This window comes from Notolepis coatsorum (genome assembly GCF_963971535.1).
Source record: "Notolepis coatsorum genome assembly, chromosome: 11".
NCBI lineage: Eukaryota > Metazoa > Chordata > Actinopteri > Aulopiformes > Paralepididae > Notolepis > Notolepis coatsorum.
Genome location: NC_140175.1, coordinates 25,396,269 through 25,468,357, shown reverse-complemented (window position 1 = coordinate 25,468,357; position 72,089 = coordinate 25,396,269). Strand labels below are relative to the sequence as shown.

General features: G+C 42.4%; 2 protein-coding genes across 4 annotated transcripts in view; both read right to left on the bottom strand.

Moving 5' to 3' along the window:
- The window catches only part of tjp2a (tight junction protein 2a (zona occludens 2)), a 67,613-nt gene extending 54,477 nt beyond the window's left edge, over nucleotides 1–13,136 (bottom strand). For both annotated transcript variants that reach the window (XM_084325191.1, XM_084325192.1), the window contains exon 1: nucleotides 13,003–13,136. The gene's annotated coding sequence lies outside the window, so the exon portion shown is untranslated. The remainder of the gene's footprint in view (nucleotides 1–13,002) is intronic.
- A 9,893-nt stretch (nucleotides 13,137–23,029) lies between these two features.
- pip5k1ba (phosphatidylinositol-4-phosphate 5-kinase, type I, beta a) lies at nucleotides 23,030–58,304 on the bottom strand. Of its 2 annotated transcripts, XM_084325442.1 has the most exons (16): nucleotides 58,206–58,270; nucleotides 55,926–55,966; nucleotides 43,102–43,146; nucleotides 42,911–42,985; nucleotides 40,670–40,812; nucleotides 38,506–38,623; nucleotides 37,679–37,831; nucleotides 35,375–35,671; nucleotides 32,983–33,173; nucleotides 30,286–30,366; nucleotides 30,140–30,188; nucleotides 29,615–29,699; nucleotides 28,753–28,884; nucleotides 27,782–27,881; nucleotides 27,523–27,604; nucleotides 23,030–24,594 (listed from the first exon to the last, which is right to left on the bottom strand). In XM_084325442.1, the coding sequence occupies exons 4-16, from the start codon at nucleotides 42,983–42,985 to the stop codon at nucleotides 24,592–24,594; spliced, it is 1,509 nt and encodes a 502-aa protein (XP_084181568.1). In that variant the 5' UTR covers nucleotides 43,102–43,146; nucleotides 55,926–55,966; nucleotides 58,206–58,270; the 3' UTR covers nucleotides 23,030–24,591. The 2 variants fall into 2 exon arrangements, with proteins under 2 accessions (XP_084181568.1, XP_084181569.1); XM_084325443.1 differs by lacking the exon at nucleotides 55,926–55,966 and having other exon boundaries at nucleotides 58,206–58,304.
- Between the last annotated feature and the right edge of the window lie 13,785 nt (nucleotides 58,305–72,089).

The window sequence follows — 72,089 nt, the reverse complement described above, 5'->3', positions numbered from 1 at the left end:
GGGTTGGTCTCTCCGTGTTCAGGAGACTCATATTAAAAAAAAGTATATTGGATCATGTCTCCAGCACCCCCACAGCTGAAGCTACAACCACTTATGTCAAGGCTCTAATCAACATTCATTCATTTCACCCCCCCCCCCCCCCCCCCCCCCGCACTTTCCCCATGAGCTCCATGTAACGCGGAAGTGCAGTGGAGTCAACAGGAGCAAGAGAACCAGATGCAGCCCTGAGGTGCTGAGCTGTGGGGACTGTGACGACGCTGTGAGCTGTGGGGACTGTGAGGGGACTGTGAGCTGTGGGGACTGTGACGACGCTGTGAGCTGTGGGGACTGTGAGGACACTGTGAGCTGTGGGGACTGTGAGGACACTGTGAGCTGTGGGGACTGTGACGACGCTGTGAGCTGTGGGGACTGTGACGACACTGTGAGCTGTGGGGACTGTGACGACACTGTGAGCTGTGGGGACTGTGACAACACTGTGAGCTGTGGGGACTGTGACGACACTGTGAGCTGTGGGGACTGTGACGACACTGTGAGCTGTGGGGACTGTGACGACGCTGTGAGCTGTGGGGACTGTGACAACACTGTGAGCTGTGGGGACTGTGACGACACTGTGAGCTGTGACGACACTGTGAGCTGTGGGGACTGACGACACTATGAGCTGTGGGGACTGTGACGACACTGTGAGCTGTGGGGACTGTGACGACACTGTGAGCTGTGGGGACTGTGACGACACTGTGAGCTGTGGGGACTGACGACACTGTGAGCTGTTACGACACTGAGCTGTGGGGACTGTGACGACGACACTGTGAGCTGTGCGGACTGTGACGACGCTGATAGTCTCACACTTAAGAGTGCCTAGAGTTTGTACTCAACTTGGTATATCTGATTCTCTGTCCCAAACAAACATTACAAATGTAAACAAACCTTTTAAAGACCCAAAAGTCTCTGTCTGCCTGGGGAGGGTGTAGAAGACTGACACATGTCTCCAGTACCTGTGAGGAGTTTCACTGGGAGAGCATAACGTTCATGCAAACTCTCCCAGATCCCCTCCCCATTTAAAAGGTGCTGTATTGTAAGTGGTATTCTTTTATTCAAATAAATAGCTCTATATTCCAACAGCCATCACTGATAGTGTTTTGTCAGTAACATGGGTCTCCCAGTCCCTCCGCTCTGCAGTAAACAGGAAATACATTTTTGTGTATCCTCCTCCCACTTTATCCAATCAGGAGAGAGAACTCTAGATAGTTTTACTTATTTCAAGAAATCTTGCCAAGCCACATTTGCTTACTGCACTGGTAGATTATTTTACTTGTTTCAAAAAAGTATTTTTGCAGTGTGGAGTACCAGTTGTCAGAAAGATATTTTTAGTGAACTGTTTAGATGGAAAAAGAGAACATTTTCGAGCAAGCTGCCATCTTGAAAAACGGAGACACACGAGTCAAGGACCGCTCTCTCCGTCCGACGTAGGAGGGAGATGCAAATCTGAACGGCTCGTCTAAAGGCGCAGTTTCTGAATACGGGCTGTGTTATGTATTTATGTGTTAGTAGGACCATCAGAGACCCAAATGTATGTGCACAAGCACTGAAAAAGTTAAATGTTGTCACCAGTGTGTAGACATGCCGGGTTAGAGAAGAAAATTCATATCACCTACTATAATTAGTAGATGAAGTAAGCCAAATGTAATAATTATTAAAAAAAAAAAAACATAGCTTCTGTCTAACTCTGAATAATTCTAGGTCACCTAGGAAATCAGGCTCATTCGAACACCACCCAAAATAATACAACAATCTGAGGTATTGCAGCAGCTTACGTGATTCTCTAACAAGTTAGGACTTGCAGTTCTTCTCAGAGTGAAGCGTCTTTTTGCTCAATGCCATGGCAGTGACTCGGAAACAAAGTTTGACTAATCATTCACTTGGATCCACACACTGGGACATTGTACAGCAGACAAAAGGAAATAGATATCCTGTACACGATCGGACGTGTTGGTTGTCATAATGAATCACACAGTACTGTGTGTACTAGTGCATGCATGTACATGCACGCATATTCACACACGCTGTTTTAAAAGCTTTATTTTAATCCACTAATCAAATGAGTACACATAGGATGCAATTAGCATAAAGGTGTGCCTTTGACACGCATGCTCTCATGCACACCGGCTAACATTGGGGACATTGCATTCACTTATTAACCCCTAACCATCAAAGCACCTTAACCGGGGTGCAATTTGTGAAAAAATACTATTTAAAAACAAAACGATGCAACAGAAACACATTTTTTGTTTAGTTTGATTGTTGTTTGTTTAGTTTGATTGTTGTTGATCTGCCCTCAAGCACATGCAAAGAGATCAAATTAACGTATTCTCAACAGGCAGTTTCACTTTCAAACTTTCTTTTTCACTTTAAACAAAATGGAAAGGACACTTTAAAGGAACGAGGAAAATAAAGGTCACTTTAAGGAAAGAACTGATGTGGTTCTTGTATAGTATAGTTTAGAAATAGCAAGTATAGCATAAGGATATAGAGTAAAAACTGTATATTGTATAGTAGTGTACATAGGACCCAGTGCCTTAATCCGTAGCTAACATTGTATTGCACCATCTCAGGACTTTAGCATGTCTATTTTATCATGCCTATTTTATGCCTATTTTATTACCTGTTTATTATGTCTATTTTATTATTTAGTATTATTGCACAATCAAAGCGGGCATGGCCACCCGCATTTCACTGTATGCCCTGGTATGTATGTGACAAATAAACCTCTTGAATCTTGAAACTTTTTGCATTTTTGTGTGACAGTAAAGTAATAATGAATACAATATGCAAGAACAGGGTTTACATAAAGTATAAAGCATTTGATCTAAATATAATCATTTTGAGGTTAATTAACACATTTTTCAAAAGCACAGTAGGCCAAGTAGGTCAAAGAGGCCAACTGGCTAAGCATCAACACTGCAGAACAGAGCAAAAGATAGCAGGCTGAAATAAATTATGTCTTCATAGTTGGGCGCGTTGTTACCACTCCCAAAACACAACTTTGGTAAATGTGAGACAAAGGTTTCAGCACCATGGAGAGTGCATTGCGTGCATAATGGCCCTTTGAGGAATTCATATTTCTTGCTGGACCATGCTGCAAATTGCTGCATGCTTATAGAGCCTTCCGCCTTGGCATATCTGAGAGGAATTTATGTTGACTTGAATCTCGCTCTTCACAAGATCCACGCTGCATACATTTCTCTGGTCCGTTCACGCGCAGGTCATGACAGAGAGCAGTCTCTCCACAAAGGCATCTGTGATGGGGATGCTTAGGAAGAAGAGGAGATTGATATGCTTCAGTAGAATCCCCCGACGTCACTCTGTCCGTCACTCTCATCTCCACCGCCGCCCTTTTGATGCCATATAGTGCATCTTGAGCTGTACTTTAGAGGCCAATGAAACAAAGTGCCAGGATGTACTAAAGACTGTGCGCAACGACACAACTTGCTGTAGTCGGCAGTGCGTCACTCTGTCCCAGCGAGAGGTCACACTGGTAAGGCTGCTATTTAATTCAATGCTAGAATGAACGATAATCTATACCAGAAGAACAAATCATATCCACGTGGTGATAAAACGTAATGACTAGAGGTAGGGACGTGAAAATCTGAGGTAGGGGAATCCCCATCATCACCTCGGCAAATCACCTTAACGCTTACCTTGGAAGATTAGTCTACATCTTTTAAAGGGTAAATTCCGAGTTTTTGACCCCTAGCCCTATTTCCTACTTGCAAAATATAATACAATTCAAACAGAGTTATAAAGAAATTATTTTCACGAGGTACAGGGACGAGGAAGGGATTTGACATTCACGGGTGTTTACATTTTAATTTAATTTTCTTCGTGTTTTACATATATTTTTTTATGTATATATATATTTGTTTGTATGGATTTAAATCTGTGAGGAATTACTTAGTGGAAAAGGGGTAGGATTAAATAAGTTTATACTTCTTCCTATTCGAACATGTAAATTGAGTTACGGTATGTTCTTTTTTATAAAAAAAATTATTTCATTGCTAGAGATTAATGATTTGTTTTTCGTTTTATTTACAAGATTTCAAATCAAATCAAAATCAACTCAAAGAAACGCTGAAACCTACACTGGATTCACTGTGGAGTAGCTTTCAGCGTTTCTTCCAGGGCTTGTACAGACTGGAGTGTGGCCCCATTGGCATCGCATTCATTTTGTGGCCTAGCTAACTAGCAGGAGCTGCGGGAATCCAACAGCATGGGCCCTACTGATGATCATCAACATCACGAGTGAGTAGAAATATAGAGATAGGGGTCCAAACTTCTGGACAAGCTTCTGGACATACTCTTTAAGAAACATATCCGATTTGCTGAGAGTTCTTCAGTCAACCCCAAATGCATTGGATGCATTGAAGCTGAAAAGTTTAGCATTTATTAGTTATGAGCACCATGCTACGCATACTAGTGGAAGTCTCAGGGGCATAAAACATACATTTAGCTGCCAAACGATATTCATGCTTCATGTCCCCCATTGACAACATGCTTTCTGCTTCTAACATCCAACATGAATAAATGATCATTGCATTTATATAGCGCTTTTTTCTCAAATCGCTTTACACTACTACGAGTGCTTTTTGGGTGAACTGAAGTGGAAGAATTCCGAGTTTGTGACAAATCAGGTCGGCATCTAAGAAATGTGGGCTATGTCTTTATTAAAAGGTGCTGTAAGTGGTATATTTTTGTTTTGAATAGCTCTACATTCTGACATCACTGATATAGAGTGTCTGCTCAGAAACATGAGTCTCCCAGTCACTCCACTCTGCAGTAAACAACACAAAATAAATCTGGTATCCCTTCCCACTTAAACCAATGAGGAGAGAGAACCCTATATATTTTTATTTCAAGGAATCTTACCAAGCCAAATTAGCTTAATGCACTGGCAGATTATTTTACTTATTTCAAGCACATAAAATTTGCATTTATATTATAACTAGTTTTTATTTTGTATTTTAATTTGATTTCATATTTAATTTAATTTCGATTTTTGCAGTGTGGAGTTCTCTCTCCTGATTGGATAAAGTGGGAATGGTGAAACCAGGAAATGTATTTTCTGTTTACTGCAGAGTGGAGGTACTGGGAGACCCATGTTACTGACCAAACCCTATACCAGTGATGGCAGTCAGAATGTAGATCTATTATCTTTGCATGTATTTATTAAAAAAAAAGAAAAGAAAAGAAAACACTTTTTAACCATTAACTTAGAAAATCAGCTTCTGTGGCCCCTATTGATAAAAGGACGTTCCCAGTCACCTGGCTTGTAGTCCAACATTATCCGCCACCACTTTTGGCCTCAGCCAATAACACACAAACACTTATAGGCCTCACGACACTCACCCTGCAGGTCTCCACAGCTTCCTGCCAGGTGGTAGAAGCTCCCTCTTATTCAGGGGCACGACCCCTATGGCCGCCTGCATGATGGTGATGAACTTCTTAAACTTCATCTTCTTCTGAGGCCCTCGGCGAGTCTTATTCTGAATAGCACCGCGCCGCGCACTCCAGGCTCCTCTCAGCCGCTACACTACCGTCACTCACTTCCCCATGTCGTACGGCGCCACTGAGACGAGACACAGCGCATCAGACCAGCTCCATCTCTATCTCTATCTCTCCACCCCTGTGCTTCTCTGCCACTCTGACCGCTCCACACGACCAGCCACGCTGTTGTGGCCACTAGCTACCAGGGCATCAAGTCACACAAGCCCCGTCCCCGACCGCAGACTCTGACGGATGTCCTTTTGGCGTTCTGAGGGAGAGGAGAGGAGGGGGAAAAGAAAACAACGGCCACGTTCTGGCCTGGGAGTGGGCGGGTCCGGGAGGGATGACGACGCGTCACTCGTTACATAATTCTGGAGATTCTTTTGGACATTACACTAATGAAAACACTGCTTCTGCTGCTAGCGCTGCAGCAGCAGAACGGGATAATTGTGTCACTAAGCCCTGACAGATCGTGTGTGCTCCCTGCCCCTCCTTCTCCTATAATCCCGCATCCAGTCTTCTGGCCATTAACACCCTGACCAAGCCGTCTCCTTCGCCCTCCACCACTACAGTCCCTGTCGTTATTCCCAGACAACGAACGCACCAGTTGAATTACACAGCCAAACAGCAGCACAGATTAAAAGCTCGTCTCTCATCTCATGTCTGTGCCACGTCTCGAGCTGATGAGGACTGGATATAAATAAATATATAAATAACTAATCTCCGAGGTCCCTTGATGATGAGTTGCCAGCCAATGCAAACTCCGGACAGGAATTATATTCCAGCAGCTTTGCATTGCACGTCTGGATTACTACTCTGGATGGCTGTGCCATGAGAGCAGCGGATTTCCCTGCCCAGAAAGCAGGGCAGCAGAAATCCCTCAGCACTCCTGTGCACTCTCATGTGCCCCCCCCGTGCGTGCGTGCGTGCACACACACACACACAGAACTATAGCTTATGTTTGTGAAGTGGGGATGTCAGCAGAACAAGGGCAGTAATCCTGCACACTGTTCTGCTCTCTACTACCACACTGGCTGGGCACGTGTCTCGCAGCAGCGCTCTGCTCTCTCCCCCATTCTGGGCTACTACTCGGAAAATGTCACACATGATGTAATCCCTAAATATTACATTAGACCGGTGTCAGTTAGCCAAAATACTAAATAAGCAGTAGGACACCACTGGGGGGGGGGGGTCTGTGACAAAATAGTACTACTACCTTCACATCAAGTTCCAGAATAGAATGAAGAATAGAATGCTATCCCAGGAAGACTAGTTGTTGTCCCAGGAAGACTAGTTGTTGTCATGCAACAGCTAGTGGAGATCCTAATAAACTCAATAGGAATTAAATGCATAGATGGTTCATAAATGGTACAGTACTTCCATTTATCAATCATATTATATGCATTGCATTCCTATTCTCATCAGAAACAACAAGTGTGAAGAGGTGTGTAGGGCTGCCCCCCCCTGGAAAACTATAAATCACACGGTTCACATTACAAAACTACACAAATACACTTTGTTAATAAGCATTGGATTTGAAGAGGTCCTTCTGCACGACTGCATTGATTGTGTGAGCAGATTCGCCTATTTAGTTGACAACATGCTATGACTACTATAGTCAACTATGACGTTCTTTAGTCGAGGACAGTCCTAACGGTGAGACAACAAATAGGCAAAGAGAAAGAACTGTAACTTACTTTGTTTAGGTCTCATTCCAACCGTTTAGTCGAAAAGCTTTATCTAGTATAATTCTGCCAAACTTTGTCACAATGACAGTTTGAGTCGTCAGCCTGTACAATCTGAATGCACACAAAAAAAGGAAAATGACTCAAGGCAAGAATTGCATTTTTGTACAAATGGTAACTTACACCTGTTTTATCAAATCAAGTGGAAGTAAGGGCAGCTCACGGGTAGGGATGGGCATTGATTTTCAAATATTCTAAATTGATTAGTTTATGCAAATCTAGTTGTCTCAAAGAACATATTTCCCCTTGTTTTTACTGGCACCTCCAATCTGTAGTGTATTGAGAGGGGACTCTATTAACTGTTACACCACTGAACGGCATGCTGGGTACAGCTTGCTAGCCAGGTAGCGTCTATTCTTTTACCAATGGATCTCCAGTTCCGCGTTCGCGTTCTGCGATCTGATTGGCCACTGACGTTTCTGGTGCGATCTGATTGGCCACTGACGTTTCTGGTCATAAATGTGACATGTGCGCCCAATCGCGTGACGCGCCCATTTCCGCCTCGAACAGCAGCAAACTACCTAACGCCTAGTTTATCACTGGTTAAGCTGGTTAAAGGTTAGAGTTTGGAATCAGGGCTGGTGTTCTATCGCCCTGCTCTAAGACAAACTCTAACCTTAACCAACTTCGAAAGAGTGCCTAAGCTTAACCGGTGGCAGAACTTACCGTCACACGATTGGCGCGACCAGAAACGTCGGTGGCCAATCAGAGCGCAGAACGCGAACGCGGAACTGGAAATCCGTTGGTAAAAGTATTCAGGCAGCCAGGTAACATAAGAGAGACTGGAGAAATGTTACATGGTATGTTATATGCGAGTAATGGGGGGGGGGGTAGATTAGTAATCAATAGTTCCCAGTGAGTATCCCATCCCTACTCCCAGGCTCTAGAACTACTTCCTCCCACAAGTCAGACTCCCTCACTGTTCTTCAACCCCACCTCAAGACCCACCTCTTCTCCACAGCCACCCCCCCCCCTCCACCCTTGACGGTTTGTTATGTCTGTGTCTCACTACCACCACCCTTAGTGTAAAGCGACATTGAGTTATACTATATACGAACATCCAGATATTATTATTATTATAATTATTATTATATTATTGATGATTCTTTTTGGTGATTCTTTTTGTCTTTTCATGGTTAAACCTACATTGTACAAATAGCCAGATATCCATGTTCAAACAGCAGATACATATATTTTCTCAATAAATAATTCACAATATATATTTTCACAGCATTGACACGCGCTCTCTCTCTCTCCGTTAATTCCTGTGTGATAGCGGGTTTTCTCCAAACGATACAACGTCAGATGAGATTTACTTGTAGTTAGCGAGTTAGTCTTGCAGTAGTCGTTGGCCCATGTTTAGTTACATCTTAATGCCTTTACATAAGCAATCTGTTCCACTTGCCACGTGCTGCAGAGTTACCACAGTACTGTATCACTACTTGCCCCGCCGCATTATGCAATCTCCATATGCAGCTGATGCATATGCCAGATGGAGGGACACATGTCACTCACAAATCTGCGACGTGCTTGTGCGAGTATAAGAGAGAGAGAGTGTGTGTGTGTGTGTGTGTGTGTGTGTGTGTGTGTGTGTGTGTGTGTGTGTGTGTGATAGAGAGAGAGAGAGAGAGACAGAAAGATTGTGGGTATAGTTCTAGGAATGCACGATCAGTGACCATACCGGTATCGGCCGATGTTAGCGATTTTTTTTCATTTATTGGTATCGGTCCAATGAGCAAAACTGGACAGATATATATATATCAGCTGGTGATAGTGATTTTATTATTTATTGAGTTTGGGTAACATTACTTGCAGTTGCATAGGACTGTGGGCGATCATTGTTTCAGTATGTACAAAAATAGTATGTACAAAATTTGATTATCATAGAAATTTGTTTTATTTATATATATCATATAAACATCTGTAATATCGGTTATTATCGGCCACAACAGAAATGTTAACATTGGTTATTGGTATCTAAAATGTTAATATCGGTGCATCTGCATCCCTAATTTTGTACCATAGAGGGGAAACCAGTATAGGCCATCATCATCACCAACCATGTGCACTGTAGGGCTGGCCAATATAGATTGACGATACTTATTATTTTATTGTCTATGTGTATCGTGTTTTGTTTTTGTTTTTTTAATATTGATAATCAAAATACATATTGTTTTTGTCTAAATGAATGATAAAAAGTTAATATTAAATAAAAGTTCTCACAAAATTATCTCTGAAATATTTGAGAATGTAGGTCTGTACTGACATTTTTTATTTTAGTCAGATACTGTATAACACACCTCGTCTAATATGGTGTTTACATACCTAAGCAGATATTGTGAGTTATAACGTTATCAAGGAAAAAAGGTTATTCTGAATAGCAGCTAGTAACCTCTGATTTGAAAGATTCATACAATATGCGTTGTGGAACTGACAAATGTACAAACATATTATATAAGTAAATGAATAATCCGATGTGACTAAGTACAACTGGATAACAAAGCACCATAAGGACTCAACGCGAAAGAACATTGTGTTCATCATACAGTCAATCCTTCGTGTAGCCTAGCCTAGGGCTGAGCAGTATGAACGGAAATCGCATCTACACCAAACCAGGCTCTTCTTTGCCAGCGATTAAGTTAAGTTTGTTTATTTATTTTTTACCCAGGGACAGTGCACATTAATGAACATCTTCAGTTTCCACATCAATGTAAATGTGCCAGATTTGAGCTAATTAGCTAGTTTCCATCTGTAGTCCCCTAACATGTATGTCTTTGTGGTGTGGGAGGAAGCATGGAGTACCCAGAGGACACCCACGCGAACACAGGGAGAACATGCCAACTCCACACAGAAAGGCCCCCTGCTGGGGTTCAAGCCCAGGACCTTCTTGCTGTGAGCCTGTGTGAGGCAGCAGTGCTAACCACTGTTCCACCGTGCCGTGTAGATATTGGCATATCTATATTTATAAGTTTGTCTATGGAAAGGACAGGGGCTCAAGCCCCCCTTCGGCCCTATCTGTGCACGCCACTGATGTGTTTGGTTGTTAAACGGCCTGTGCACTGGAAGAATGCGTTAATATTATAACTAGCAATAACAACATATCATATTGGGGTTATTTTAACAGTTATTGTGATGCCACACAACTTGTTATGTCATTCTTCAAGGTAGTTTAAGTAGTATATTGTGGGAATACAATCCACCTGCTGGCTGCTTTCAGTAGTTTAAAAGGCTTTCAGTAGTATACTATGGGAAGACAATCAACACATCCACCTGCTATAAGTAGTTTAAAAGGCTTTCGGTAGTATATTGTGGGAATACATCAACCTGCTATGAGTAGTTTAAAAGGCTTTAAGTTTCAGTAGTATATTGTGGGAATACATCAACCTGCTATGAGTAGGCCTAGTTTAAAAGGCTTTCAGTAGTATATTGTGGGAATACATCAACCTGCTATGAGTAGGCCTAGTTTAAAAGGCTTTCAGTGGTATATTGTGGGAATACATCAACCTGCTATGAGTAGTTTAAAAGGCTTTAAGTTTCAGTAGTATATTGTGGGAATACATCAACCTGCTATGAGTAGGCCTAGTTTAAAAGGCTTTCAGTAGTATATTGTGGGAATACATCAACCTGCTATGAGTAGGCCTAGTTTAAAAGGCTTTCAGTAGTATATTGTAGGAATACATCAACCTGCTATGAGTAGGCCTAGTTTAAAAGGCTTTCAGTGGTATATTGTGGGAATACATCAACCTGCTGTATAATGGCAGGTCTCTCGTCGTGCTCTGTTGGTTTTCGCAGCAGGGTTGGGATCCATTAGTCACTTCACTTCACACACCAAGTTTATCAAATCCTCCATCTAAACGTTTCCCCTTCCTCTCTTCTCAAACGACCCTCAAGCCCCTCTTTCAATATGAATTAATTCACGAGTTTGTTGTTTAGTTACGTACAACATTGCTGAAATAATATTTTGTTCCTGCATTAAGTGCAATAAAAGCAATATATTCCAAATAAATGTCTTGCGTAAAAAATGATTTGAGGGGGAAACAAAGAGAATTGAAAGAATTTGGAATGGATTTTAAGCAGATTCAATACTGGATTCATATTTGATTAAATGCTTTTAAACCCCAAACCTATTTCCCAGTGTATGATGACCAATCACTGTATCATAAGATAACATATTCCTTTATTGATCCACTTGGGGACATGCAGGAGACCTAGTCGGCTACTTCTGGGTGTCAGTGGAGCACATCTCCCACACTCATCTCAATCTCACTACCTGTCATGTAAAAATAAATGCCCACATTGCAGTTGAATATGGATATTGTGTTCTTTCATATTGTGATATCAATATGAATTTGATGTATTGTTCAACCATGCTGTTCTACTTTGAAATATGTTGTCATAGTGGCTTAATAGATCATTCATTCCATACAGCGAGACGAATATCCCCAGGGCACTATATGCACTTAACTTCCTTTAAAATAACAGTAATGCATTTTCATTTCCTTTTCCTGGTTGGATTCTGTAAGATGTGGTTATTGTCTCTACCACTGCTGCAAAGCAAATTTCCCCTTGAGGGACAATAAAGTCTGAACTGAAAAAAACCTTGAGCGTCTGCTTTTGAACAGTGACAATAATTTACATATCACAACACATGCTGAAACCTGCATCTTGCCAAGACTTGCCTTCATAAACCGGGCTTACTTGTAGGCAGCATTGCAACGGAGACAACGTATGTTATATTTCTGCATAATAAAATATGTGTGGGCATGCAGGCTATTAGCTTGTTGAATGAATGAAAACTTTATTTAACAGATTGCAGAATGGGTACAATACAGTACGGCTCAATACACACAATTGTTAAGGGGATGCAGACCAGAGAAAGACGTTTGTCTTGTTTACATCAGGGTCGCCCATTTTCAATTCATAGTGAAAACGTAAGATGCTAGTTGTGGCTAAATTCTTCAGAAGGGTATGAATGAATGAATGAAAACTTTATTAACAGATTGCAGAATGGGTACAGTACAGTACAGCTCAATACATACAATTGTTAAGGGGATGCAGACCAGAGAAAGACGTTCGTCTTGTTTACATCAGGGTCCCCCATTTTCAATTCATCGACTCATCGTAACATATATGACATACATGACATACAGATAGACAGTACTGCTACATCTATACATTTATGACATACCAGATTTGCAATTACAGTACTGTTTGTGATACAAAAAGAGTCCAGAAAGAAAGGAGTATATACATTAGGCGTAGAAACTGTAGCAAGCAAGAACAATGATCTGCACAACTAGATGGTTATTATGATGGTGCTCTCTGCTCTGATAGGAACTTTCAGATCACCTTGGCTCGCTGTCTGTCCAATGCTTTGATAACAACAAGTGAATACAGTATAGTCGTGAATGGCCGACATTAACTACCAGACATGCACAAACAGGAGTGAGACATCAATAGCAACAAGGTCTGCACGAAATCTAGGTCAGGTTTTAACTTGTGTGACAAAAACGCCCAGACAGACAAAATCACTACCGTGTGTGAATACATTTTGAGGCAGCCTAGTTTCCCAGTTCACAGGCTGGAGACATTTGTTAACTTGGCTACTGGTTTGCTGAGAATCCACTGAATCCAAGCACCAAACAAACAATACATTCAGTGGACAACAGCGAATGTCCTTATATGGAAACCAAGGAAAGTTTCGACACTTTGTACTTACCAGTTGAAACTTCTGATGATCCTTTGTATAACAATAATAATAAAAAATATATATCTAAATGATGAATCTAGACAGAGGTCGTGTGATTAAATCACCCCTAAAAACGCCGTTTTCGTCAGGTCCTCTGATTTCCTGGTTCTCGCAGGTATGGGCGTGGTTTCGAAACTGCAGGTGTGTCAGAGACGCGTAGTGAATCTGGCCTGTTGTTCCCCGTGTGACCATGTGGGGGAGTGATGGCAGTCTGAGTCATAGTATCTATGGTCTGACTGAGTCACCCTCGTCACGTGTAACGTCTCAAGATGATTCATTTATCTTCCCGAAAAAGACCCCCTGATGTTCAAATTACATCATATGTCTTGTCCAAAATACCACGAAAACACCCCCATTAAGCTGCTTCAACGACCCCGCTCTGCTATTGAATAGAATAGAATAGAATAGAATAGAATAGAATAGATCTTTATTGTCATTGTTACAGTTGTAACAACGGAATTTAAAATGCAGCCCTAGGTGCTAGTAAAAATATAAAAACACAGTCCTAAACACAGTATTAAATATAAAAACAGGAGTAAGGCATAAATAACATTAACATAAACAGGGGGTGTAAAAGATAATTGCACTATCCCTTAATGTCTTGTGTGCGTGTGTGTGGGGGGGGGGGGTGCAAGGGAGACTGTTGTTTTAAATTTTAGCTGAGTTTAGTGCATATATGGCCCTAGGATAAAAGCTAAACTTCAGTCTGTTAGTCCGGGTGGGCATGACGCTGAAACGCCTGCCCGAGCGCAGCCGTACGAGGTGTTTGTTGCCCGGGTCACGGGTGGTGTGGGTCTTTCAGTATTTTTACTGCTTTTTTAAGGCAGCGGGAGTTGTATAGTCCTTCCAGTGAGGGGAGAGGGCAGCCGATAATTTTCTGGGCCGAGTTGACGAGTTGAGTTGCCAACGGTGGTGGAGTATAGTTTCGATACAACGTCAAGCCAGTTAAACCTGTTCCATGTAAGACCCTCCAGGCATCCCTGATGCTACAGTACAACAGATGGTTTATTTATAGTTGGTAGTGTCACTGTTCATTATACCCTGTAGGAAACCAGACATGAGGCTGATAAAAGGACCTGTGTCTGACAGTGAATTAGTTCGCACAATGGCCCACAGCAATCATAATAAGTTACGACTGATGCTGATGATACAGTGAGGGAAGTAATGGTGTGGAAAAATCTAATCAGATGATTCAATAGCTCCTTTGAGTCATGGTGACCCATGGTCACCTCATTCTAACCTAAACATTTACAGAAGCAACCTAAGCAGCCCAATCTTGCCCACAACCTATTTGTGGGTGAGTCTGACCCAATCTAATATATTTGACAACACAGATGCATTCATTATAATCTACTGGCCAAAAAGTATGACCTAATGCAGATACAATTGTCCTAAAAACTCAATGACATAAATGGTTTTATTTTTTATCATGCTTTTTTATATTTGAAGAACAGTTGACAGCGGTCCACATTGTGCCCCCTTGTAACTTAACGTAAGGTTATGTATATAACCAAGTTCTATGAATTATGGCGACGCTCAGCATCATCTGCACTGTACTTCACTTTGTGCACGAGCACTGAATAAAAAATTCCACCATGTACCTTTACATCCCAACATTCGTCTGGCCACACCCCCATCCGCTTACCTTCATAAGCAGGTGTGTGGTCACCTACTCGCCTCCTTCCCAAACTTTCACCACAAGGCGAGATCAAGGGCCGCAGCGGCGTCTGATGCTGAGCGTCGCCATAATTCATAGAACTTGGTTATATACATAACCTTACGTTCTATTTCATTATGGCTTTCGCTCAGCATCATCTGCACAAGAGAGGCTGAGCGGGAGCCATAGCCCGACAAATGTACCCCGCTGAGGCCCCCCACAACCATCAGACCGGGGAGGACCGAGCCCCCCGACCCTCCCTAATGGAGGATACCCCCCCTATTGGAGGCTTACGGGAGGGAGACGGATCCGACCGTGCGAAGAGGAACTCAAGCAACTCAACGCACAGGGTGAGCAGACCGTGGCTTGACCCCACGACTACACACACGCACAACCCGCATGCCACCAGGGAACGAACGGAAGGAACAACCTCGTTACTGCCCCCAAAATCACGGGGTCAAGAGCAAACCCAACCCCGTGGCAAGGCCGTAGCAGCGGAGCGCGAAGGAAGACCCAGACCCACTGAAGGGACTGGATCCCCCGGAAAAAGGGGGCCCGGAGAGGTCAATGACGCCAGGCATCAAGACCCCACCAGGCGGTCACTTAGTGACACCGCCCCGCACATCGCCAGCGTATTCGGATAAGGCCCCTCCAAGAGCGGGCCCTTTCCCCCCAATAGCACACCGCCTGGCACACTGACCCTGCAGAACAGGCAGTCAGCATGGCCGTAAGCACTCAAAAAGGTTAACCAACGGAAGCAGGCAGCGCACCGGGGAAACCAGGCAGCAGGCTGTAACCTGAGCCTGGAGCACTGCGGACGAGACAGGCGCCAAAGGAGTCAGCTGAAAACAGCCCCCCCGGCGGAAGGGGCGTATGCTGGCGTTGTTGATCACCATGACAAAGCCTCCATTAAAAAAAAAACACCCAGAGGGGTCGAGGCAGAGAAGGCTGACATGATTGGCAGACGTCATGAACGTGCAGGGGCACACTCAACCGGGCAACCCGGGAGTCGACTCTGCTCCAACATACCAGGGAATCAACTACCCTCTCGGTACAGACGGTGGTTGTTCCTATAACCCCTCAAGAAAAAACTCCAAAACACACCTGCAGGCATACACCAGCTATACCGCAGTACAAGTGTTTCAGTTTCCAAAAAAGGGTTATCCCAGGCCTACGGTATCAACAAAACTTTACTTCGGACCGGGCCCGGCGGCCCGGGAAGCACACAGGATTACCAGGGTGAGTCCAGAAGACCACCCCAACAGCCCCCTCTTCGCCATGCGTGAGAGAGGAGCGAAATAAGGAGAACCAGCCCCTTACAATAGTGCCAGGTACAAAAGAGTACCCAACAAAGGGTCTCCATAACGCCTAACCCTGTGACACCCGGACCGACCCAGCATTTTTCCCCCTGAAAAAAGCCCAAGTCCCTCAGGGTACCAGAACAGCAGATCTGCATCCCCGGCGGACAACGGGTTAACTGACCTGGACCAGTGTGACCAGAACCAGTCCCGTGCCCTAACCACGCCGACATGCCTACTCCAGGAGAAGGGGCAGATATGCGTGTTGATCTAAAACATGAAAAGAGGGCGCCACCCAGACGGCCCGGTTTGAACCGTGCACGGTGGCCCACCCCCAGGGCGTGAGACCCCTCTACCTATGTTCTGATCTATTCCGTTAACATCCCCCAGATATGAACAAGAATCCGTCGAGACCTAGTAACAGGCTCTCGGAAGAGGAAAAAAAACCCATCCCAGTTGCTTTATAAAAACGCTGTTTTAATAACAAGCAACCAAGGTGTACTAGCCACCCGCATGATTCTTATCAGAAACACCCCGAGCCAGCACTATGCATGCGTCGGGACACAAAACACATCAATGAACAGTCTAACCAGACCCCACATTGATCCCTCAAGGCGCCTGGGAGAACGACAAGAAGGGTGTGGTGCTTCATATACTCCACACTCTTTTATTAAAAAAGAAAGAAACACAGACTGACATGAATCCCACTTGACGCAGCCGAGGATAAAAACTGTTTAAATTTTTATGTCCCGTCATCCCTACCACAGAGGATAGACGGAACTCCCCAGAGAGACTTCCCACGTGAGCCATAGATTGAAAAAACCACGGTAACCTTGAGTCATGTGACCAACCGACTCAAGTTACGCGTATATCGAGCGTAGTGGAACCTTAATTCCTACGCTCTATCCCGACATTTTGACAATAACAGACCTTACATACGGGTCTAACTCACGGAAGCCATCGTCCAATAGCAACGTGCGTAGTGACGTGTGCTACGACGGGGGGAAACCCAAGACTCAACGCCTGTGATAGGTGCAGAGTCTGGGAAACCCTTCTCCCCCCCCCCCCCCCCAAGCCGTGTAACAGCTTGGCCCTGACTGAACTATAAGAGAGGAATAAACATCCTGACCAATCAGAAGAGGGAAGGAGGGGTTTATCCGGTACCCCCTCACAAGCCCAACCCTTGCATACAACAACAACTAGCCATATGATACCTTTAGTAGCAATGCTAATGAATAGCGCAAGCTAATACAATGCACGCTAACCACAGAAAATCAGTGAACAGGGTTTATAACAAGACCAAGTCGCGTGTGTGTGTGAATCCTACACCCGCATCCATGTTGTAACACAGAAAACATTGATAGAGAGAGAGAACGGCAGAGCCGTGGTACGTTTTCATACGAGCATTACTGCAAACCCAACACAACAGTGTTGTAGCTCAATATCAGTGTAAGCAACAGAGCACACAACTATCCTCTGCCGCTCGGGATTTGCCACCTCGTGGAGCACTGGAGGGACGGTAAACGATCGGCGGCTGGTCTCGACGATCCCTACTGTCGCCTCCGGGCGTAGATGGGCCGGCTGTCATAGCGGAGGCGCCCTCTCTCCTCCTGGCCTTCTTCCCCGAAGGTCCAGCAGTGGCAGTGGCGGCCGTCTGACTCCACCGGCGACATCGGGAGGGGGGAAATGAGGCTGGAGCACGGATCGCTCCTCCTGCATCTCTCTGCAAGTCGAGGTCATCAATTGCAGGGCCGTCCCGAATAGTCCAGCATCGGAGAGGGGTGCCGTCAGAAGTGGAACTCTCTTCTTCTCCGGCACACGCGCCTGCTCCAGCCAAAGGTGGCGCTGGACCAGAGGTGCTAGGGCCGCGCACTTTCCCAGCGGCTATAGCCTGCGGCTGAGTCAGATGCAGGATGGCTCCTGCCGACTGGGCGAGCTGGTCATGTTGTACATCAGTCAGCTCCGTGTCGCCCGTCAATATCCCGGACATGAATCTTGCCAGCTGCGCGATGTTAGACGCGGCAGCTAGAGATTGTGTTCCGGTGATAAATGACTGGTCGCTCCAATATGCCAACCGCCTCGCCGATTTCCCTTGGGGAACCGGCTTCCGTAACGGCTCCCACACCACCTCCGAACAAAGGAGCGCCGCCATCGGCCTATCAAGCCGTGGCATGCCCTCCTTCATACCGTCGACCAAACCCGCCACCCACGTGACTTGCACGTAGGCAGGGGTAAGGCCTATGATGTGGGAGACCACCTGGCCCTGACGGACATAGGCCGCCATTGAGGGGAAAAATGGGTAGACAACGTCCACCCCTCTCACCGGGCGACGTTGCCATAGATGACCTATGAGATCATCAGGGACAGGAACAGGCAGTGGCTGCGGCAGAGGCACGCCGTTTGCGACTGCCGCCGCCGCCATGAGCTCGGGAAACAAAGCACGCAGTTCCCCCTGCAGACTTTCCTCCTCCGAGCCTGCATCCCTCACATACAGCAGGCTACTACTGGTCAAGGAGCCACACTCCGATGTGGCTGATAGCAGGGCATCCCGCAGACGAGTCAGAGGTTCTACCCCAACGTCTTCGAACGAGGCGCCCCAAGGAGACATCTCACCCCCCTCCAGTGTTACCTGGACGGGCGGGAGACATGTCTCCACCGGGCCTTCAAATAAGAACCCGTCCGCCTCTATCATGTAGTCCTCTGTCTCCATCGGGCATGTAGAGACCGACGCATCCTCACCTGGCTCCAGCAACTCACCAAAACCGGGCCGTTCGCGTCTGCAAGCCACCATCTTGCGACGGGAGCGAGCCAACGCAAAAAGTTTGCGTCTCAAATCCCCCGCAACCAAGGGAACCGGCCGCCCAACAGCGGACGATTCCCCGGAAGCAGAGGAACCAGAGCCGGAACCAGGCCATCGCACAGGCGACGGCCCCGGTGCACCAGCTCCTTGGAGAGGCAAACTACCCATCGGACGCCTACCGGGCGTGGCTGCCGACCACGAGAGAGGTCTCAGCCCCGCTCCAAGACACACAACGGAGGCGGAAATGGAGAACCGCTGGTGAAGAGTAGCGTTGCGAGCGCGACTCCCCGAAGTAGACATTATGACTTAGTTTTTTTCTATCTAAATATATGAGAGAAGAAAAAAACAAGCAACAATGTAAACACGTCTCAACTTTCTTCAGCTAACAACCTCGTCAAGTGTGGGATCTACCGAAGGCACTTCCTTGTGGTGAAAGTGAAGAAGGAGGCGAGTAGGTGACCACACACCTGCTTATGAAGGTAAGCGGATGAATGAATGAACACTACACAACAACAACCACCAAACGCACATAGCACACACATCCACACGCACACACTCACTTTAAACAAACACACTGTAGCACCCACTCCACACACTTATAGCACACACCCACTTTAAACAAACACACTGTAGCACCCACTCCCCACACTTTATATTTATGGATGAAGGATTGCACTACAACTCGTACACCTTACTGTAAATTGTACCTAAAATTGTACCTCATCCCATTTCTGCTTTGCACTAGATAGTACTGTACATTAGTACACTGCATAGTATTGTGTATTGTATATTATATGGTAACTCAGAACATTGTACATATGTCTATACCGAACACTGTGACCTCATTTTCTTCTTCTAAATTCATGCTATATTATGTTATTATGTTATTTGATACTATCTTGTCTAGCACAGTCTCTGGAGCGTAACAGTAAGAAGCATTTTGTATGAAAGTATTCTGTACTTCTGTATGACAACTATTAAAGAACTTGAACTGGATGGGGGTGTGGCCAGACGAATGTTGGGATGTAAAGGTACATGGTGGAATTTTTTATTCAGTGCTCGTGCACGAAGTGAAGTACAGTGCAGATGATGCTGAGCGAAAGCCATAATGAAATAGAACAGTATGACTATACAAACTATTAGATCTCTAATTTGAGCTATAGTCCCCATAAAAACATGAATTTATTTTACAAATAAGCCTTTAGCTACAGTACAGTGGTATACATGACATTCTGTAGCATTCTCTGTCGACATTCTATTTACAACAAGGAAAGAGTGGACAATAACAAAATAGTCTATGTAACATACAATCTTGACTTTGTAACTTTTATCACACTTTATACTCGTACTTTTAACTCTTTTGAATTACTCAAATGTGATAAAGAACTCGAAAAAAGAAAAGAAACAAAATATTTCAAAGCAACACCTTTTAAATAAGAGTCAATGTCAGCTACATCACAAACTAATCAAGGGGAGACCACCCACCTAAAATACCCTTTTCCTGATTTTGGGTAAATTTTGAGATTTTTGTATGATGTTGCCCCTTTACATGTCTTCTTTCAAACTAGTGACAAGAAAACTTAAAAAAACATTTAGTTGCTTATTTTGCTTCATTTAGCATGATTGCATCCATAAATCTGCACATATCGAATGGGGAAGTGCCTCATTTGCATATATAAACATAAAATTCAGAAAACTTGTAATATATCTTTTCTTAGTTTATATGTACATAACAAACTGAGAACGTTTCATAGTGATATCTATTCAAATATTTTTTTTGCCTATTAGGAGGTACAGTAATGAATGAATGAATGAATGAATGAATGAATGAATGAATGAATGAATGAATGAATGAATGAAAACTTTATTTAACAGATTGCAGAATGGGTACAATACAGTACGGCTCAATACATACAATTGTTAAGGGGATGCAGACCAGAGAAAGACGTTTGTCTTGTTTACATCAGGGTCCCCCATTTTCAATTCATAGTGACATTTATGACATACACAACATACATGACATCATGACATTTATGGCATAGGGACATACATGACATACAGGTATATAGTACTGTTACATTTGTGACATATATGATATGCAAATATACAGTACTGTTACCCATAGATCCTGACAGAGTATGATGGGGAGGAGACTGTACAATAAGAGGGGGTGGGTGGGTGGGAGAGAAATATACATACGGTGGGGAGCGAATATATAGATACGGTGGGGAGGAGACTATACATTAGGAGGGGGTGGGAGGGTGGGAGAGAAATATACATACGGTGGGGAGAGAATATATACATACGGAGGGGAGGAGACGGTCTATTAGGAGGGGGTGGGGGGGTTTGGACATTTACGGTGGCCAGTTTCGAATTGCAGCCTCCCGTGGGTGCTCTTTTAGAGCGGTTTTGAATGTGGGTAGGGATTCACATTCCTTTACAGCTTTGGGTAGGGCGTTCCACATTGATGTGGCATAATTGCAAAACGTGTTTAGTCCCTTGTTTGAGCCGAATCTGGGTTTAACATGATTTGTTGAGCTTCCTCTGGTGTTGTGGTCGTGGTATTCACTGACCTTTGGGAAGTATTTTGACATGTACATGGGTACCTTAGTCGTATAGTGTATCTTGTAAACCAGGCCCATTGCAAGTTTCTGTACTCTGTCGTCTACTCTAAGCCATCCTAGGTAGTCAAAGTGGGCAGGGGTGAGGTGGGTTGTAGGAGTAAGGTCAAGTAGTAGTCTGACCAGTTTGTTTTGTGATGTTTGTAATCTTGTTTTTAGCGCCTTTGAGGTGCTTTGGTACCATGAGGTGCAAGCATAGTCCTAGTACCCTTGAATGAGTGCTCCTGCCAGAGTCTTCAGGGTATTCTTGTTTACCAAAGAGGAGATCCGGTACAAGAATCTAGTTTGTTGGTTGACTTTCTTTATTACCTTGGATGCCATTTTGTCACAGGAAAGATTTGCCTCTAGGATGGACCCTAGGTATGTAATTTCATCTTTCCTTGTGACAATATTGTCACCCACTGTAACTGAGAAGCCGTCGGTCTTGCTGAGTTTGTTATTTGATCCGAAGAGAATGGACTCTGTTTTGCCCATGTGTAATGATAGTTTGTTATCAGCGAGCCAGGTGCAGATTCTGCCGAGTTCTGAGCTGAGGGTTTTTTCAACCTGTAACTTGTTCTTGTCAGAGACCAGCAGGGCTGAGTCGTCCGCGAACAAGTTGCAGTCACAAGCTGACGACATGTCATTTGCATAAATTAGGAACAGTAGCGGTCCTAGTATGCTTCCTTGTGGAACACCACAGCTCACTGTGAGGGGGGGGGGGGGGGGGGGTAGAGTACCGTTTACCTCCACCATCTGTTCTCTCCCCTCAAGGTAGGATTGCATCCAGCTCACTGATGAACTATCAAAACCAATAGCTTTTAGCTTGTCAATCAGAATGGAGTGATTGACAGTGTCGAAGGCCTTTTGTAGGTCCAGCATGACCATGCCGCAGTATTTGCCTGCGTCCACCTCTTGTTTGATGTGGTCGTTCAAATAGAGAAGGCATGTGTCAGTGGAGTGGGATGTTCTGAAGCCAGATTGGAATTCGTAGATTAGATTTTTTTCCGCTAGGTACTTTTCGACCTGTTCGTAGACAATTTTTTCCATGACTTTCGAGATGGAGGTAAGAATAGAAACAGGGCGGTAGTTGCCTGGGTCTAATTTGCTGCCATTTTTGTGCAGAGGGGTCACTCTCGCTATTTTGAAGTCCTTGGGGACGTGTCCCTGTTTTATGGAGAGGTTTATTATGTGTGTGATGACTGGGGTGATGGCGGCTGCTGAGTCTCTGAGGAATTTGGAGGGGATGTTGTCACTGTTACTACTACTACATCATTATTATTATTATGTTATTATGTTATTCAGTTATCAGGCATGTGTTTAGGTTGTCTATTACTAATGGTTTGATTGGGTGTTGTGTTTGTAAATAGCGGTTTCAAATAAAAATGTATGGCATTTTACAATACAGAACTTTGAAGGCGTTTTCCCAAAGGGTAGACATGTACCATTTCCCTAGCATCTACACACACCAAATGTTCCACCTTTATTCAAGTTCAAGTTCAAGTTCAAGTTTCTTTTATTGCCACACGGCCAGGCCGGTGGAATTTGAGCACGGTGCAGGTGGTAGCTGCGACAATACACCACATGGATGATGGAACACAACATAACATCAACAACAACATAACATAACATAACATGCATAACATAACATAACAGCAGGGGGTGAAATTAGGATGAGTTGGAGTTGAGTAATTGTATGGCCTTGGGGAAGAAACTGTTGTTGAACCTAACCGTGCGACTACCTAGTGACCTAAACCTTCTACCAGAGGGGAGGAGTTGGAAGATTCATATCTATATCCTGCTTCTTTGTGCCAAATGGTTTGTTGATATGTCATACATAGCCTGATTTACAGACAATACAAAACTTTAAAGGCGTTTTTCTCAAAATGAGATTTTATTAGTTTGTATTACACATAAAACAAAAAAAATTCAATTTCTCTAGTACCTCCACACACCAAACTGGCCACGTTTCCTCCTATCCATATACCACAACTTTCTCTTGGAGGATTCTTTGATATATCACTAATCCAGATTTTTAGAACATTTTATACAAAAGATTTATGCAAAAATCTGATTTTTTTATGACTAGGGGGTCATAAAAGGTCATAAATCCCTGATCGGGTGGCATATCAAAAAATTCTCTAACAAAAAGTTCGTTTTTTAATGTAGTAACATGAAAAACCATGAGAAAATATCTACATCCATTTTTGCACAATTTTGCTTGGGGTAACATGCAAAAAGGGGCCATTTTGAATAGACCACGCCCCCTGTTGGGTAATAAAATTATGCGACCAAATTTTTTTTTATACATTTGTTTTCTTTTTTTGACTATTCTAAACAATTAAGATGTTTGCAAATGATTTCATCCTTTATTATTTTTTCCCCCTATCTAGGTGGGTGGTCTCCCCTTAATTTCATATTTGACTCAGTTGGTTGTATTAGGGCAGCTAGGATTGATACAAAACAGTATCACACCAAATTACATGATGTCAATAAATGTAAAAAACATATATATATATTTCTCCTCTTTCAGTCGTACAAACCCAGAAGGTTTCCGGAGTCCTGTCTCTATACATATATGATCAGAGGAAAAACAACCAAGCTTAATCTTTGTTTAATCTAGTAAACAGATTTCATCTCTGCAGGGATCCAGCCTCTGAGAGATTTGAACATTAGTGACTTTTTGCACACACAAAAAACAAAAAAACAATGGCATAGATGCACTTTAAAAATAAAGCTCTGCTAAATCGCAGTGGCAAGGAGTGATTGGATGAACGCAAGGACATCGCGTCGCTGCGGCTCATTTTGTCCTGAGCATTTCGTGTCCCCGTTCCTAAATTTGCAGCAGTGCAAAATAGCAGGAGAAAGCCTCTCCATGGTGCAGCAGGATGTCCAGCCTATTAATACGACAGCAACATTGATCTACAGTATATGTAAATAAAGCCTATGACTCATCGACAGGGTTTCCTCATCGGCACGATGTATCATCACCTAATCATACTGTGGGTCAACTATGTGACGTTTGACTCACAACTGGGACAGGCGTTGGTTTCATCTCACCAGCGTGACGCAAATCACAGTATCTGACAGCTACCAGTGGGTGTTTGATTATGCCTTCGTGCTTGTTGAGCTGATGCCGAAGAGGTCAAATATCGTTGTCGTCTTGAGGCACAACTGGTGAAGAAGCATCCGTGTCCATCTTCTTCACTAGAAAAAGATAATGATTTTTTTTTTTTTAGTATTATTTTGGTCATTAAGAGAGCAGAAGAGTTGGTGATTATTTAACCAAGAGATACATATCAGCACTGTCATAAAGTGAATAAAGTCCAACTGTAATTTGGGCGGCTACGTGGCGTAGTGGGCAAGGCGCTCACCACGAAATGCTGGAGACGCTGGGCTCGTCAGTTCGAGCCCAGCGCTCCACATTTGCTTTCAGTTTAGCTGGTCGTCCGTACTAATACACATTGGCCGTATTAGGGGGTGGGAAACTGATGGGTGGGGATCGGGCGTTGTGGACAGCGACTCCTACAGGTCGGTTGGTGCGCCTGCGCAGTAGAATCAGGAAGTGTCGGGGGCAGCGTGAGCCTCCCACGTGTTACTCCTCGCCACTGAGAGATCGAGCTGCGCAGGTGAAAAGATGCGACTGCTGTTACCTCAAGTACCGGAGGGGACTTGTGCTATGTATGACTTAGTCCACATTGCAGCCGGCTTGTGGGAGGCAAGAAACAGCGTCTGTGACAGGGGAGGGTTGAATTGGATGATACGAAATTGGGATGGGAGAAAATATAGAAAAATGGGAGAAATAGTGGATCAAAAAAAAAAAGTCCAACTGTAATTCCCATTCGGAGGCAGCAATGGTAGTGATGCCACACACACCCGTTTATGATAATCACTGACGTCAGAGACAAGAGTCTGCGTTGTCTTAACAAAGTGTCAATCACACGTTCACAGGAACTGGGATGAAAGCCTTTTATTAAAGACTGTGGGGTTTACCTGCACCTACACAACAAAGGCCCAAATCATTTCTGGTCCAAGTTGCATGGCTGCATCACCTGCATTAACCCGTATCAAGGACAATGCTGCTCCGTTCACTTTGATTTGGTAATGTGCACTACTGGTTTTTCACTCCCACTGGTCGGCTGCAGTGAGGACCAAGCCTTGCATCACGTGTCCCCTCCGGTACACGAGGAGGCAGCTGTCGCATCTTTTCACCTGAACAGCGCGATCTCTGAGTGGCGAGGAGTAACGCGTGGGAGGCTCACGCTGCCCCCGATACTTCCTGATTCTGCTGTACAGGCGCACCAACGGACCTGTAGGAGTCGCTGTCCACAACGTCCAATCCCCACCCACCGGCTTTCCCACCCCTAACACTGCCAATTGTGTTAGTATGAACGACCGGCCAAGCCGGTAGCAACGCAGAGAGCTGGGCTCGATACCAGCATCTCCTGCGTTAGTGGCGAGCGCCTTGCCCACTCAGCCGCCTATGCTAATATGTTTTGTAATGTAAATGCAGGCTCTGCTAATCAAATTTAATTGAATTAATCTATATATATATTCTCTTCCTGTGCTCCAGGATAGTTCAGTTAGTATTTGTGAACACACACCAATTTCTCCTTGAAATCAATCAGTGACGTCACTGGGATATAAAATCTGATGCTGCCCCACAATGTATGGGGCTCTGACTTTATGAGGCCCTAAAATGTTTGTGTGAGCTCTTACACCCAAATTAAGTTTATATTTAAGCATTACATCACACGCAGGAGTGGTTTGTGACCAATAAACCATGCCTAGGGGTGGTTGTTAGGCCCGAGGCGCAGCCGAGGGTCGTTAGACCCCCCTAGGCATGGTTTATTGGTCACAAATCACGACTGCACGTGGTGTAAAGCTTTTATACAACTGCCAGATTCATCCAACCTTATTTCTATACAATAAACACACATTAATCGAAGATTTATTGAAAAAACCATCCGCCAGAAAAAGTAGTTCCCACAACTCCATGTGGAAGCAGCTTGAAGTGCATCCAACCAAACTAACACATCCAACTGTGTATTATTGGAATGATTGAGAGAAGTTGCCTCATGTGGAAGCAGCTTGAAGTGCATCCAACCAACTAACACATCCAACTGTGTATTATTGGAATGATTGATTGAAAATTTTATTACCAGATGCAGAATATAAAGTAGGTAAAACAAATTAAACCGTTTTCTTTGCCCTATAGGAAAAAAACGTTTTCTTCGCCCTATTTTTTTATTTATTTCTTTTAGCCTAAACTTAACCAGTTGGAAACCAGGGGTACAGTAATAAAATTAGCAATCAACCAATCAATCAATTCAATAGACCATGCTCACTTAAAACAGCGCTGCTTCTCTCTCAGTCTGACTCCCCCGCTGTTGCAGACAGGAGTGTGTGTGTGTGTGTGTGCGTGTGTGTGTGTGTGTGTGTCACAGTGTGTGTGTGCGTGTGTGTGTGTATGTGTGTGTGTGTGTGTGTGTGTGTGTATGTGTGCGTGTGTTTGTGGGTACGCCAGCGTCGGACAGTGTGTGAGAGAGAACGCTGCAGTCAGTATAAAGTAGGAAGGAAGAAATTTAAATCAATCAATTAATCTATCAATCAATCCGCGATTTTTCTTTTGTTCTAGATTGAGTCAAGACCCATCAATTACATCATCCAACATTGTTTAAAGGACTAACACATTCCCCTTGACAGAATCGCTTCATATTTAGTCGTTATGGTGCTTTCAACATAACCATTTGTTTTCCGCGATCTTGTTTTCTCCCGGAGTGAGCCGGGGAGGGTTATGTGATTTGGTTGTGGGCGGGTCCTGAGCCCAGGACCGTGGATTGTTGCCAATAAAGACGTGTGAATGGCCAATCAGAATCGAGAAATTTGCATGCCGTTGTATAATGTCACATAATTAAAACCTCATTTGGTTGTAAGACCTCATGCCAACATTTTACATCACCAATTGGAGGGTTCTCTCTCTCTGATGACTTCTAGCTTTAGGAGAGAGGTACATGTTCACAAATACTGACTGAACATTCCCGGGGCAAAGGAAGAACATTATGTGAATTCTTAAAATGGGTGTAAGTCCCCTTTAAAGCAAATGCAAGCCAGTCTACAGTATGGTAGTCTCACCAAGTAGACATCCAGGTCTGAGTCTGACTGGGTCATGGTGTCATCCAGCGCCACGGTAGAGCTGGAGGCACGACGGCCATTACTGGGAACAGACAAGAGATTGCCATAATGATATTTAAGATAAGATATGCCTTTATTGATCCCCTTGGGGAATCATTGCAGCATGGGGAGGGAGGGAGGGGAGGTAAAGGTATGGGCATGTAATGATTATATGTGCAACAACAACAACAACAACAACAACAACAACAAGAGCACACACCTGTTTTCAAGATCCTCCATCCCAAGGGAGCCAAAAGAAACAGTACGGCTCAAAGCACTAGATCTGGGAACTAAGTCTGGGTGGTTCGATGCACTAAACACTGTGGAACAAAACAGAAATGAATGAATGAATGAATGAATGAATGAATGCAAATCTCAACAGATGAAACACTAGCCTCAAACTACTGTACATTCTCTTTTGAAAATGAAATTCTTCACACCAAGACATAAACAATTAGAATTCATTCTCTGGGGAACAAGCTTTTAGCAGATAATTCATGATGATGTTAACTCTACGCTGTCCTTCCAGATTGTCCATGCTTTGGGCTTTCTTCTCCTGAATGAGTCATTGAATTTTGTGTCTTTCCCAAGGCTGAAAGGATTGATATTAGCCAATTAAAGAGAGGGACGCTTTGGTGGCCTTGCTGTCAATGACCTGATTGAAACCCCCTACTCTTTACAATATACACCCTGGGTTCTTTAACAACCACAGTCAGGACCTCAGTTTAACGTGTCATCCATAAGGGCGGCGCTTGCAACTGTACTTGTGATCGTAAACATGGCCATTGTTACCGCGGGATCATCCCTATGTTCCCCGGGTCCTATGTTCCCCGGGTTCTATGTTCCCCGCTTTGATTGATTAATAGATTGAACATTTTATGAATTTTTATTATTTTATTAATTATTAATGTCCACCTTGTTTCGAACGGTTAAGCTTAGGCCCTCTTTCGAACTGGTTAAGGTTAGAGTTTGGAATCAGGGCTGGTGGTCTAAAATTTTCAATCAATCAATCAAAGCGGGGAACATAGAACCCGGGGAACATAGGACCCGGGGAACATAGACATGCTCCCGTTACCGCCAGGTCCAACCTTCCAATCGTGAGCATAGAGCTCTATCCACGTAGCCATGCTGCTGGACAAATCCACACTACAGTAGTTATATAAACATAATTGATGATCATGTTAACCATACATGGTGCGTCCAGATGGGCCATGCTTTGGGCCTTCTTCGCTTCTCTCTGCTCCTCCTTGAGTGAGGTTAGGGTCTCCTGAGAGACTGACTTCATGGCAGTCTTCTTCCTCTTCGAAGATGCTCCTCTCAGAGCTGAGAGAGAGAGAGAGAGAGAGAGAGAGAGAGAGAGAGAGAGAGAGAGAGAGAGAGAGAGAGAGAGAGAGAGAGAGAGAGAGAGAGAGAGAGAGAGAGAGAGAGAGAGAGAGAGAGAGAGAGAGAAAGAGAGAGAGAGAGAGAGAGAGCTGTGAGTTTGCAGCAGTTCAATGAAAAAGATTTTCAGGAAGTAGGTTTTATTTCTAATTCAAATACTGAAAAACCTTAGGCAGGACAATTTTTGCATGGATAGCATGTTCTACCATCACCAAGTAAACAGCCATTTGCAATTGAAAGTGAATTGATCCCAACCCTGGTTGGCAGTAGTCTATGTTGCTATTGAGGGACAGTGAGGGACAGTTATTGTTGCTGTCTTTTTGTTGTTTTGTTTGATTTGTTTCCTGCTGATAGGACTATATATATTTTCTATTTCCATATACAGTACCATATTTTCTACCAAGTTCTCTATTTTGTCTTAATGATAGTAATGTTTTCTAATGAACGTTTAGCTATTCATTATCTAATTATGCTTCAGCGACATGTACAGTGTTTCATCATGTCAATAAAGCCATTTGAATTAAATTGAAATTGAGAGACAGACTTATTAATTCAGTAAATATTAATACTACATGCAGAATACAGAGAGTAATGCAATAACTGACATGACTAAGTGATGATGCGGGTGAGAAACATTTTCGGTCGAAATTGTATGTTGTATGAAGCCACTCACGAGTAATCTTCTTAAATACAGTCGAGCCCATGAATTTCAGAAATCTGTCTGCATAGAAGTTAGGCCTGTGGACTGACACCGTGTCCTAAAACACAAACAAAGATGTCACAACATACACTGATAGACATACATATATACGAACAGATTGACTGACACACACGCACGCACGCACGCACGCACACACACACACACACACACACACACACACACACACATGTACAGTTTCTACGTCAAATGTATATACACTCTTTTTCTGGACACTTTTCGTATCACAAACAGTACTGTATTTGCAAATCTGGTATGTCATAAATGTATAGATGTAGCAGTACTGTCTATCTGTATGTCTTGTGTGTCATATATGTTATGATGAATTGAAAATGGGGGACCCTGATGTAAACAAGACGAAAGTCTTTCTCTGGTCTGCATCCCCTTAACAATTGTGTGTATTGAGCTGTACTGTACTGTACCCATTCTGCAATCTGTTAATAAACTTTTCAATCAATCAATCAATGCAGAATAACATACCCCATCATGTACAAGGGCTTTCCAGGAGTGTTCCACCTTCTTGACGAACCTTAAAACAACATACCATAATAATTAATCTAGTACACAATACACATACTGTAGAGTGATGTGTCCAAATACCACTGCAATCCCATGAAGCTCATTACCTGTAGGACTGTAGGATATCGATGATCCCTAAAAAGATGAGCAGCTTCTCGTCTTTGCCTTTGGCAGGAATTCCACCCATTCTGAGGAGGAAGAGAGAAGTAAACACTTCACCAGCAGGAGTGAGGAAGAGGAGACATGTGACAAGTCACCAGCAGTAGTGAAGAAGAGGAGACATGTGACACGTCACCAGCAGTAGTGAAGAAGAGGAGACATGTGACACGTCACCAGCAGTAGTGAGGAAGAGGAGACATGTGACACGTCACCAGCAGTAGTGAAGAAGAGGAGACATGTGACACGTCACCAGCAGGAGTGAGGAAGAGGAGACATGTGACACTTCACCAGCAGTAGTGAGGAAGAGGAGACATGTGACACGTCACCAGCAGGAGTGAGGAAGAGGAGGAGACATGTGACACTTCACCAGCAGTAGTGAGGAAGAGGAGACATGTGACAAGTCACCAGCAGTAGTGAGGAAGAGGAGACATGTGACACGTCACCAGCAGGAGTGAGGAAGAGGAGACATGTGACAAGTCACCAGCAGTAGTGAGGAAGAGGAGGAGACATGTGACACGTCACCAGCAGTAGTGAGGAAGAGGAGGAGACATGTGACACGTCACCAGCAGTAGTGAGGAAGAGGAGGAGACATGTGACACGTCACCAGCAGGAGTGAGGAAGAGGAGACATGTGACAAGTCACCAGCAGTAGTGAGGAAGAGGAGGAGACATGTGACACGTCACCAGCAGTAGTGAGGAAGAGGAGGAGACATGTGACACGTCACCAGCAGTAGTGAGGAAGAGGAGGAGACATGTGACACGTCACCAGCAGTAGTGAGGAAGAGGAGGAGACATGTGACACGTCACCAGCAGTAGTGAGGAAGAGGAGACATGTGACACTTCACCAGCAGTAGTGAAGAAGAGGAGGAGACATGTGACAAGTCACCAGCAGTAGTGAGGAAGAGGAGACATGTGACACATCACCAGCAGTAGTGAGGAAGAGGAGGAGACATGTGACACGTCACCAGCAGTAGTGAGGAAGAGGAGACATGTGACACGTCACCAGCAGGAGTGAGGAAGAGGAGACATGTGACACTTCACCAGCAGTAGTGAGGAAGAGGAGACATGTGACAAGTCACCAGCAGTAGTGAGGAAGAGGAGGAGACATGTGACACGTCACCAGCAGTAGTGAAGAAGAGGAGACATGTGACACGTCACCAGCAGGAGTGAGGAAGAGGAGGAGACATGTGACACGTCACCAGCAGTAGTGAGGAAGAGGAGACATGTGACACGTCACCAGCAGTAGTGAGGAAGAGGAGACATGTGACACGTCACCAGCAGTAGTGAGGAAGAGGAGGAGACATGTGACACGTCACCAGCAGTAGTGAGGAAGAGGAGGAGACATGTGACACGTCACCAGCAGGAGTGAGGAAGAGGAGACATGTGACACTTCACCAGCAGTAGTGAGGAAGAGGAGGAGACATGTGACACGTCACCAGCAGTAGTGAGGAAGAGGAGGAGACATGTGACACGTCACCAGCAGTAGTGAAGAAGAGGAGGAGACATGTGACACTTCACCAGCAGTAGTGAGGAAGAGGAGGAGACATGTGACACTTCACCAGCAGTAGTGAGGAAGAGGAGGAGACATGTGACACGTCACCAGCAGTAGTGAGGAAGAGGAGACATGTGACACGTCACCAGCAGTAGTGAGGAAGAGGAGGAGACATGTGACACGTCACCAGCAGTAGTGAGGAAGAGGAGACATGTGACACGTCACCAGCAGTAGTGAGGAAGAGGAGGAGACATGTGACACGTCACCAGCAGTAGTGAGGAAGAGGAGGAGACATGTGACACGTCACCAGCAGTAGTGAGGAAGAGGAGACATGTGACACGTCACCAGCAGGAGTGAGGAAGAGGAGACATGTGACACGTCACCAGCAGTAGTGAGGAAGAGGAGGAGACATGTGACACGTCACCAGCAGTAGTGAGGAAGAGGAGGAGACATGTGACACGTCACCAGCAGTAGTGAGGAAGAGGAGACATGTGACACGTCACCAGCAGGAGTGAGGAAGAGGAGACATGTGACACGTCACCAGCAGTAGTGAGGAAGAGGAGACATGTGACACGTCACCAGCAGTAGTGAGGAAGAGGAGGAGACATGTGACACGTCACCAGCAGTAGTGAGGAAGAGGAGGAGACATGTGACACGTCACCAGCAGTAGTGAGGAAGAGGAGGAGACATGTGACACGTCACCAGCAGTAGTGAGGAAGAGGAGGAGACATGTGACACGTCACCAGCAGTAGTGAGGAAGAGGAGGAGACATGTGACACGTCACCAGCAGTAGTGAGGAAGAGGAGGAGACATGTGACACGTCACCAGCAGTAGTGAGGAAGAGGAGGAGACATGTGACACGTCACCAGCAGTAGTGAGGAAGAGGAGGAGACATGTGACACGTCACCAGCAGTAGTGAGGAAGAGGAGAGAGAGAGAGATGGATAGATAAGACAGACAGACAGAGAGAAAGATGGATAGATAGACATATGGACAGAGAGAGAGAGATGGACAGATAGACAGATGGACAGAGAGAAAGATGGATAGATAGAGAGAGAGAGAGAGAGAGAGAGAGAGAGAGAGAGAGAGAGAGAGAGAGAGAGAGAGAGAGAGAGAGAGAGAGAGAGAGAGAGAGAGAGAGAGAGATGTCCTCACGTGTCGTCATCAGCCAGAGGCTCTGGATCCTTGACGTTTCCCTGGATGGCCTCCAGGGCCGTGGAGTAGAGGACCTTCTGGCCCCTCTTACTGCCCCCCTGACTGCCCGCCCTGCTCAGCAGCACCCTCTGGTCCAGCACATGGACCCCCAGCAGGAGACTGTAGTCCATGATCTTGAAGCTCTCCAGGACCTGATGGAAACATAACCACAATTACCATTGAGATAAAGAAAACTGCTTCTGTGTGTTCTGTAAAGCACTTTGGATCAAACCTGTTTTGTGTTTAAAGCACTATATTTAAAAGAAAAAAAGCTGACCTAGCAGCAGTCAGCCTCTAGTCGCACTAATAATGCTGCTGTGGCCACCTTGTGGCACAGTCACTAAATTATGACAGTAGAGCATTGGTAAAGAAGGACTGCAATGGGAAACTATTTCAAGTGTTTCAAGTATAAAAATAGCCAGATATAGGATCCAGATATAATTGTTGCCATGGTGGAGAACAGCCTTCAGGTTTTGTTAAAGGAACACGCCAACATTTTGGGAGATTACTAGCTTACCGTCTTCTCCAGACAGAGACAAGTAGATAGATAATAAACCTCTTGATTCTTGATAGTTTCCTAGAAAGCCGTTTAGTAGAAAGCGATCTGGCTGCATGTTAGCCTAGCTTAGCACAATGAATGGAAGCGGACATGGCCAGTTAGCCGCCCTAGGCATTGTCCAACTAACACCTCTCCCAAAGGCTAACCGGTCATGTCCGCTTCCATTCATTGTGCTAAGCTAGGCTAACATGCAGCCAGATAGCTTTCTACTGAACGCACAGAGAGGAAACTGGTATCTATCTTCTTGTCTCTCTCTGGAGAAGACGATAAGCTAATTTCCCCAAATGTTGCCGTGTTCTTTTAAGTGAATGTTGCTCCTCTAAGTGCACTATAAGAAAAAGACCTGGCAACACTTCAGCTGTAGTCCAGCCTGTTCCCAAGCAACGCAATTCCACTGAAACTGTGACGGCTGTGTGAGCTATTTGTTTTTCTTTTGATGCACTCCTGTATTTGTTTTATAAGAGGCCATAGTTGGCTTGAATTAGTGACAATTGAGAAGTACTCCAAGCAATATTAGTACTGGCTCATCTACTAAATAAAGTACCCTGCATCGGTTCTGAAAAATTGGTATCAGCGTACCTGTAGTCAAATATATATATACTTTTTGACCACCCAGTTGCTAAACAGTTCTAACCCTTTAAACCTTTAGCAACCACCCATGAACAATGCTAGTATGCGGTGGGCTAAATGCAGACCCACACATACAGTACAGGAAGTAAACATCAATCCCTCTGACCAAACACTGATGTCATGCTATAACTCCTGTGAACAAAGAGCCCTTAACATTCCCTTGAGTTACCTAACGCAACGTGCCGGACTCAATGTGCCCGGGATCACGGTGTGTTTCTGCTCTTCAGTCCAGGGCCTGTAACCCTAGTAATATGAGTCAGGTGCTCTGCTCTGCTCTGCTGCAGGTAATCCCACATGAGGAGCTCTCTGTTATTGCCCACTAATCAAACAAGAGCCAGGCCCCTAATGAGGTCATTCTTTAAGGGCAGGGAGGGATGGGATGGACGGCGGGTTGATGGAGATCCTGCTTTACATAACACTATCGAGGGGAAGGAGGGTTTTCACCAGTCGAATCCAGTCAGTGAAACATTTCAGCCCAGTGTGATAATGGAGCTCTTGTATTTAAAATAACTTAATAGGTCAATATTTTGTGATTTACATGTTACCACTGCCTCCGCTGTATTATGTTACCACCACTTCATTGAAAACAAGGAGCTCAACGTGAGTGCTAGGATTAAGGATTAAGGCCCCTATATACTAAGGATGACGACTAGAGCAATAAATATAACTATAATTATTAAAAAAAAATATATAGAGATGTAATTGTTGTTTTGTAAAGTACAAAAATGTATTAAAAAAAGTAAGGACAAAAATTACAGTGCACATGCTTGAGAAGTAACGTATCTTAATAAAGAACACGCCAACATTTTGGGAAAATTAGCTATCTGGCTGCACCTTAGCCTAGCTTAGCACAATGAATGGAAGCGGACAGTGCCGGTTAGCCTTCGGGAGAGGTGTTAGTTGGACAACGCCTAGGCTAACTGGAGCGGTCCCCTTCCATTCATTGTGCTAAGCTAGGCTAACGTGCAGTCAGATAGCTTTCTACTGAACACACAGAGAGGAAACTGGTATCCATCTTCTCGTCTCTCTCTGGAGAAGACGGTACGCTAATTTCCCTAAATGTTGGCGTGTTCCTTTAACGGTTATCAATTACAGCTATAGCACTATGTAGCTGTGACGCCGGTAGCGGTAACGTTATACTATCGAACTACGAGGTGAACCTACGAGACAATCCCTCTGTAAGGTCTTCATCAGGGCGTTGTACGTATCAGCGTCAAAGTGCAGGCCTTCGTGCATCTCCTGGAAGTCCAGGTCTTTGAACGTGGGCGAGCTCTTGGCGCGCTCCTTGCGCGAGGCGCAGCGTTTGTACGTGGATCCCTTCAGGTCATATTTGTAGTGCATCTTCATGGCACGTGGCAGAACGTTGTTCATCACCACCAGGCGGATGTTCTGGCTGCCACACTGGATGCAGTAAAGGCCGTAGAACTTGGGCAGCAATGTCCGAGGATTCTGGTTCAGGTTCTGGAACAAAGAGGATGAGCAAAAAAATAAGACATCTAGTTATTAACAAGAGTAACAAAACGTTAAAGAGATCTGAGTTGACAGATTAGATCGATGGATTGGATGATTGCTTGCATCAGCAATAGAACATGGTATGTTAAGAATCAAGTAATACTGGGCGCGGTAAGTAACTGAGTGGCTCGGCGAAAAACGCACTTAACAGGTTGCTCAGTTTCACTCACTCTGGGCCATTTAGAGCGTTGCTGCGCACTTTCTGACTAGGCTCAGTATACGGCAGAAATGGATCCTACATGGACTCTCTTACGTCTGTCAAATGCGGATGGGTCATTAAAGGAAGTTGCTCAGAGCTCAAATAGAGCAGAGTGATACAAAAATGTGCTCAGTTCTCACAATGAACATTCTCACCGTGAGCACTCAGTTACTTAACAGAATTACTCATGCTGTATTGTGAGTATCATTTGACAAATTTGGAAAATCTTATATTTGATACTACTCCTTTGTGCTGGAATAATTGAGATAAAACTATGATATGATTAATCTAACTAAAAGCACCATTCAGGATTATTTTATTATACCAATACACGCATGTACATAATACTGTATATTTGAAGGGAAGGACTTCCTAAAGGCAAAATAATGTCTTTGCAATCTCCAGATCCCATTATACCTCAAATATAAGTCTATATTTCTCCAATGAAACCATTTACACGTTAGAAATACAATCACATATTGTCGATTAGTCCGTATATCAAGTGCTCAGTCAATCAACATGAAAATTAAAACAATTCACAATGCTAGTGGTGAGGCAACAATAGCACCACAAGTGCCGCATACAGATTGGTCCTTCCTTCCTGTGGTAAATGTTGAAAAGCCATTGGACTAATATAGCCATTGAACTTTATTGTTGCTCTCCCACCCTACATCACTTCATCGCTGGATTGGAGCTCTGGACCTTATCGTACTTTTTTTACGCTTAAGGTTCCCAGAGTTTGCACTGAATTAGGAAAATCTGCTTTTAGCTTCTGTGCCCCAGAAATATGGAACGTTTTGCAATGTACTTTAAAACTCAATTCAAGGGGAGCTCCCGTAGCTCACCGCATATCTCGGCGCTATTTCTGCGTCGGGGAAAACCGTGCTCGTCACGGATCTGGGGGACACGAGTTCGATTCCCGGACCCGCCGTCATTTCTCAGAATGTCTTCCCCTGCTCTACATCCCATTTCAACCTGTTTCTGTCGGTCATGCTTGACCAGAAAAGCGATAAACGCTAAAAAATAAAGTTTAAAAAAAAAACTCAATTCATTCGTATCTATTAGTCAGTTTAAATCTTTAATAGCAAACCACTTCACCACAGCCTGCAGTATTTTGTTTGTATTTATTGCGTGTTGTATTTTTCAACGTCATTGAAAATGACTCTCAATGATCCTTCGAGATTAAATAGAGATTGAATGAACTATTTTAAGCCCTCACACTGGTAGGTATGAATGTTCAACTATAACTTGGCATATATCTCTGTGGTTGATGTAAATCCCCCATGCTGGTAGTGACCTGAAGCCTGAATGTTGTGCTTAAGCAATGTCCAAATATAACACAATTCAAACAGAGTTATAAAGAAATTATTTTCACGAGGTACAGGGATGAGGAAGGGATTGGACATTAACGGGTGTTTACATTTTTATTTTATTTTATTCATGTTTTACATATATTTTTTTAAAGTTTTGCATAATTATATTTGTATATATATATTTGTTTTGTAAGGATTTAAATTAGTAAGGAATTACATTAATTTTGAGTAGTGGAAAAGGGGTAGGATTAAATAAGTGTATACTTCTTCCTACTTTCGAACATGTAAATTGAGTTATGCTCTCTATTTAATTTCTTTTAAATGTTTTATTTCATTGTTAGAGATTAGTGATTTTTTTATGGTTTATTTTGTTTGTATTTACATGTTTTAAATAAAGATGTAAAAAAAAAGCAGACCAGTGTTTGTGCTGAGGGTGAGGCTCACCATGTAATAACCAGGAAGTAGTTTCTGCAGGAACTCTGCCTCTTTGTGCTGCACAGTCTTGATGATGAACTCGTCATCGCTGGTAAGGTAGAACCAGGAGCTACTGGCCCCGGGGTTGGACAGCTCGATGAGTGGCTCGTTACAGATGGAGTACTGTAATACAGACCATAATAGCTTATATGACAGGAGTAATGAAAAGACCCAGGCTGAAGATTGGATTAACCGTATAGCACGGAAACAGAATATATATAATAATAATATAGCTAATATGAAAGACAACCCCCCCCCCCTCCCCAAAAGAGGTAATATCTCACAATATGAGACCTGTAAGAGTAGCCTAATCTTTAAAGATGTGATTTCTTGTGATTTTGACTGTCAGGATTTGTTGTTGATATATGATAAAAAAATTAAAAAAATTAAATAAACGTGTGATATGTTTTGTATGTGCAGAAACAATACGGGAGAGTCAATATTTGAAAGCAATACAGAATGCCTGAGAGCCTTACTGCATTCTATTTGTGTATTTTCCTTTACATATAAAGACATTTCCACCATAAATGTATGCCGAAAAGGCACAAATTGGTGCATAAAAGTACACCAGAATTCAGGAAATGACGTGTTTAACACTCATAATTTCCTGGGGGAAGACCCCCGGACCCTCCGCTTAAAGTGTCCCCCCCCCCATGTTGAAACCAAACCTACACATTTGTGTATGTGTGTGTGTGTGTGTGTGTGTGTGTGTGTGTGTGTGTGTGCGTGCCTGCGTGCGTGCGTGTGTGTGCGTGTGTGTGTGTGTGTTTTCTTTGACTGTCTCTCTCCACACTAACCAGATAGTCGTCTGGCCTGATGCCGAACAGCTCCCTGAAGTAGCGGAAGGCCTGAGGCGCGTAGGTCTTGAGGCGGAAGTCTGGGTAGTGGTGCGCTGGAGTCAGGCTGCTCCCCTCGCTGACGGTTAAAGACAAGCACACTACGGTCAAGGAAACTATAAAAGGAAGGGTCATATGATAAAGCCACAGGAAGGACCCGGTGTTGCCCCCTCTCCCCTCTGACGGCTCCACCATAGTCCTGAGCACTCATGAGGTCAGACTGTGCGGCTGAACTAGCCCCAGTTCTCACCACCATCTTCAACCTGTCTCTGGGCTCATCCTGGGTCCCCGCATGTCTCAAGGCAGCAACAATAGTCCCGGTTCCCAAGAAACCTAAAGTCACAGGCCTGAACGACTACAGCCCTGTGGCAATCACCCCCCATCGTCGCAAAATGCTTTGAGAGACTGGTCATGAAACACATAAAAGCCTCCATACCGCCATCATTAGACCACAACCAGTTTGCCTACCGGAAGAACAGGTCAACAGAGGATGCTATTGCCATTGTGTTACACACTCTGCTGGAACATCTAGAGCACAGGCACACATATGGAAGACTCCTTTTTGTTGACTTTAGTTCAGCTTTCAATACTATTCTACCCAACAAGCTTCACAGTAAACTACACAAACTCGGACTGAACACCACATTATGCAATTGGATCTTGGACTTTCTTACAAATCGCACACAACATGTCAGGATTGGCAAGCACACACCCAGGCCACCACCCTGCCCATTAGCACCGGGGCCCCTCAGGGGTGTGTACTCAGCCCACTTCTCTACACTCTTTTCACCCACGACTGTTGTTCCTCCTCTCCATCTAACCTCATAGTCAAATTTGCAGACGACACAACAGTACTTGGCCTCATCAAAGGAAACGATGGGACCTCAATACAGGAGGGAGGTTGAGCGACTAGTGGAGTGGTGCGATGGTCATAACCTTGCTCTCAACCCCACGAAGACCAAGGAAATGATCATCGATTTCCGCAGGACTGGTGACCTCAGCCACTCTCCACTCCTCATTGGAAATGAGGAGGTGGAGAGGGTTTCAAAATGTAAGTTTCTGGGCGTGACTATGTCTGATGACCTGTCCTGGGGGATCAACATGACCTCTGCTGTGGGGAAAGCACAGCAACGCCTCTTCTATCTGCGGAAACTTAAATGGGCTAAACTCCCACAGGGACTGATGGCCAACTTCTACCACTGCGCAGTAGAGAGTGTGCTCACATATATGGACTACTGGTGTGGTTCTCCAGCTGCACCAGGGCAGAGAAGGAGGCCCTCCACAGAGTGGTCAAGGCTGCGAGGAGGATCACTGGAGCTAGCCTCCCAGATATCTCCACAGTCTTCACCTCCCGCTGCCTACGTCGTGTGAATAACATCCTACAGGACCAATACCACCCAGCACACCATCTTTTTCAACTGCTGCCCTCTGGTCGAAGGTACAGATCCATCCAGTCCGGTACTAGCAGACTGACCAACAGCCTCTATCCACGGGCTGTCAGGCTGCTCAACGATCACCATCAACTTGCCCCCACCCGCCCCCCCTCGCACCCCCCATCCCGAACCCCCGGTGACATAACTCCCACTTCTACATTACAACAATAACTGTGAACCGGACTTGCATTGCTGCACTATACACTATTGCATCCATTGCAAGCCGACGCCCCCCCCCCCCCCCCCCTCCATCCATTAACTCAGCTGGACTGTCACTGTACTATCTACTATTTATTGCACTAGCACTATTGCACTTGGGACATTGATGTTATATTAGTATATTATTATTGATATTATTATTTTGCACATGCTATATTCAGTATGTTTGTATGCCAGTGGTGATGCTCCAAACTCAATTCCGTTGTACCAACAATGACAATAAAGATTCTATTCCATTCTATTCTAGTTTCACCCGTCCACATGTACCGTATACAGGCAAAACACAGGTACCGGTATGTTGACCTCTTTCTCTACCTCTTAGAGGTAAACATATTCCATATACCCTTGAGTACACGACAGAAAACAGGTCGTCGGCCATATTTGAACCACAATGTTCAACGAACCACGCGGTCCACCCGCTGAGAGCCACTGAGAAGCCTCAGCGTGGGTAACCCGTATCAGCTGCTATGTACCTGGGTAGGAAGACACTCTCCACTATGTAGAAGTCCTGCATGAGAACATCTCTGTCTGGCTTGGAGGTCTGGTTGCCCACAGAGAAGCCAATGCCCAGCTGGATGGCACCTCTCAGGGCACCTTTCAGGGCAGCCGCTGTGGCCTGGAGGCAGGAAACAAAGAAGTGAGATGTCACACACTCCTACGCAGAAAGAAGTCGGACGACGTTCCACTCATGTTCCACAGTCAAACATCTCTGCCCCAAAAAGGTAAACTAAGCGGCGCTAACTATACTCCCGTAGCATATTATTTGCCCTCAACATATTGAATAAATTATATTATATTATATCTTTTTTTGTCTCTTTTATAAATAAGTATAAACATAGACAATTTTGTTGAAAAAAGTTAAATAATAAAATGTCACTGTACAGGTATGGATGGTTTCCTTACGCAAAAAAAGTCAGTCCGTCTACTTTTATGATAACTACATCACTGCGTAACTCATAAATGTCCGGCTACCTGCCCGTGACTGTGGTATTGTAATCTAGTGCTGTTCTATCGCCTATTCTGCTGCTGATTTGCACACTAATCTACACCCATGCAGTGATTGTTATGTTATAGTCTCTAGAGCTAAATGACTAAATATAATAGTCTAGAGTTGTTTTATCATTGACTCTACTGCCACTCTGCACCCACTACACCCACGTTGTGATTATTGTATTGTAAATTAGTGCTATTTTTTTTATCATTGCTTATTTGCTTATGCTGCTATTTTTATTGCTTTCTTTTTTTGTCTGACGTTATTGTTGATGATGCTGCTAGGCAGACGACACAAGAACGAAATAATCTCACACCTCTATGCTGTAACAGTGATGGTAGATATGACAATAAATCTGAATCTGAATCTGAACCAGAGCAGACTGGTCAGATTGTTACTTTCACTTTGTAGATTAGATTAGATTAGATTAGATTAGATTAAAATGTATTGTCATTATACAGCACAAGTACAGTGCAATGACAATAAGTTTGGCATGCAACCAGAGTGCAAATGTACAGTAAAGTGCAATAGTAATATACAATGTACACAGGTGATTAAACATACAGGGTATAAAATATATAAATCAATACTACTGAGTATAGTGCTAATCAGATGTATGTACAGAGTTGTAGTATTAATATGTACAGTGATACAGGTATAAAGACACTATGGTAGTAAGTCATACTGGCCAGCAGCATAACTAGTAAGCGTAGGTAAGGGATATGTACAGATATAGATATAGTATCTACAGATATGTAAAAAGGATAGTGCAGGTATGTACAGACAGATGTGGATAGATATATATATGGTAAGAATAAATATATATACTGTATATACAGCAATATCGTACATGCTATCATACAGAGTTATATGCACGTGTAGCTATAAGTAGGTATATAGAAGTGTATTTTCTGTGGATCTGATTAAAGCATAATATGATTTCCACTCAATTATCTGCCACCACACTCACTTGCAAGTGAGTTCCTTCCAAGAAATGCTGTGTCTAGAAAATGTAAGTCTGACTGATCCGGGAAGGTGTGAGATTGAATGGAGGCCCCAACAGACTCAAGAGGCTTTTCCTCCCAGCAAACTGAACTGCAGTGAAATCTCCCCCTAAGCCAGACAGCGTGCCTTTAAACCATGAAAACAGTGACGCTGATCTACCCAATCATGTTATAACAGCACTACTCTATCCCCTCTGCCTCCACATAATGCTGTTACATAAACACTAATCTCAGTTACTGGAGGTAAATCCTTGCTGAGTTGGAAAAAAAAGTGCAACACTTTTCAAAGCTTAGTCTGTCAATAGGAGCACATAATATGCAAATGATTTTGCTCTGAAATTATAGCTGAATCGGTAGCATGTCATTTACAGTCTTGAGTGCATAGTAGTATAGACATAATTAGCATAGTAGGTAGTAATATAGGCATGGTTAGCAAAGTGCATGATAGTAGACAGTACGAAGGTTAGTATATTTTTTTTCCAGGTCACATTATGGTACCCAAATTACAGGGTAATTAATTTCTTCAATTAATTACTTAACAAGTAATCATATGTAATTAATGGAGGAGTGCTTTCTGAGGCACTCATCCATTATTATAATAATACTTGTCATTACTAGATCTTACCAGAAACAATCAGGTAATCTCTGGTTATTTCCATGTTATTACACAGTAATTACCCTGTAATTTGTGCACCATAATATGAACTCATGAATCTTACCTTCTTATGATTCATTGACCCTCTTTTTAAACTTTTAATACCGGCTCCTGCGCTCTTGTCGGTTCTGGTCGCCATCTTTTGGGTAGAAAGAACTCTATTAGGGGGGAAGTAGCTCATGTGTTGTTCCTAGAATATGAGAACGACAGTTCCCTTTCCTCAAAATCACTGGTGCGGGACGGGTTACAATTTACCTTGAATAGACTTCACAAATACTTCATATCCGAGTTACACAGTTCCTATAGAGAAAGCAGAAATAAAGAGTTAGAGCATTTGCAATTCACGAGAGTAGCAATTGAGACCACGGCAGAGTATAATGATAAGTCAAAGTATAACAACAAAAATGCAACCGATAACTTGGGCTACGTCAACATCTCATTTCCAGTCTGTATGGGTGAAAATTCCATTTTCAGAAACACACAGGAAGTGGCAATTTATCCATCTGTTCCACATTACCAATGGAGTGAGGATATGTCAAAACTTTGTCCATCTCTGTCTCGTACTGTAGTCTGTGGTGCGGTGAGAGGTCCTCGCTCTACATACTGTACCTTTCTGGCCAAGGTGGTGTTGTGTTGTGAGAGCTTCAGGGGCAGCGTGAGTCTATAACTCCACTCACCCTTCCTATTGGACCTCTCGCTACAACCCTTGTACCCAATTAGGAGGGATTGGGAAAACAATACCCCCCCCCCACGCCACCCACCCACCCGCAGGAACATTCTCAAAGCTTATACCTCCACCCTGATGACGAGACAGTTTTGTGGAGGAGAAACTGGCATGTGTTGCTTTGCAGTGTTCACATGGTAATGACACCAGAGACACTCAAATGAAACTAGTCAACAGCTTGGGTTCATTGTTATTCAAATTCTACTTAAGTAAAAGTAGAGAAGTATTTGCTATTGAATGTACTTAAGTAGCCTATCTAAAGTAAAAGTATGCATTATACCTCTAAAGGTTAAAGTGGTATGTGGTCCAGTTATGCTGCTCTGATTACGTCCTCTTGAAGTTGACAGGTTTCAAATACATTATTGCCATGTTTTCTATGCAAAATAACAAAGTAACTAGTAACTGATGGGTTCACATAAATGTAGTGGAGTAAAAAGTACAATATTTCCTTTGAAATGTAGTGGAGTAAAAGTACAAGTAGCTGGAAAGTGTACTTAAGTACAGTATTTGAGTAAACATACATTCCACCACTGTAAAGTTGTAAATGTTATTTACTGTGTTGCACATGATACAACATGTTAAAAGTGCTGGGACTTTTTGGTCATATAGGTAGGTATGTGTGTAACATGATAGAAATGTTGTAGTAACACGACTGTATTAGCTGGTTCAAAGCACATCATATCAATCATATCACCGCCGGCGCTGCTGGACCAAAACCCTTGTAACTTCAATTTGAGTGTTTCTTTATTCTTTATGTGCATTTTATGTTTTTAATGGCCCTCCGTGTTCTGAGTATGTTTCATGACCCCATGACCCGTGAAACCAATCCATAATCTATTGTACAATTTAAAAAGAAAAAAAGGAATGGGTGTTCTGCAATTAAGCAAGTTCTTCTTAATTCCTGAAAATAATTACCTTTGTGAGATACAAGATTTGATCTGACAGCAGCGATATGTCCCGGGATCGTTTGAGTTGTAGCATCTAGCATCTAGAAGTTAACATCCTACTGTCTGCTGAACGAGTAAATCTAGAAGTGTTTTTATAGCGAGTTTGTTCTGCTGAAACTGGGGTGTCCTCAGTCTAACTGGTCTCAGCTCATGTCATTTGCCATTGTTCTGCTAATTTGGGGATTAACTCTCAGCGCCCGGCCTAGCACTCAAATTCAACACTGTTTGACGAACAATCTGACACTTACCCTTAGCTGCCAGAGTTCTACCCTTCCTGCTGACTTGTTGTACAGAACTTGTAAGTTGCTTTGGATGAAAGTGTCAAATAAATGACTAAAAGTAAATGTAAAGATAAGATAAGATATTCCTTTATTGATCCCCTTGGGGAAATTCGGGTGCCATAGCAGCATGGGGGAGGGGAGGTACAGGTATGGGCAGGGTAATAGTAGAAAGACATAAATATAGGCAATACAATTGTATCTGAATATAAAGATATGAGAACAAATAAACAGTGTAAACAATATGATTAACTCTGAATATAAAAATATGATAAATATTTGTAAACTGTGTAAACAAGGGTGCAGAACCGATAGTATGCCCTATCGGTTATATTCTATGTTAAATGGTCAATGATAAATGGTGCATTTATATTTTGGTATTTTCCACCATTGTATATTAGATTAGATTAGATTAGATTCAAATGTATTGTCATTATACAGCACAAGTACAGTACAACGAAAGGAGGTTTGGCATCCAACCAGAGTGTAACAGTAAAGTGCAATAGTAATATACAATGTACAGGTGATTAAACTGGGTATAAGATATATTAATTAGTACTACTGCGTATAGTGTATGTATGTACAGAGTTGTAGTATTAATATGTATAGTAATAATAATAATAATAATAATAATAATAATAATAATAATAATAATAATAATAATAATAATAATAATAATAATAATAATAATAATAATAATAACAAACCTCCACATACAAATTTATTTGGAATAACAAACCACCTCGCATAAAAAGATCCACCGCACAGAGAAGTAAAGCAGACGGTGGCATGGCAGTCCCAGATTTTTTACAATATTTTAATGCCTTCACATTAAGACCATTGAAGAAGATATGGTTTGACCCCGAGGCTTTGGTATCTTGGAGAAAATTAGAAGAAAACATAGTAGCCCCACAGAGATTGAAAGACATAGCATACACTAAACTTTCAATCAAGCATTGTGAGCGAGAATTTGGCCCAATAATAACCCATGCAATCAGGACATGGCGGGAAACTCAAAGGAAATTTCCTAACAATCAAGTATGGCATAATCACACTCCCATATTCAATAACAATGCTCTCTTAATGGGAAAACGACCTATAAGATTCCCTGTATGGGAAGAAAGAGGCATACACTCATTAGGGGATATTTTTAATAACAAGGGCCTCTGTAGTTATGTCGAAATATGCATAAAGTTTAACCTCACCGAGTCCACATGGCTTTTTTACATACAGTTACGACTTTGTATGAGATCTCACGGTGTTCCATTACACATACCAATTGAACACCACAGATACCACAAATTTTTCTATGACAGAGATACATTGGGAGGTTTTGTATCAGGTTTTTATTCACAATTACTAACGTCCTCGTACGAAACCCTTCAACTAGACAAGTTCAAGTTCAAGTTCAAGTTCTTTAATAGTTGTCATACAGAAGTACAGAATACTTTCATACAAAATGCTTCTTACTGTTACGCTCCAGAGACTGTGCTAGACAAGATAGTATCAAATAACATAATAACATAATATAGCATGAATTTAGAAGAAGAATGAGGTCACAGTTGTTCGGTATAGACATATGTACAATGTTCTGAGTTACCATATAATATACAATACACAATACTATGCAGTGTACTAATGTACAGTACTATCTAGTGCAAAGCAGAAATGGGATGAGGTACAATTTTAGGTACAATTTACAGTAAGGTGTACGAGTTGTAGTGCAATCCTTCATCCATAAATATAAAGTGTGGGGAGTGGGTGCTACAGTGTGTTTGTTTAAAGTGGGTGTGTGCTATAAAGTGTGTGTAGTGGGTGCTACAGTGTGTTTGTTTAAAGTGAGTGTGTGCGTGTGGATGTGTGTGCTATGTGTGTTTGGTGGTTGTTGTTGTGTAGTGTTCATTCATTGTTCGTTTAGCAGCCTGATGGCCTGGGGATAGAAGCTACTTCTGAGTCTTTCTGTGCTCGCCTTGAGACTCCTGTGTCGCTTGCCTGACGGCAGCAGTTCAAAGAGGCAGTTGTTCGGGTGGCTCGAGTCCTTAATAATTCTCTTAGCCTTCCCCTTGCAACGCTTGTTGTAAATGTTCTGGAGAGTGGGGAGCCCCCCTCCAATTGTGCGTTCGGCTGAACGTGTCACTCTTTGTAGTCTGCTTTGGTCTTTTGCAGTGCTATTCCCAAACCAGGAGGTGATGTTGCCGGTCAAGATGCTCTCTATTGTACATGAGTAGAAGTTCTATGTCTGGAGGAGGGATATACCAGACCTGGAAAATGACTTTGATTGGCAAGGAGCCTGGGCAAATGTCCGACTTACATCAAGGAACCCGGATCATCAACAAATCAATCTGAACTATATTCACAGGACATACTTGACTCCTATAAGGCTGTGCAAAATGGGGCTTATACAAGACTCCAAATGCTCCCAATGTACAAATGGGGACGAAGGAACATTTATGCACATGTATTGGGACTGCCCACCAGTTAAGGCATTCTGGGAAGATGTGTCCCAACAATTATCAATACTCGTATTTTGGAATATACCTGTACACCCCGCGGTATTGCTATTGAATGATGTTTTTGAGTTTGCAGTGAACCCACAACTAAAAAGATTGGTTTTATCGGGTATCACAGTAGCTAAAAAACTGATTGCATCACGTTGGTTTCAACCGGAAAAAATGTGCCGGAAAGTGTGGTTTCTTACATATCTTGATGTGATATATCAAGAAATATCAACAGCAAGAATTCTAGGGCTCAATGAATCCAAAATGTTAATGTGGTTAGAAGTGGTGGAGAGAATAAAAGCTAGCCTATAATGGTGATGTCTGGTTAGGAGTGAGGGATAATGGAGGTACTATCCAAGAGGGGGTCCGGGAGGGGGGGATTTGAGCTGGAGCATATGTGTGTAGGGTTTTAGAAAATAGGTATTCGGGGTATATTATATACTAACATTTATATAATTGTAACTTCGCTGGATATACACGGTATACGGTTAAAATGTTATTATTGACTATTTTTGTTTTATCCTGTTTCTGTACTTGCATATATTTTAACCACCTTTACTGAAAGTTTCATTATACATTGTGTGTTGAGTACTGACTTTTAATAAGTTTTGTTTTGCAATAATAAAAAAATTTAAAAAAAAAAAAAAAAAAAAAAAAAAAATAATAATAATAATAATAATAATAATAATAATAATAATAATAATAATAATAATAATAATAATAATAATAATAATAATAATAATAATAATAATAATAATAATAGATTCAATTTGTACCACACTTTATATTTGTGAAAATCGCAAAGTGCTACAAAGGTAAAAAGTAAAATGAATAAAAACAATTAAAACGAATAAAACAACCAATGAAAATGGAAGAAACATACAGCCTAAAATCTAAAAAATAAATAAATAAAAGTAAAAATAAAAGTAAAATAATAATTCAGGCAAATGCCTTGTTAAAAATAAATGTTTTTAGACCCCTTTTAGAAACCTCAACGGACTGTGCTGCTCTCAGATGGTCGGGGAGGGCAGTCCACAGCCGAGGAGCAGCTGAGCAGAAGGCCCGGTCGCCCATGGTGCGGAGGTGTGTCCTGTGTATATGTTGGAGTATGTTTGAGTGTCCGGAGTGGAGGGAGCGGGTGGAGGTCGGGGGAGCGATGAGTTCCTTTAGATAGGAGGGGGCGTTGCTGTGGATGCACTGATGGGTGAGGAGGGAGACCTTGTATTCAATTCTGGAGGAGACAGGGAGCCAGTGTAGGGAATGGAGTATGGGCGTGATGTGTTCATATTTCCACACTCTCATCAGGATCCTAGCAGCACAGTTTTGGATGTACTGGAGCTTCTGGATGCTCTTGCTAGGGATCCCGATGAGCAGTGCGTTGCAGTAGTCAAGCCTTAAGGAGACAAAGGCGTGCACAAGCTTTTCCGCATCTGGCAGGGTGAGTGTGGGTACAGTGATACAGGTATAACACTATGGTAGTAGTCATACTGGCTGGCAGCGTAACTAGTAAGAATAGGTAAGTGATATGTACAGATATAGATATAGTATCTACAGATATGTAAAAATAATTATATACAGGTACAGTATGTATACAGACAGATGTGGAAAGATATTTATACGGTAGTATATACGGTATATAAAGCATTATTGTACATGCTATCACACAGAGTTATATGTGTTATATGCAGGTGTATACATATAGGAAGGTATACACCAGTATATTCGGTATTATATCTTGCCCATCTAAGCCTGACACCACCACGAATAACAGAACTCTCAGAAACGACGCTGATGCGGTTGCCATAGTGGTCGATATGGACCGTCCGTGAGGCCAGTAACATTATTTTACAGACCCTCACTATTTATGAAAGTCGCCACTGTTGGAAGTTAAAGGAACACGCCAACATTTTGGGAAATTAGCTTACCGTCTTCTCCAGAGAGAGACAAGAAGATAGATACCAGTTTCCTCTCTGTGTGTTCAGTAGAAAGCTATCTGGCTGCACGTTAGCCTAGCTTAGCACAATGAATGGAAGCGGACAGTGATGGGTAGCCTTTGGGAGAGGTGTTAGTTGGACAATGCCTAGGCTACCCACCAATGTACAGTTTTTACGTCAAATGTATATACTCTCTTTTCTGGACAATTTTTGTATCACAAACAGTACTGTATTTGCAAATCTGGTATGTCATAAATGTATAGATGTAGCAGTACTGTCTATCTGTATGTCATGTATGTCATATATGTCCTGATGAATTGAAAATGGGGGACCCTGATGTAAACAAGACGAAAGTCTTTCTCTGGTCTGCATCCCCTTAACAATTGTGTGTATTGAGCTGTACTGTATTGTACCCATTCTGCAATCTGTTAATAAAGTTTTCAATCAATCAATTCAATCAATCAAACTGTCCACTTCCATTCATTGTGCTAAGCTAGGCTAACGTGCAGCCAGATAGCTTTCTACTGAACGCACAGAGAGGAAACTGGTACCTATCTTCTTGTCTCTCTCTGGAGAAGACGAAAGTAGTAAAAGAGGCAACTTTCTTCAAATAAAGAGTTGACCTCAGCTTGAACCTGACCTGTTCTTGAATAATAATAATAATAATAATAATAATAATAATAATAATAATAATAATAATAATAATAATATTAATAATAATAATAATAATAATAATAATAATAATAATAATAATAATAATAATAATAATAATAATAATAATAATAATAATAATAATAATAATAATAATAATAATAATAATAATAATAAATAATAATAATAATAATAATAATAATAATAATAATAATAATAATAATAATAATAATAATAATAACTTTATTTGTATAGCACTTTTCATACAGAAGTTGCAGTTCAAAGTGCTTCACAACAGTGAAAAATACAGAGAGAATAGAGAGGTAGCAAGGTAAGGTAAATCACAGTGTTTCACATTAGGATCTAGCATCCCAATAGGCCTCTCTGTTTACAGTTTCATTCAGTAATACAAATAATAAAAATAGAATAGACAGAGTGAACAAAAGTGCGGTTTGATTCAGTTTAAAAATAGGCTAAAAATAATAAAATAGAGTGGACAATACAACAGGGTATTTAACATACAACAGAGCAGTGCATCAGTAAAAAGTTAAAAGTGTGCGGTGAGATGACATAACGGTCTGAACGCAGCACAATGTGTTCAGAAATGCGCTACTGTGGGTTTAACCAGCCATGAGCACGGCTACTTGCTATTCTAATTCACTAAAGAGATTACAGAGGGACAGGGTCCCCAGCCCAAACAATGACGCAATTAGTTCTTGGCCTGAGTTAGCTGATTAAGTACAAAACGTGAAAACAAAGACCGCGATACGGTCAACAAAATACAGTGGTGTAGGGTCACACTCTTACGCAGAGCTGTCTCTACGCCTGTACCGCCACAGACAGTGGCACGCAAGTGTATTGTGTGCCTGGTGCCAGTAAATGGTAAATGGTGCATTTTATATAGCACCTTTTATCCAAAGCGCTTTACTTTTACAATTTCTTCCTCACGTTTTTTTACCCATTCACTCACACATTCAACATACCGACGGCGGAGGCAAGGTGCCAACCTGCTCATCGGGAGCAATTAGGGGTTAAGTGTCTTGCTCAAGGACTAGGGCTGTCAGTTTATCGCGTTAATTAGATTAATTAATTACACAGCAAATTATCACGTTATGAAAATTAACTCAACATTTATTAAAATATATATATATATCTTATTTTTTTATAATAATTTATATATACCGTAATTCCTCTAATAGTAACCGGTATTCAATTAAAAACCGGGTCTCTATTAATGACCGGGTGCGCTGTTGAGCTAAGCAATTATAAGCCGGCCTCCTAATACAAGCCGGGTATATTTAGTTATTGTTGTTATATGCTGGCCTGGCTGTGCAGTAAATACCATATAATGGTATGGTGTTAATGTTTACCAAGAGAGTAAGCCTACCTCAGAATTGTATAAAATGAAGTTATTATTATTATTATACCAGTATTGTGATTGCACTATTTTACTTTATTTTACTTTTTTTGACCACCTGTAATTGCACTGTTTACTACCGTATTTCATACAGTACTTGGTTTCAATAAATGAACCCAGTACATTTTACTGGGTTCAAACTGACACAAAATGTTGATTTATTCATTATGATCCGTTTGAAAATTAGAAATATAGGCCTCTCTCTTATACATGCCTCCTCCTAATACAAGCCTGGTATCCGCTACAGTTGAAACAAATACAAGCCGGGGTTACTATTAGAGGAATTACGGTATATATATATATTTTTTTATCTCTCATTCATTCCATAAGAACGTAGAATAAACATTTACAAACTTTATTTTTTTTAAATGGTCCATTTGCATGTTCTTGGTATCTGATTCTAGGGACATCTATGGATCTCAGGGAATGTATTCCCAGTGTCAGAAATACTGTGTCTGTTACTAGGCTTGAGTAAATTGTAATGAACCAAATGAGAATATCAATTCAATTAAGTTTTTAAAAATATTTTTGACTGTGAATAACACCATGCTAAAATTGACCAGACCTGAAAAATCTAAGCAAATGAATAAAGGGAAGATGATTAAACAGAAGGTTTTGTAGATACAGTACTGAATTCTGCCATCCGGACACATGCAATTTGAAATATGATTATAGAATATAAAATATCAGGCCTAAGATGGTTATGCGATTAAAATTAAAATGCTTACACAGGCTGTGGTACTGTGTGGCAATGTGTCTGAGATCGCAACGGTCCGATACCGCCGCCTGGTGGTATGCGGCCAATGTCGCACTTCCTTTCTGACTCTGTGTATGTGGCTGTGCGTCATTGAAAGTCATCCGGGCGGAGTTTTCTTGTAACGTGGATCAAGATATTCACCCAATCCCATTGAATCGCCTTCGGGACGCCAGATTCATTATGCTGTTGGGGGTTATGGCGTGGGCCAAATGGACATATGATCTAGCAGATGGCAATCAAATAATTGGAATATATATTGGAGTCTCATCGGCCACAGGTAAGAGCAATTTAATGTCAATTTCAGCTTGGTTGTCGATTGTTTTCATAGCCATCGCCCTGATCAGCGTATGCTGTTGTACTAACGAATGCCGTTATTGACAATCAATTAATCAGAAACGACCCCCCCCCCTTTCATGCATGCATGATGGAACATAATATACCGATCATATGCATTTTAATTTTTAATTGTAGCGTGTATAGGGACAAAATGCCAATGGATTAAGTATAATATGCTATAATATTACTAGCCTCCCAGGAATTACCCTAGACCACTCTAAAACTATACTTATATTCACCACGGTATAAAACGAGAATGTATGGATGGAAAAAAGATTCCCTTTTCACATCTTGAACAATAGATACTCGATGTCAAATGGGCCATAGTATTGCATATATAGCTATAATATTTAAATAGTTATAGCCCTGCAAACAAGGTGAGCGACTCCCACCGTTTACAGCTCTGGCGGTAGCTACTACAGGATGAGGCTAATGCGTGGCGGTCAATGAGTTAATGCTGTTTTGTTCTCTTACAAATTGATTTGTATACAGTTTTGGGCGTCAAGATAGACCGCGCTCTCAGTATCTGACACTGGGTGCTGAAATCCCGAAGATTAAATAGAAAAAAGCAGGAGGAAGCCGGACCAGCACTCTCAGATTCACTCTCGCAGCCTTGAACAAACATGTTTCGAAGCAAAAGCTCCTTCGTCAGTGTTAGTGGCTAGCAACGATAGCTTGCAAAGGTGGGAACTATATACAAGGTAGGCAGGAAGTGACATCATCTGCAATAGGCTATGTAGCCTATTTGAGCACATCTGAAGACTGGGCTGTTGTTATGCAAAGACAGCTGTGGTTAGTAGTACTTAGCCGGGTGCTCTGGCTACTTGACTTTGCATGACAATGGCTCAGAGATGGACAGGCAGCCGTTTTCCGTGTGGTCCTATCACGTCGCGTCACCGTTTATTATCGTGCAGGGGACAATAACTGCATTCTGAAAACATGCAGGAGACATGTCCCATGTGTCTCCCCCCATAGTTACGCCCCTGCCACGCAGTTCAGATGTCCCCTGAGGCACGCAGTTCAGATGTACCCTGAGGCACACAGTTCGGATGTACCCTGAGGCACACAGTTCAGATGTACCTTGACCCTGAGGCACGCAGTTCAGATGTACCCTGAGATTATACAGAAAATCAGTGTTAAAGAAAATTACTATTACAAATTAAAATGAATTAATTCATTCAAGTGGAACGTCATCCAACTCTCTGCGTAGGAGAATGTCTATTTTACTGCTGTGAATTCTTGTATGAAATGTGCTATAAAAATACCATTTATTATTATTATTATTATTATTATTATTATTATTATTATTATTATTATTATTATTATTATTATTATTATTATTATTATTATTATTTTTTTTTTTTTTTTTTTTTTTTTTAAATATAGTGAAATCCCAAATCCCAATAACAATAATAATAATACTAGTAATAATACTAGTAATAATAATAATAATAATAATAATAATAATAATAATAATAATAATAATAATAATAATAATAATAATAATAATAATAATAATAATAATAATAATAATCCTTTTTCCAAATCAAAGTAATTTTGGTATACTTGGCATTGGCAAACAGCTGTTCATATTTTGCTATCTCCCCTTGTATGATTATTCTACACTTTAGGTAACAAGGAAAGCAGCAGGACCGGACGGCATCCCTGGACGTGTCCTAAAAGTCTGTGCCGACCAACTGGCCCCCGGTATTCACTGACTGTTCAACCTGTCCCTAGAACAGTCGGTCATCCCCACCTGTTTGAAAAAGTCCACTATTGTCCTGTACACAAAAAACCCACACCCGCAACGACTATCGCCCTAGAGCTCTCACTTCCATAGCCATGAAGTGCTTTGAGAAGCTAGTGAAGGGCTACACCTGTTCCTCCCTTCCCAACACCCTGGACCACCTGCAATTTGCATACCGCCCTAACAGGTCCACGGAGGACACAATAGCCCATGTGATGCACATGTCAGCATCACACCTGGACAAGAGGCAGGGGAACTCAGAAGGTGCAGTACCGGCCAGATCCTGCTAGTAGGCAGTATCGAGAGTGCAGTAAACCCTGTTCCAGACCGGGTGCTACGTTTAAACCGCTCCGGACGGACTTTTCTAGTAATGGAAACCTAGGGCTTCGCCCGATCGCATTGAATCGTTTTCGGGACCCCCGATCCATATGTTGTGGTGGGTTATGTTGTGGACCAGATGGACATAGGATGGACTAGATGGCGATCAAATAATTGGAATATTCTTTTTGGAATACCACCGACCACAGGTAAGGACAATCTGATGTAAATTTCAGCTTGATCGTGCAAGGTTATCATACCTATCCCCCTGATCGGCGTGTGTTGTGGTAATAACGAATGACGTTACTGGCAATCAAATAATCAGAAACGACCCCCCCCCCCCCTTTCATGCATTCATGATGAAACATAATACCTATGATATAGATTTGATTTGAAAATAGTAGCGTGTCCAGGGACGAAACGCCAATGGTTTTAGTAGAATTCACATTGCGCCCTGTAGCCGGCCTCCCAGGAATTAGCCCGTATCATTCCGAAATTATACTTATATTCACCACGCATAAACGTATTCATGAAGAAATTAATTCGTTTTTGCATCTTGATCGGAAGATAGTTACTGTCAAATGACCATGGTATTGTATCCATAGCTATAATATAAAATATAGATTTAGCTCTACAAACAAGGTGACACACAGTGAAACTATGTAATGGAAAGCTGGCCCAGCTATAGCTAGATGGGGAAATGGAATGGCCGCGAATGTGTTAAGTTGTACTTTAGTATATGTACTGTATATTGTATTTTATACTTTGTATAGTGTTTGGACTTTATTGTTTTTACTGTTTAACTGTATGAAGCACATTCTCAGGGGGCTCATACAGAACCAAGCATTTCACTGTAATGTACATGTACTTTATACGTGACAAATAAAACAAAACTTGAAACATTTTGTGTTTAGTGTCTTGCTCAAGGACACTTCGACACGCTGCCAGGAGAAGTCGGAATCGAACCGGGAACCTTCCGATTATCAGACGTCGTTCTATCTCCTGAGCCACTTGAGGCCTACTGTATTGTACTGTATGTGACATTTTCAAGTCCAATGATTGGGAGTGCCTTGGAATTTGTATTTGTGTTGAAGTTGTTGGTACTCTGAGTGTGAGATAAGGTGAAGGATTTGATTCGGGTCGGTTGAAAACCCGGGCAAACACACAAGGCGTATGAGGGACTGCAATAAATAGTGAGGTGGGAGCTCTGTGTTGACACTTGGTGTGGAAGCGGGAGCGACAGAGGAGAGGAGAAATTATGCAAACGAAGTCCCAGATCACCAGAGCAAACAAATGACACAATGGCTTATGGGATAGGTAACCAGAGAACCCAGGCAAATATAATGGGATATGTAAAAAAAATAAGATCAACCCATTTCCTTCCATCATTTCAGTCTATTGGAACATATTGAGTGTCATTCAAGCTATTGACTGTATAGTGCAGAGTATAAATAAATTGATTGATCATCTACCTGCATTTTACCAGACTTCTGTTCTTGTATAGTGTATTTCACTGTGAAGAAAGTTAAGTGTTAGTAAGGGAGATTCCGAAACGACTTCTTTGAAATAGGTAGACTGTTGCCTCTCAGGAGCAGGACAGTGAGTGAAACTTGTAACGATTCACTGGAGCACACAGACAGTTAGAGGCCTTTATTTCTGGCGGGTAATAGAGATTACAAGCGTTCCGATGCAACCCTGTCTTGACTCTAATGAAGACGCAGTACCATCGAAACACCAATCTGTATGATGCTCCAGAAACAAAGGCCTAAACTGTCTGTGTGCTCCAGTGAATTTGTACCTGTTTTTAAACAATCCATCGTATACAGTCTACTCTAAACTATGCCCAGATAACTGCCTGCTCACCAGGACATCTCCTGAAAACAAGACTGAACCTCAATAGCCTATGTTATTATTTCAGCAATGTAGAATTCACGTGTTGTTTTAATTTTGAGTAAATCCATAATATGTAATATAACATAGGCTATTGAGGTTCAGTCTTGTTTTGTCATATTATGGTTAACATATCACGAGTTGAATTACAGTGCAGTCAACTCAATACACGACGTGGAACACAATAGGCCATGTCTGTTCCCCAAACCATTGTATTTTAGGTCGGCGAACCATATGTGTTACAGGGAAGTCGAGTTGATTTCCTTGTATGATAAGGCATCTTCCTGGCACACAATACCTACGTATCAGTTGACAAACTATATCAAAATTATACTAGCCTGCCTCCTTATAAAAGTCCACTTTCAAAAGGAGCTTTAAAGCAGAAACGTTAACGTGTAACTCAAAGGCTTTTCTTGGGAGACGGTGTGTCAGCAGGTGGCACCATCATCAAATAATGTTAAACACTTTTTAACACTACACCATATATTTTGTATCTATCTATCTATTACAAAAAAAAGTTAGCATTTTGTACTTCGTTGTTTGCATTTTGTACTTTATTTTGCACTTTAGGTTGTACTTATATATTGTATATTTTGTATAGTGTTTGTACTTTATTCTTTTCACTTTTTTACTGTATATGAAGCACAATCTCAGGGGGCTCATACAGAACCAACCATTTCACTGTAATGTACATTATATGTGACAATTAAAACAAAACTTGAAACTTGAAACTTGAAATGTAGAGATGGACCTAGCCCCTTTCGTGACTGTGGTGTGTTAAACCCATATTGTACGCTGGGTATCTTTGAAATTCATATCTGATATATTTTTGATACACCCCCACGCCCGCGTTCACGCTTGGTTGGTATTTTCTAAAGTGGTGGCGCCCCATGAGCAAGTGACTGCGGTCACAAAAGCCCCAGGCTTGCAAACCACAGTCACGAAAGGGGCTAAGATGGACCCTGATGTAAACAAGACGAAAGTCTTTCTCTGGTCTGCATCCCCTTAACATACCCATGTACATGTCAAAATACTTCCCAAAGGTCAGTGAATACCACGACCACAACACCAGAGGGAGCTCCACAAATCATGTTAAACCCAGATTCGGCTCAAACAAGGGACTAAACACGTTTCGCAATTATGCCACATCAATGTGGAACGCCCTACCCAAAGCTGTAAAGGAATGTGAATCACTACTTTCAAAACCACGCTCAAAGAACACCTACGGGAGACTGCAATTCGAAACTGGCCACTGTAAATGTCCAAACCCAACCCCCTCCAATGTACAGTAAATTACCTACCCCAATGGTTTCGTCGATATTCCAATGTACAGTTTTGCTTGTACAGTTGTTCAGTTTCACCCAACCGCCCCCCCCCCCACCGCCCCCCCCCCCACCCCACCCACCCAACCACCTCCAATGTACAGTTTCTACGTCAAATGTATACTCTCTTTTTTAGACTCTTTTTGTATCACAAACAGTACTGTATTTGCAAATCTGGTATGTCATAACTCATAAATGTATCTGCAGTACTGTCTATCTATGTCATATGATTGATGAATTGAAAATGGGGGACCCTGATGTAAACAAGACAAAAGTCTTTCTCTGGTCTGCATCCCCTTAACAATTGTGTGTATTGAGCTGTACTGTACATTCTGCAATCTGATAATAAAGTTTTCAATCAATCAAACAATTGTTTGTATTGAGCCGTACTGTATTGTACACATTCTACAATCTGTTAATAAAGTTTTCAATCAATCAATCAATCAATGGATCCTCGCGGTGGAGTAGCCTAAAGTTCAAAGGGTATCTATTTGAGAAATAGAAAAGTAGCCCACATCCACATGGTTCTTAACTTCTTACCGTAAAACATGATCGCCGCTGGATGAAGGTCAACAACAACAGGTAGATTAGACATGTGGGACTTGTAGCCGAAACTCCCCTGGCATCCTGGCGCGACTGGCGCGCTATTTATTATTATCTATCTGTTATTATCTTTCTATTATTATCTATCTATTATTGGTGCACGCGATATCTCCTGGACTGGTGCATGCGCGCTCAGCATCCGACCTCAACACTTCCGTGACACACACCATAGATGTGTTCTATATATATCTATGACACACACACACACACACACCCTCTCTCTCTCTCTCTCTCTCTCTCTCTCTCTCTCTCTCTCTCTCTCTCTCTCTCTCTCTCTCTCTCTCTCTCTCTCTCTCTCTCTCTCCGCCTACCTGTAAACTGTAAATGACCTAACCCAAGAATACACGATTGATTGATTGATTGATTGATTGATTGATTGATTGATTGATTTATTGATTGATTGATTGATTGATTGATTGAAAACTTTATTAACAGATTGCAGAATGGGTACAGTACAGTACAGCTCAATACATACAATTGTTAAGGGGGTGCAGACCAGAGAAAGACTTTCGTCTTGTTTACATCAGGGTCCCCCATTTTCAATTCATCATAACATATGACATACACGACATACAGATAGACAGTACTGCTACATCTATACATTTATGACATATCAGATTTGCAAATACAGTATTGTTTGTGACCCTCTTCTTAGAACCAACCAAGTATGGTTTCGTCGATATTCCAATGTACAGTTTTGCTTGTACAGTTGTACAGGTAGCCCAATTTACATAATTCTACAAGTAGCCTTAAAGGATATGTGGATTACAGTAATGTACATGGACACCAGCACAGGTTTATCTCCTATCACCTGTCAGGGTCTAACAGTTTTTTTTTGCTAATATCAGAATATCCATATCTATAAATCTACTATATCTATCTGTTTATCTATCCGTCTATAATTCCATCTAAATGACTTTAACAGCGTCTACAATGTACTCATCTACCGCGTGAAAACGACTGGTATTCTGTGTGTTCATGCAGGGAATGTCCTACATCTACATTCCTGTGGACTTACTACACAACGGGCACCAGAGAGTCTGTGTTCTAACCCTATATAACTATAGCGACCAATACCTGTTCTTTATTTGGTCTCGTGTCAGTCTTGTTTCTGCTGCTATAATCTGAAGAAGCATATGTTCACTATGGCTCAGTGACGACATAAAAGAAGCTTGATTCTACCTGCTCTTGGCAGAATGTAGAAGGTCTGCCCGTTGCAATGATCAATTCCTCAATTCCTTTCAACGTATCATTTTCCTGTCTGTAATAATAATAGTTTGATTCACTTGGAATAAACCATTGAAAGATGTTTCTATGAATGAATGAATGAATGAATGAATGAATGAATGAATGAATGAATGAAAACTTTATTAACAGATTGCAGAATGGGTACAGTACAGTACAGCTCAATACATACAATTGTTAAGGGGATGCAGACCAGAGAAAGACTTTCGTCTTGTTTACATCAGGGTCCCCCATTTTCAATTCATCGTAGATCCTATATACCTTTCATTATTGAATATTATTAATAACCATGACAATTTGGATATTGAATAGTCAGATAACCACGTCAATTTGGCTAATGGAATATCCCACAATTTGATTGACCCAACGTGATGGATTATTTGAGTAAATATCCCCCCCCCCCCTCTCTTTCTCTTCCTTGCTTATTTTACCCTATGTGGGCCAGAGTTCATGTTGTTTCTATAGCTTTGTTTGGGAACACCAATTGGGACAGTATGCCTGCCATGCTGCTGGCCTCCTCTAGACTGCGACTTGAGGCCATCAGATAGGACCTCAATCTTCAAAGATGCCAACCTTTGCCACATTAGACTGGCAGACAGCTGGGAGGATGTAGACCCGCTGATTAGAACCAAAGAGAGCGACACTATCTCCAGATCGGGGCAGAGGAGTTAAATCTCAACCAAAGTTGACGGGAAGAACATCTTCCCAGATAGTTGACCACGTTCCTGTTTATTTTAATTCAAGGGGGGGGGGGGGGGGGTGTCTTCTCAAGGCTCTCGAGCATCAGCAACAACTCCAACACCGTTTGAGACAAATGCACAACGTGGGCCTCAAATCAATCTTCCACATTTTATACAAAGAATGTATTTTTATTTTTTATTTTTTTATACTTTTTATACTTTTCTTTTTTCCAGTTTGTGTTTTTACTGGATAGTAAAGGGATGTGAGGGGGTGGGAGGGAGACGTGGGATGTTGTGACGAAGGACCCAGAATCAAACACTGAGGTCACACTTCGGCCTGATCTCACTTATGTAAATAAAGTACTTATCGACCACAGTAATATATTGATGTATTTACAAAAACGTTTAATATTTTCAAGACTACCAAGTGCCTTTTCTCTGTAGTTCGGCCTTGCCCAAACCCTAACCCTAACTTAAACTTAACATAAACGTAGCTCTAACCTTAACCCTAATCTTAACCATAGGCCTAACTTTCTATCTTAACCACACCCCTTAAACAATGAACCATCATCATAGCATTGCTGTGTTTGTATCAGGGTGGGTGGGTGTCTTAGTCTAGTGGTGAGACCACTTACCCACAGCCACAATCATTGTTAGCTGTGATTTGTTGGCAGACTTTTGCCCCTACGAAACGTAAATATAGAATAGAATAGAAATACTTTAATCATCCCTAGGGACATTTGAGTAAATAATATTACTCATGGCTATAACATAAAATACATTGCGTACCTTTTTTCTCGATTAGTACTTTATTTACGTTTTCCGATGAGACCATAGTATAGAATACGCCACCAGAACACCCCACGTTGAAGAATCTAAACCAGATACGAGAACCACGGTGCCAGTTAATGCAAACAGCATCTGGTCTAAACTCAGTGGTTTGGTGGTCTGTCAACATTCAAAATCGAGGGTTATATATATTTTTGTTTCGAGTCTGTATATTGATGCAGCTGCATCCCTGCGACAAGGTTCAGCTGTAGTCAGAGTCGACCCACTGTTCTAGTGTGAGGTTTTCCTCCTGCTGATATGTGAGACCTGAAACACACACACACACACACAGAAAATGGTCAGCAGTGAATCGTCATACACCAGATGAATAACATGCATTTCTGACATAAAAACACACACAAATGCACACACACACGCACACACACACGCACACACACACACACACACGCACGCACGCACGCACGCAGGCACGCACGCACACACACACGCACGCACACACACACTTTGTCTAAGTAAGGCACACATAATCTATTATTCTAATGACAGTCCTAGTAGACATAAAGAAATGTAACTTGAAACATGGCTCAAATATCCCAATCTGAGCTCAAATCTGCGATAGGTCCAATGAATAGGCCAGTCGATCCTGAATTGAAACCTTGATTTATTCTCGAAAATTAACATCAAGGTTTTACCCTCATTTGCAATGTCGTCGAGATTACAAGTTCAACAATTCAAGTACATATAAAAGGAAAAATAAATACATTGGCATAAATAGGACAAAACACAGGTGGACTTCCAAATCTGCTGAGGTCATCGTTGCAAACAAATTGAAACCTTTATTTATTCTCGTTCTGTGTTATTTTGTCATACCTGTTTTTCCAGGTGATCAATGTGCAGCAGGTGGCTGTCAATCATTCTGTCTTGAGCCATAACCTCTGAGGCCAGGTTGGCAAGACGACTAGCCTGCTTGTCCACAATAACCTACAGTAAACGCATATTAATCGACCAGTCATTCAATTTACCATATTTTGCACAAGGACTTGCAATGAAATGCATTAGTCAATGCAAAGGCCATTGAGTTTCTATATGATATATATTAGCAATGATATTTCGGCAGACAGCCATACTGTAAATGAAGTCAAATACAATACAATAAAGAAATTGTATCAAGGTGTTTTTAACAAAACCCTCACTAGTGTAAAGTAACATAAATTAACTAGTAATACCCTAACAAGGTAGCAATCATCATGGCACACGATAATCAATTGTAAGCCTAGTTATAACTAAGGAATCACTGAATCAACTCACTTTCATCAGGCTCATATTAAGCTGTGTTTCAGTCCCCGAGGCAGGCTGGGTCATACTCTGCTGGACCCGGCTTAACCTGTATTTCAGGGCCCCTTGTTCTGTCACCAGAGCCCCCAGCCCCTGCTGCAGATCCTGGACTACTCTCTCGAGCTTGTCCCCCCTGGCACTCAGCAACTGGAAGTCCTTCCTCACCTGGAACAATGGAATATGGTGGGTTACATTTCAGAACAGGGTCTGATCTTGAATAAAAAAGGGATGTCCACCATCTGTGGTATATAAAGCACTGTCTTCCTGGTTCAGGGCAAGATACTTAGTATAAAAATAGTCTTGGTCCAAATAAACTCTTTTCTCAAAGAAAACAACATGCTGGAGGAATTTCAATCAGGCTTACGCACATGTTGTAGCACTTAAACTGCTCTTACTAAAATAATTAGAAACCTCAGACTAAACTCTGATGCCCATACGGTCTCAATTCTTGTCCTCTTAGACCTAAGCACAGCATTTGACACAATTAACCATGATAACCTAATTAATCATCTGGAAAAGTTAGTTGGTCTTTCTGACTGTGTATTAAACTGGTTCAGAACATAATATATCAAAGGGAGAAAGTATTATGTCAGGCTTCGAGATTGTGTGTCTGAGAAACATGACACCTACTTTGGAGTTCTACAAGAGAGCTGCCTCGGTCCACTATTATTCTTGCTATACATACTGTCACTTGGGGACATAGCTATACGTGGATGACACATAATAAATAAATGGATGAACAATAAATTCTTAAAATTAAATGAGGATAAAACTGAAATCCTACTAGTCGCCCATATAACAAAAAGATAAATGCTTCTCAATAATATGGGGCTCCTTGGATTAAACCTGAGATTACAAGTCTTGATGTTATCATAGACTCAGATTTAAGCTTTAAGTCCCACAATAACGGGATTCTTCCACCTTAGAAACAGCTAAAGTACGACCATTTATAAATCAAAAGGACGCTGATCCATGCCTTTAATTCAAGCCAACTTGATTACTGTAATGCACTCTTTACTGGCCTCCCAAAAAAAACACAGAGACGTCAGGTCATTCAAAACTCTGCAGCTATTAACTAGAACCAAGATGAGAGAGCACATTACTCCAGTGTTAGCTATACTCTGCACTGATTGATTTAATAATTAATTGATTTTAAGGTTCTCCTCCTTATACAAAGCCCTAAATGGAACAGGACTAAGCTACAATTCCAATTCTCTTGTGAACGATGTGCCACCAAGAACACTACGATAATTTACTGGTTTATTGAAGGTTCTCAGCAACAGCCTAAAGAAAATTGGGATGCAGCCGTTGCTAACTATACGCTCCAAAGCTATGGGACACTTTACCTACAGTATGGACATTAGGGAGGCTAGCTCACAAAATATTTTCACCTTAGCCTTTTCATGCATTCTGCCACTTTGCACTCACTACATCCACACTGTGATTGCTGTATTGTAAATTAGAGCTATTTTATTGTTCATGCTGCAATTTCTATGCTATTCTATTGTTATTGTCTGCCTTGCTTTTACCCTTTTTATATTCTGCATTACTTTTATTTAGTCTATTTTACATTATTTTCTGCTGTAAAGCACTTTGGGCAATTCTTGTATGAAAGGTGCTATACAAATAGTTTGTTAAAAACAAAATAACATTTTAAATATTATTATTATTATTATTATTATTATTATTATTATTATTATTATTATTATTATTATTATTATTATTATTAGAAGTTTGAAATAGATCCCTGAATTATTTGGGGGGAATTGATATCTAAATCTACTGGTCATGCTATGTTGCTGTAGTCTTTTCAAGTTCCCACAATGTAAGACAGACAATAAAGTGAGCTTGTAGTTAGTAGCTTAAAAAAGGACAGAGCTTGCTTGAAGACAGGGTACTGTATTCAGTGGGCTGCTGTCTCTCGTGTGAGATCATGCTATGTTACAGCAAAGTAAAAGTATGTTCAATGCTATAAATGCGGTGTCTGATTAAATTCAAATACTTCTGGCACTCATTTGCTTCCATACATAACATGCAAAGAAGCAAAATAAACATAATAAATTAGTTACCATTATCATTGTGGATATACAGTATAACGTGGCCTCGTGGAGACAGGGTTTTACTTGAGTAGTAAAGTAAAGTAAACTAATGCTCACATAGTTTGTATTAACACATTTTCTTTTGCAAATGTGGGCCATCAGATTTTTTGTAACTGCATTTGAAGCTATTCTCTAGTAAAAAAGTTTTTTTAGGAAATTCATATTGGAATTTTATCAATTTTCCACTTTCCTATAGATGTTTTATATTCCATAAATATTGTATCCATAAATACAGCACACATTCCACTAATGCTCCAGACATACATGCCCATACAAAGATTCACCATTTAAACGCAAGTCTATGATGCAGAACTTATAATTACCATGTAAGACCTGTAAGAATCCGACTGGATTTCCCAGTGGGTTTAATGGTGGGTGCAAACAATCCTTTATATGAAGGTACTGTACTTCATTTGAATGGTCCGTTCTCACCTGTCTGTGGGTCCTGCCCGCTTGTAGATGCTGCTCACGCAGACCCTCCAGGGCCCGCGACGCCCGGGTCAGCTCCACCGCCACCTGCTCCCCCTGCGTCCTCAGACGGCCGGTACTCTCCTCCACCGACTGGAGAAAATTAACCATCCCCAGTGAGAGCATCGTCAGTTGGGACGCGGGAACGTGGCCTGTCCCCCGTGTGGAGGAGGGTTTGCCTGCAGGTGGTGGTGGTGGTGGTGGTGGGTTATGTTGGGCTAGGCACAGACCCACCAACAAGACGGACAGCTGGAGAACTCGGCTTACCCTCATAGCCTGTGTCAGTGGAGTCCTCCAGATGTAACCAGTTGTTATTAAGAAAGATCAGAATCACAGAACACAGGCCCAGTTGTCATCTATTATATATCTGTGGCTTTAGATGACGGCTGCTCAGGTCCCGGAGTCCCATACAGTTAAAAATATAGGTCTACTACTAACTGTCCTGGATGTGGTTCAGATGTGCCCTGAGGTGGTGTGGAAGTGATGGTGGTGAGAGATAGAGAGGAATATGTCCTGGGTGGTGTGGAAGTGGTGAGGTGGGGTGGGGGCAGGGACACATGGGGGAGTTCCCGCTCATGCCTTGCCTTGCACAGACTGTCACACAGTGATGGAAGAAGTACACAGTTCCTTTACTTAAGTCAAAGTAGAAATACCCAGATAAATGAGTACCCTGGTAAAAGTAAAAGGTCTTCATTGAAAATGTTACTTAAGTAAAAGTAGAGAAGTATTTGATATTGAATGTACCGAAGGTATCGAAAGTATGCCTTCTACATCATGATGTTTGTATATTCCAGTGCTTGGGAGAACCATTTACCGCTAATAGTTAAAGTGGTATGTGGTCACGGTGGTCCAGTTATGATTAGCCCTCTTAAAATAGTACACACACACACACACACACAAGTACATGAAATAAGAATTTGAGTTTTATACAGTAAGTGAAAGTAAAGCAAGAGAGACATCTGCTGGCTAGCCATGAAGTTGCACTCATTCTCTCTCCTTCTTGATGGTAATGACGCACATGGGACTGGTCAGGAAGGGCAGGAAGGTCGGCACCTTCGATGGAAGATGATAACTGGCTTTGTCCAGGCGAGGTGGTGAGTGCAGCTTTCAGTCAGTTTGTTTTGGACATTTAATTTAATTTCAAACCCTTATTTAAACTCGTAAGACACTGAGGTTAACCTCATTTACAGCAACAACGAGTTTACCAAACAAGACATAGTTTATCAGCAATACTTTTAAATGCAGCAAAAGAAGGAATTAAGAACCTTCATCTTCAGAGTCAGTTGGAGTTCAGAGCAAACTCCAGGAATCCTAAGAACCAACCAATCATTTGAATGTGTAGAATATGTTCCAAGATTCCATTCCAACAGTGTTGTGATGTAAGAGGGAAGTTTACTTTAAAAAATAAACAAATACCAATGATAGTTACGCCTTTCAACCAGAGAAGGCATCCAACCTTTTCAGAAAGGACACAGTGGTGGGTATGATATCTGTCACCAGTAATAAATCTGAGGGAAGAATGATGAACTGAGTCCAGCGGTTTAAGAGTTGAAGCTGCAGCAGCATGCCTATAAATCACATCACCATAGCCTAGCTAAGCCTAGCTTAGCACAAGTGAATAGAAACGGATATAGACCACTAGCCTAGCTTAAAACTCCCAGAGAGGTGTCTTTGGCCAACAGCTATAGGCTAGTGGTCCGTATCCGCTTCCATTAATTTGTGTTAAGCTATAGGCTAGCTTGCAGTTGGATAGCTTTCTACTGAACGCACAGAGAGTATCTATCTTATTGTCTCTCTCTGGAGAAGATGATAAGTGCATGATTTCCCATAATGTTGGCCTGTTCTTTTAAGAAGTCAACCAGTTTGGGAAGGTGTTAAACAAAACATTTTAAAATAATAATTTAATAAAATAAAAATTTAAAGTTCTGTACTCTTAGGACTTGACAAATAAGGAAAACCAGATACCCAGAGAGAGAGAGAGAGAGAGAGAGAGAGAGAGAGAGAGAGAGAGAGAGAGAGAGAGAGAGAGAGAGAGAGAGAGAGAGAGAGAGAAAGAGAATGAGGTAGAAACCATGACTTCCTACACACAGGAACAGACTGAAAGGGCTGCTTTGTGTCGGTGGGGGACGGAGCAACAGACCGCCCTTTGAATTGTTCTGGCGTTTGGAGTAACGGACAAACGGCACTAATGTTAACTCATAAAGCCTGATTTATTGGGGAGTGAAAGGCGTCACTCACAGCCCACTCCTTCCTCCTTGCATGTGGTGTCCTGCTTCCAGAGGAAGAGCAGCCGGCGGCCTCACCAGTCTCCAGTCTGAGGCACGGCTGGACCAGCCCAATCATGAAGACCGCAGGGATGCACGGCGATAATGGTAAGTCGTCGTCGTTCTTCTTTTTGTTTTTCTCTGGTTGTGGTCCTCCTCGCGTAGCTCCAATAGGTGAAGTGCTTGGTGCTCTTCTTCAGCATGGCATTAACCTACCTCGCCTAGGTTAGGGGTTCGATTCCCCCCACTGGGAATCCACCCGTGCCGACAAAGAAATGCATGCGGTCGTTCAAAACGCTTTGCTATAGTGCAAGAAAAGAGCTCCATTCAAACCCTTGCTGCGACATACAGTAGCATGGCAGGCACAGATAGGGCCCAAGGGGGGGTCTTGAGCCCCTGTCCTTTGGCCCTCAAAAAGGGCCCTTTTTTCACCGCTGGTGTTAATTGTATATACTTTTTTTTTTTCAAGATAAGATAAGATAAGATATTCCTTTATTGATCCCCTTGGGGAAATTCAGGAAATTCTATGAAATATAAAAAGGGAAAATGTATAGTAGTATCCAAAAAAAGATAGACCATATCAATCTAAAACATAGCGTGCGATTATGGATGGTGGCGGGGCGGGAACAGTGAGGTATCGGTGAGGTGAGTGCCCTTGTTTTTGAGCTTGAGTCCCTGCCACACCCCCCCCCCGACATGCCTGTGCACGGCCCTGTAGCGCGGCCTCTCACACACGCAAGAAAAGAGCAAGTGTGTGCAACAACCAGATTTTTAATATGGTGTCTCACCGTTCAACCTCAAGGGTCTCAGAGAACGGGGATTTTAGAGTTTAGAGCTAGAGAGCTGTTGGGATAAAGCACTATCCAATTACTGAATGGTTCGCGTTACATACGCGATTAGACTTTAAGAGACCCGCCTCGGGCGATCGTTCCCTAGTCTACACATCACCGTTCAGCAGGGAGGAAGGCGCAGACTGGGGCCTTATGTGGGAGACAGAGCGAGAGGAGAGAGAGAGAGAGAGAGAGAGAGAGAGAGAGAGAGAGAGAGAGAGAGAGAGAGAGAGAGAGAGAGAGAGAGAGAGAGAGAGAGAGAGAGAGAGGAGGGCTATGAAGAGAGGCCAGATCAGGCCATGCTGGTGGTGGAGATGGGAATGAAGCACTCCCTCTGTGAGCCTGTGGACCAGAGGAGCCGGACCGCACTGAGACAATGGAGGAGGACGTTTGGAGACTGTTACTGACCCTACATAGTGAGTAGATGTGTGTGTGTGTGTGTGTGTGTGTGTGTGTGTGTGTGCGCTTTTGTTTCGTCTCTCCTTCCTTTTCTTTGTGCCGTTTCCCGCCTCGCTACTATATTCCCCCAAGTATCTCCCCAAGAGAAATAGCTTTTGAAAAAAGTTTTTATTTTTTATTTATTTAAAAGATATATCTATCTTTTTAAAGGCTTCATACTGAAGCATCTCAGGTGATAAGTAATGCTTTTCTTTATTGTTCTTTTGAAAATGACCTGGGTCCAGATTTTAATAGTAATATTTCAGTAACTCTGTTCTGTGGCCACCTGTCGTCATTACTTCAGTCAAACAATTCAGTTCAGGTGCCATCTTTCAAACTCTTTTGTTGTACTTTTCCTTTATTTAAATGTTTTATTTGATATGATAATAATAGCATTTCAGAATAGAGCCTTATGGTCCGGCGGCAGTGTTGGATGTGTCACTGTGACCATGGAGCACAGGAAGTGTATTAATTGAGTGAGTCAGCAACACAGGAAGTGATCCTTTGTGCTTTCACAATAGTCAGTCGGTCAGCAGCCCCCGAGTGAAAAGAGGCCAGACCTCGAAACACATAAAGGCTCGGGTTGTTGTTGGGACGTCCAAAACATCTGAACATGAATGTCATGTTTTGTGTGTTCATTTTGTAAAATGCCCTGCATGCATGTGTGCATCCGGATGTGGGAATGTATGTCCAATTGTGTGTGCGCGAGTGTGTGCGCGCGCGCGTGTGTGTGTCTGTGTGTGTGTGTGTGTGTGTGTGTGTCCGTGTCTAATGTCTATGTGTGTTTTGCATGCCTTAGATCAGAGACAGGCCTGTGCTGCTGAGCCTTCCCCAGAGTGAGAGCACACAGGGCCATGGGGCCACAACACGCAGGCTTGTATGTGCTGATCAAAGCCCTTTCACATGATCCCATGCCCGCCTGCAGAGCCCACTCATGAGTGAGGTGCTGTGCCGGTGTCATGCTTTCAGGTTGGACGGCTTTCAGTGTTGGGGGGTGGGGGGGTGGGGGTGAGGGTGTGAAGGAGACAGAGAGAGCTAGGCTGTGTTGGAATTGCATTTGAAGGAAAACAAAACTTTTTGTCTCTCCTCGCCAATGTGTACAACCAAGGAAACTATAAAAGAAGGAAGGGTCATCTCGTAACTGTGTGGCGCGTGAACGAAAGTGTGGAAACGTTTTCAGTTTTTCGGCCGACGCCGAGTTGAACGGGATCAGCCGTCTCCTCGTTTATGATCATTTAAAACAGGTTATTACCTCGGGTGTCAAAATCATCGTAAATTTGTTGCATTGTTAAAGGAACACTCCAACATTTTGGGAGATTAGCTTATTTGCCATCTACCCTGGAGTTAGACAAGAATATGCATACCCTTTTCTTCTCTGTGCATGCAGTAGGAGTAGGAAGACGTTGGGAACTAGGCTAATGGAGGAACCTACTTCCAGTGACTGACGCTAAGCTAGGCTAACGGTGCGCGTCTTCCTACTCCTACTGCATGCACAGAGAAGAAAAAGGGTTATGTATCTTCTTGTCTAACTCCAGGGTAGATGGAAAATAAGCTAATTTCCCAAAATGTTGGAGTTTTCCTTTAACTAGCTAACGTTTTATATATTGGTTGATGTATATTTCCTCAAGTAGATTATATATTTTGAATTGTAATACATGCTTCGACAGAACAGGCACCAAAGTCTGGCACGAAGCAGAGCAGAGAACGCTGGTATTTCTGACGTCATGACCCTTCCTTCTTTTATGATTTCCTTGTGTACAACCAGGAAGGTTGGGGAGTTCAAGGTTGCAAGATAAGGAAAAAAAACATCACATTTTCGAGACATTCCAAAAGCAGCCTCCAGAGAACGACAGGAGATTCTTTGGTAGAAGAGGGAAAGGGTGTTACTTGATTACGATGAACGGCGAACGGGGAGGTACAGCCATCAGTGAACGATCGAGATACAGTAGAGAGGGCTGTTCCTCCCACCACTTGTGGAAGAAAGGGTGGTGTTTACTTGTAATCTCTCTGATCGTACTCCCCCCTCGTTGAAGTCATGAGGGGGGGGGGGGGGGGGGGGGGGCATCCAAATGTCCAATAGGATGGGTGCTGCTGAATCAAAACACAGAGAGATCCGCACACCAAGCAGCAGCTGGAGGTGGATAGACAGCCATGAAACAAAGGGGATCACATGCCAAAATCACACTATAGGTCTGTTGACCGGCGGCAACGCTTCTCTGGATCCAATAAGGAAGAAGTGATCGCCGGGAGGAGGGATCCAGTATGTTGTTATGGAGTGATTCCCATAACCAAGCTCCAACACTTAAAGGTTGGGTGACCATACAGCAAAAGCACAGAACTATAGCCTCAGTATACCTGAACATAAGTCCGAGCATGTAGTATTATTACCTTTTTGACAGAACATGGTGCAACACCCTTACAGACACTCTCTTGTGAGAAGGAGTTCAAAATTTATGAGCCAAATAATTTATGAGACCTGAGAAGCTGCGATGACTGATGGGTTTATAGGCAGCTGTGGCGTACAATTGCCACAGACCATAAATCGTCACTGATTGGCCGACGAGGGAATTATTTCATTGTTGGCTCGGATGATTGTTGTTGCTAATGGTTTGTTTATCCTTTTTTCCGTCATTTTCAGATCCACAAGAACAGCTGTGAATGATCCACTTGTTCAGATAGGAATACTGTTGTCACATATATCATTGTACATTATAAAAAAAAGAATAAAGAAATGAAAAGGCTCACACCAGTTGTCTGAACTCTGGCCTGCAGAGGCATGTCCTTAAAACGCATGATGATATGAGTTTCAGGCCCAGACGAATCACGACATGATTACATCTGCAGAGATCAATATCAGCCTTGCAGGGTTACGTCATCACGCTCTGCCCTGTTCCCACCAACAACAAACACCATGCGCTGAGAATAGGAATGCGTGTCTATTAGGGGTGGGGGAAGAAATCGATACGTAGCAGTATCGCGATACTTTGTGTGCCGATACTGTATCGATACAGGGACGCCAAGTATCGATATTTAATTATTTATTAAAAAAGAAATCTTTTCTTTTTAAGGAAGTTGCATTGTTCATTTCAATACCTGTAATAGTACAGTAGTCCACACACACGCACACATGTGCATTCAGTTAAGTTGGAATATGACTGTAATACAAACAGTTCAGTTTGTCAGGTACATGCAACACAGATTACAGTGTTTACATCTGTCTGCTTGAGAAAATACCATGTTCTGCAATAAAAATGATTGAAGTGAGATGAACAGACTGAACTTTATTTTATTAGATAAAACATGTTGACAAAGTTTTACTTTGCAGTTGAAAAAAGGTAATAAATCGCAATATTAATATCGCAATACTCAGCATATCGCAATATAGTTAGCATCGCAATACTATCGTATCATGACTCAAGTATCGTATCGTGAGGCCTCTGGTAATTCCCACCCCTAGTGTCTATGTATTTGTATGTGTGTGTGTGTGTTTGTGTGTGTCTGTGTAAATCCATACATTTCTGTTCAGAAGCTACAGTATTTAACTGTTGGGCAGTACCAGTGGCCACTTTATCATCTAATAAAGTGGCCATACTCAACACACTCAAAGTCGAGTGTGGCCACTTTATTCGGTGTACAGGTGTACGTAATAAAGTGGCAACTGAGCGTCTGTGTC

Bases quoted from the DNA above. Each gene is read 5' to 3' on its own strand.
- pip5k1ba (XM_084325443.1), bottom strand. From the start codon at position 42,985: ATGGCGACCAGAACCGACAAGAGCGCAGGAGCCGGTATTAAAAGTTTA. The intron at 30,189-30,285 runs GTAATGAGCTTC...TGTTGTTTTAAG, and splicing joins GATATCCTACAGTCCTACAG to GTTCGTCAAGAAGGTGGAAC. The intron at 28,885-29,614 runs GTGAGTGGCTTC...TCTCTCTCTCAG, and splicing joins TGTATTTAAGAAGATTACTC to CTCTGAGAGGAGCATCTTCG.